At 39.4% G+C, this 72,089-nt stretch overlaps 1 long non-coding RNA gene across 1 annotated transcript; it reads right to left on the bottom strand.

Moving 5' to 3' along the window:
• Positions 1-24,205: 24,205 nt before the first annotated feature.
• LOC115298082 lies at positions 24,206-39,254 on the bottom strand. Its single transcript, XR_003911591.1, has 3 exons — positions 39,130-39,254; positions 27,311-27,379; positions 24,206-24,219 (listed from the first exon to the last, which is right to left on the bottom strand). It is a non-coding gene; the product is annotated as an uncharacterized LOC115298082 (long non-coding RNA).
• Positions 39,255-72,089: the final 32,835 nt, after the last annotated feature.

A 72,089-nucleotide genomic window follows, 5' to 3' on the forward strand; every position in this document is an offset into this window, starting at 1 on the left:
CCCAGGGATCTGGGAAGTGGATTGGCATGTGGAGGAAGTCACAGATAATGTGTCATGGTCATATCTTCCAGAGCCTGGAATTAGGGAATCAAAACTGGATTGGAAATCTGGCTCTACCTTTTCCTGAGTAAACTGCCCTGCTTCTTCAGGCCTTAGTTTCTTTATCTATTAAGCAGAAGATAAATATATTTCTCTTGAGCAGTCATAGCAAAGTTTAAGTGAAATAAAATATATGGCACAGTACCAATAACAGCTGACATTTACTGAGCACTTACTACATATTTGGAACTGTTCTATGTGTTTTGAAGTAATAACTTATTTATTTATTAAAATTTTTTTAAAAACCTTATTTATTTTTAAGAGACAGAGAGAGACAGCATGAGCAGGGGAGGGGTAGAGAGAGAGGGAGACACAGAATCTGAAGCAGGCTCCAGGCTTTCAGCTGTCAGCACAGAGCCTGACAAAGGGTTCAAACACGTGAGTCATGAGATCATGACCTGAGCTGAAGTTGGATGCTTAACTGACTGACCACCCAGGTGCCCCAGAAGTAATAACTTATTGAATCATAACAATGCTAAGAAAAACAGGCATACTTTGGAGATACTGTGGGTTCAGTTCCAGGCCACCACAATAAAGTAAGTACATGAATAAAGCAAGGCAAATGAGTTTATAAAACTTACAGTTACACTCTACTATACACTAGTAAGTGTGCAATAGCATTATATTATACAAAAGTACATACATTAATTCAAAAATATTGCCAAAAATGCTAACCATCCTCTGAGCTTTCAGTGAGTCACTGATCACAGATCATTATAACACATATAATTATAGTGAAGAAGATTTGAAATATTGTGGGAATTACTAAAATGTGACACAGAGACACAAAGTGAACAAATGCTGTTGCAAAAATGGTGCCTATACACTTGCTTGATGCAGGGTTGCCACTAACCTTCAATCCATTAGAAAAAATGCAATATCTGGGAAGCACAAGGAAGTGAAGCGCAGTAGTGGGATATGCTTGTACTGTTTAAATTCCCATTATTTATATGTGGAAACTGAGGCACAGAATAAAGGAAGTACCTTGTCCAATGTTCAGATCTAGCTAGTGTTTGGAGTCAAATCTAGGTAATCTGGTACTAGTGCCTATGCTATTAAATATTAAGCTATATTGTCTTCACAGATACTATTTTCTTCACACAGAGGTCAAATTTGCACTATTATGTGGCTTTCAAAATATCTATTCACAGGAGGGAGAAAGAGAGAGATGAAATGTGTCTCTGATGGTTCTGGGATTCCTAGGGTCTCGCCCCAGTGCTAACACACTGTCATACATCACCTTCATGGCTTGACATGGTTTCTAAGGGTCCTACTGGGAATCCAATTTTTGTTCACAATATTGTTGCTGTGGAAAAATGCACTTGACATTCTTGAAGATAGATTTACCCAGGGTATTTTTCAATACTACTTATAGTAGTAGAGGTGGTATAGTAGTAATTTTTCTCACTCTTAAAGAAGGCCAATAAGTTTAACATCTCTTTTTGTATTCTTAAAATGTTTAGCATGAGATAGAGAGGGGAATTGGGAAATTGGTTGGGTTTTCTTTTTTGAAAGCAGAAAACAATGTAATTAGTGGGAAAGTTATCCGTAATCTTGATCTTCAAAATCTTCCGCCCTTTCATTCCATTAAGATTGACTTCTTTTTTTAAAGGAAGGGGAAAAATGCATAAATAGCTAGGCTACTAAATTCTCTTTAATGACTCAAGCTAATAAGAAATGGCTCTGGTATTTCATCCAGCCTCTCAAATAATGGCTCTGTTGTTTTGATCTCAGAAGTGTAAGGGAAGCTTTATTTTCAGAGATGGGCGTCCCTGTCTCAAGCACCTGAGACTGCATTATATATTTGAAAACCATTTTCCAATGTCCCTTCCCAGAGTGTGAGGCCATTGATGCTTTGATGTGGTTAAGTAATTTAGAACAGTCCTGTAATAGATTAAATTAGATTTCAGCTTCCTTGACGTTCTTGAAGAATGCCCATGAAATGAGTGCATCCATAATCTCACAGCATTTTCCATTTTTCTGCTTTGATTTTTTTTCCACAGTAAAGTATTGGTAGAGAAAGCAGCAGAGTTCCTTCCCTTAATCTTGAGTAGAAGCAAAAAAGAAATTGCTGAATTGTCTTCTGATGTATCCATGCCTGAGTGGGAGAAGAAATGATGGAGGAAGAAAGAAGGAGAATTTTTTAAGATATAGAGGAAGAAGCTGCTTTATTTTTCATAAAATAAATGGTATCTATGGGGGGGGGAGTGCAAAGATTTTGTAGGGGATTTGTAAATAGAAAAATCGAAGTTTTAATCCTGATTCTACAATTTCCTTGTTTTGTTACTCAAACTTCCTGAGCCTGTTCTCTAATCTGTAAAATTGGAATCACAATATTAAAGCTGAACTCTTAGCATGGGGTTAAATGAGATGATGTAGATAAAATGTCTGTCAGAATGCCTGGTGAGTCAGTGCTTGACAAACGATTCTTCCTTTCCTCTGATTCCGAGTTTAGTCAGTTAATAAATATGTACTGAGGTTTCATTTTGAAACATACACTAAAGGGGTCTTGGATACTACACTGAATAAAACATAAACCATTCACTTGACATCTTTAGTTGGAGAGTTTAGTGTCACTCAAACTTAAAATATCCTGAAATGAACTCATGATCTTCCCTTTTGCCAGCCTCCTTCCTCTAGCTCAGCACATGGCACCCTCTTCACCTAGCTGTCCACAAAAGAAAACCAAGAATCATCCTTGAACTCTGCCTCTCCTTCGCTCCTGACATTCATCACCAGGTCCTGTCAGTTTTCGTCTAAAATATTTTCAGATCCTTTAATTTCAGGGAAACATTTCCAATGTTAGTTTTGTTAGCCATTCTCGAACAATCTTTACCTCTTTTCTGAATCAGATGAACACTCCTATCCTCTGCATTCACCACAGACCTTCTCCACCGTGGCGATTACAGAGCGTGCTTTTGTAAATGCAAGTTCTAGCCTGTTACTTCCCTGCTCAAACACCTTTAGTGAGTTCCTATTGCTTTTCTGAGAAAGACAAAATCTGTTTTGTTCATCATCTAGCATGAATGCATGGCACACGGTATTAACTCAATAAATATTTGTTGACTAAATGCTTTTTTTGAAACAGTATTGGTCTGGCAGCTCTGTGTAGAATGAGGTGGAGGAAATAAGAGAGCAATCGTTAGAAGATATTGAGGACTAAGAATATTAAAACATGAAGAGTTCAGGATATTTGAGGAATGTGAAGCATCATGGGGAAAGGATGGAGTGGGCGTAACGGGTGAGCAAAGTGGAAAAAAGAGTTGAAGAAATAGTGTAAGATTCTGAAAGTGATACTGGGGTTGACATATAAGGAGATTTTTGAGCATCTTTAGAGTGGTGGCTATCAATGTCTTAGCTGTTGACCACTTACCCAAAGATTTCAACTTTTCAATTCTCCAAGATCTTAATACTAATAAATAATCTGAGAGAACAATATGAAAGTAATTCTTATTTAATTTCTTTTTAAAAAATTTTTTTAATGTTTTATTTATTTTTGATACAGAGAGACAGAGCATAGAGGGGGAGGGGCAGAGAGAGGAGGAGACACAGAACCGGAAGCAGGCTCCAGGCTCTGAGCTAGCGGTCAGCACAGAGCCCGACACGGGGCTCGAACCCACGAACGTGAGGTCTGACCTGAGCCGAAGTCGGAGGCTTAACCGACTGAGCCACCCAGGCGCCCCTCTTATTTAATTTCTACTGAGAACTATGAACTTGTATGCATGCTACAATATTATATATAGCACAATATCTGATGATTCGATAACTCAATAATTACATTATATTAAGCTTTGTTATTTGTTTTCTGTTTGTTCCATATGATAGTTTGTTCCTCTCTTCCTCTTCTCTTAGATCTTTTGGATTCTTTAACAACTTTTTTTTTTAATAATTCAGTTTTAGTTTATCTCAGTGTCTGGCACATGGCGGGGGCTCAATATATATTTTATAATTAAATCAGTGAATAAATAGGGTAGTATCTGAAATGTAAAATTCATAATGAATAGAAGCCTCTTCCCTTTCCAACCAACAAAGGTAGTAGTAGAAGAAATGGAGTCTGGTCAGGCACTGGTAGGATTCACCGGACAATGTGAGAAGAACCTGGCTGTCATTCAAAACTGAAGGCAGGAAACAGCTGGCAATTGATACTGGAAGTCAAGAAGGCAGATCCAGACCTCCGGGGCTGGCCTCAGATAATATTGTGATAAATGCTCATCATCATTATTTTTATAGCACCTTGTATAAGTATGTTTCGTATCTTTACACCTATGATTTTGCTTGCTTTTCAGACAGTTCTGAAAGAAAGGCTGATGGTATTTCATGTGTGTAAATATATGTGTAAATTATATATCACATACAAATTATATAAACAGCACCTGATGTAACTTACCTAATTTTCCTGCCAGTCCTATGAAGTATGTGCAGGACTGCAATCAGATCTGAAGTTGTTTGGCTCCTAATAATGAGCAACTCATTCGATGTTTATAGGAATGTTTCCTTATCCTGGATTCTGGTTCTCACTCCTGAGCTATAAAATCTTGGAAAAGATACTTAACTACCCTGTTTCTCTGTTTCTTTATCTGCAAAATATAGATAATAGTATATAGCATTCTAGAAAAGAACAACTATGGAAATAATAGAAAAAACAGTGATTACCAGGCATTGAGAGAGTGGGGAAGGATGAAAAGATGTAGAACAGAGGAATTTTAGGACAGTGAAAATACTCTGGATGGTACCCTAATGGTGGATATATGTTGTTATGTATTTGTCCAAACCCACAGGATGTATAACACCAGGAGTGAACTGTAAGGTTAGTTATGAACTTTGGGTAATAAAGATTTGTCAGTGTAGGTTTATTCATTGTAACAACTCTAAAGCTGATTCTCTGGAACCCTTGGCAAATCCATAGTCTTAAAAGCCAAGATCTATGAGATAGTTGGAATCATACAATATGTTGCCCTTTCAGATTACCTGTTTAACTTAGCGATATGCGGTTAGGTTTCTTCTGTCTTTTCATAGCTTGATAGCTCATTTCTTTTTAGTACAGAATAATATTCCATTGTCTGGATGTACCACCATTGATTTATTCATTCACCTGTTGAAGATCATCTTGCCAGATCCAAGTTTTGAAAATTATGAATCGGGGCCCCTGGATGGCAGAGTCAGTTAACCGCCTAACTCTTGACTTTGGTTCAGTTCATGGTCTCACAGTTCCTGAGTCTGAGCCCTGCATGGGGTTCTGCACTGGCAGTGTGGAGGCTGCTTGGGATTCTCTTTCTCTCCTTCTCTTCACCCTTCCCCACTCGCTCTCTCTCTCCCTCATTCTCTTTCAAATAAATAAACTTAAAAACATGAAAATAATAAAGCTCTATGTTTATGTTCAGTTCTTTGCATGGATATAAGTTTCAGCTCCTTTGGATAAATATCAAGCGGCATGATTAATGTATTATGTGCTAAGAGTATACTTAGTTTTGTAAGAAACCTCCAAACTATTTTCTAAAGTGGCTATGTTGTTTTGTATTTTTATCAGCAATAAATGAGCATTCCTCTTGCTTCATATCCTAGTCAACATTTATTGTTGTCAGTATTCTGGATTTTCTCCATTCTAATAGGTGTGTAGTGATATTTTATTGTTGCCTTAATTTGCATTTTCTTGATGAAATGTGATGTGGAACATTTTTTCATAAGCTTATTTGCCATCTGTATATCTTTTTTGCTGAAGTCTCTGTTAAGGTCTTTGATTCCTTAAAAAATTTTTTTTTGTTTTGTTATAATTAAATTTTAAGAGTTCTTTTTATATTTTGGATAAATCTTTTTATCAGATGTGTCTTTTGCAAATATTTTTCCCAGTTTGTGACTTGTATTCTAGTTCTCTTCATCAAATGATTCTTATGTCAAAATAGTTTGAGAATTACTATTCATATATTATCTGATGAATGGACCATAAATGGAGGAGATTCACATTATTTGAATTGACCCTCGTAGTAAAGAGGATGGGAAATATCTCCACCAGAGAAATGGGGAAGGAAGCTAGCTATAATGGGAACCCACTGAATCCTAGGCAAGGTACTTGGCAATTTATCAATATGATCTGATTTTTTTGTCTTTGATAACTATGTTATGAAACAGGTAGTAGGATACTCAATTAAAGAGGGCCTAATTTGAGGTTCCAGAGTTAAAAGAAGTAGAAACAAGATAAAAATTTGGGTCTAATCAACATTAAAGCCTTATGCTTGATTATACCTGCACCAAATTGCTGATAAATGTATACTGAATTATGTGTAAAGTTAGGAGAACTAAACTTTAATTCCCACTCTGATAGTATTTATCTCTGTGGTGTTAGCTATGTTTCTGGTGATATTTCCTCACTCTTTAGAGCTTAAGTGTCATGTAAGAATATGGCTCCATTTTCTATGGTGGTATTCCTTCTTAAATATCTAACAAAAGACACTGGACCACAGAAAGACCGTCCATGGGAACTAAGCCTAGCATCAGAAGGTCATATGTTCTCTTCTTTTCTAAGTAACTGTCTGAAGTCAATATTTAAATGTTTTAAAAAAAGAATTCTTAAGAAAGAATTCTATTTTCTTCATTTGTGCAGGCAGCCTGAGACAGAAATCCAGTGTGCTGAAGATGTATTGGCATTATTTATTTACTTATATAATTTAGAATGCTACCAGTCACCTGCCCTCGAAATAGGGCCATATATATTAACAACAACAGAATCTCAAGAGACTTATTCAGCGAAACTAGAAACATAAAAAATGGTCTCACATTTGCTATGGCTATTTGGCTTCTACATCCCCGGATAAATTATGTCTAACCTCTGGGACCCTCTGTACACCAGTAAAGGCTAAGGGCCTTTTTTTTTTTCCCTAGATGCTTGTTGTATTTATAATGCAGCTGCCTCCTTCTGGAGCTAAATCCCATGGGAAACATTAGCAGTGGCGTCCAGGCAGCCAGGAGATTTCTGGTGGCTCTTTAAGTCACCCATACCTGTGTCCACACTATTGTCACAGGCCAGCGAGTAACTGAAGCCGTGACATGGGATAAATGCTTTCATGTCCTTCAATGTGACTAACTTTTCTAAATCATTTTCTCTGGCTGCAACTCTTTTTGCATCAGAATGAATTCTGTGGGCCCTCTAGTCTTAGCACTCATACCACAGGTGTTCTTAAGGACCTTGGCTTGACTTTCTCTTTTATTTCCTTGTATCCAATTTCCTTAGCAGTGGCCCACAGGATGCTGTTTGTGGCCAGCATTCCACACTCAACACTTAGGTGGTGACTGACTCTGTTAGCACCCCCAGCTCTCTCCAGCTCCCTGATGGCTGCAAGATAAGGTGAACCAGGACTTTAATGAAGATTGGTATGTCGACACACTGGTTTGCCAGTAAACATTCTTGTTTACTTCCTTATCCCAGTATAATTATTAATAATTTTCCCTTTTGCTTATAAAATGGCATTGGTTTGAATCATTAAATTATATTGTCACTGCATGCATGATGTTCTCTATCCCACGGAAGTGGCCCTGTAGTGCCACACTTAAAAGAAACAGAATTACATGCCAAATAAAAAGCTGCCTCTGATGAATTTTCATGTCTCATGGAGCTTTTCAAAACAGAGCTGCTCCTAGCACAGTCTCTGGTGTACGATAGGCGTAAATAAATGGAAGTTTCACATCATCAGTTCTGGTCACTTGTCGCACTACCTGGATTAGTGTGGATGGTACACTTACAGTGAATCAGCCCAGCAAGGCATCTGCAATCCTCATAGGACATGCCAACCTCTATGTTAAAGGGGGTCTCGGGACGTACTTTCCATTCTGAATCAACATTTTAAGCTTCTCTGACCAGCTCATCCTTTCTGTTATCTATTTCCTGATTGCCTTACTTACCAATTCTGTAACTCATTTTTAGATAAAAAATGACAGAAGATGCCGTTGCAGAAAAGAAAAAATGGAGGGGTCTGGATGTAATAAGTGTTTGTAGTTGAACCAATCTGAGATAAGGAAGAGAGATAGCATGTGAGAAACAATGTCTACAGGGGTTTTACAAGTGATGATAGTTTTATGCAAAAGGATGGGGGATTTGGGGTACTGAGGATGGGAAAGATTGGGGGAGCTCTAAAAGACTTCTTTTTGTTATTATTTGTTTTATGATGTCTGGCTACAGTGAAGGCCTTTGTATTTTAGAAGTTGTAGGAAAAGTGCTCTCCCTTTCTGGGCCCAAAGGAAGCATGTACTCTCTGAGGCAGCCAGATTCCAGGTCTTGGAATGAATGGTAAGCCTTGGAGCAATCACATGTCCTCTGCTAGGAATGCATTCCTGGGGATTTGTGGTCTCCCCATCTGGGCTGCAGGTGATGGAGTGGTATTAGATCAGGGAGGAGGAAAAGGCCCAAGAGGGGATCTGAGACCCTGGGCTCTACAGGAGCTTTAGCTGGATTAACGCAAAGGCTGCGGTCATGGTCAGGCAGAGGGATTTTCAACTCCCATTGGCAGCGCTGTTGTGTATGGGGCTGGGGGTAGGTTGTGGGGGTTATACTGTCATAGAGGAGAACCTGAGTTTGGAAATGAAGGAGAGCAGAAAACTTCTTAAGCAGCAAAGGTCTGAGGAGCCAAATACATAGACAAGAGCAAGGATAAAGGACAAGGGGTTGGTCATAAATAAAGAGGTCTCTTTTGGCATAAAACCAGCTGCTAAGTACTCAAGGAAAGATCCAAGTCTGTAACCCCTTAAATATGTGAAACAACTTGTAATTGAGGACCCAAGTTTCTAAATAGAAGTGCTATGTTCTATATCCTGATTCAGAGTGTTTGACTTGAGAGAAGGCTGTACTTTCAAAGACAGGGTTCAAGTTCTGAGTCTACCCTTAACTTCTCATCTGTGCTTGGACAGGTTCCATTTTGTCATCTTTTTTAAAGTTTATTTATTTGTTTTGTGGGGGGAGGGGCAGAGAGAAGGAGGGAGGGAAAGAATCCCAAGCAGGCTCCGTGCTATCAGTGTGGACCCTAATGTGGGGCTGCATCTCACGAATCGAGATCATGACCTGAGTCAAAACCAAGAGTTGGATGCTTAACTGACTGAGTCACCCAGGCATCTGCCTATATTTCTTCACTTTAAAAAATTGGACTCTGTATCTGTGCTGTCTAATATGGTAGCCACATATGATGACTTAAATTTAAATTTGAACTAATTAAATGAAAAAAAAATAGTTCTTAAGTTACACTAGTCACATTTCAGGTAGTCAACAGCTACATATGGTTAGTAGCTACCATACCGGACAGGGCAAATACAGAAGATTCTTATCTCTGCCAAAACTTCTTTTGAGAAATGTTGCCAAGATGATCTCTGAGGTACCTTCTAGCCTGGATTTGTGTTGGGGGTGAACCTAGATGCCATTTGTGCTCATCCCAGGAGTCTCTGTTAATAATCTTTGTAATGAGGCTGCTGTGGGGCTGGTAGAGACTTTCTCAGAGTCAGACCACAGCCTGAGGCTCTTTCTCCCCAGTCCCATCACCCCCTCTCCTTCCACAAGTATCAGATATGCATCTCAGCATACCTACTGCTTCTCCTTCCCCTTTTATCTTTTGGAGGCATGTCCTCCATAAATCACTTGCATTTCTAATCCCATCTTGGCACCTGCATTGTGGGAGGCAGGAAGGTTCTTCATGATGGATAATTAAGATCACCAAATAATATGAGTGCAAGTTATGGTCTGAGCAGGCAGCCAGGCCTGACTTATCTCAGAGTCCTTTCTAGCTCTCTTCTCAGCTTTAGGCTTCCTATAGAAAATCTATAAAAGATTTCTTGCCCTTTACTTCCCTGGTCTCTGTCTTCTGGGTTCTCTAACTGTGCCCTGCATATTCTATTTGAATTTTTTTAATGTTTTTATTTATTTTTGATACAGAGAGAGACAGAGCATGAGAGGGGGAGGGGCAGAGAAAGAAGGAGACACAGAACCGGAAGCAGGCTCCAGACTCTGAGCTGTCAGCACAGAGCCTGATGCAGGGCTTAAACCCACGAATGTGAGATCTGACCTGAACAGAAGTCAGAGGCTTAACCGACTGGGCCACCCAGGTGCCCCTGCATATTCTATTTGAACAAACTCTGTAGTTCAGAGCTCATACAGGCCAGATCTCTGACCACTGTCTTGAGCTTGATATGTTTGACCTTATTTTATTTAAGGCCCATACTTATTCAGGAGAGAGATCTTGATTCTCCTTTCCTCTGTACTCCATGGTTTTGGCCACCTAACTTACTCCGAGCCTTGGGTTTTGAATTCCAGCCTGGAGAAATCGGTAAGCACCTTCTTGCCTGGAAAGGAAGGTGGATAAGACTACAAATAAAACAATGAAAGCAATTGGGATATTCCAATTGGTAGAAGTCAGATGTGCCTTCCATAGGAGTCTAGTGGAATTACAAACAAAACAAAATGAAACAAAACAAAACAAAACCCAGAAGGGTACCGGCCAGTCAGTAGGATTCCTTGACAGTCTTTTGGTCTTTGGAGTAGAGGATTGGAAAAGAGAAAAGGCTCCTAAGAGGGCAATGGAAGAATATATTATATCATTCATTCACTTTTTCCCCCTTTTGATATTCAACAAGTGTTTGTGTTGTTCCAGGTCCTGAACTATCTGGGAATGAAAATCTGAATTAACAGAGACCCTGTCCCTCAGTGTTTGTAGCCTAGACTGTACACTTGGAATAGGGATTCAGGAACTCTATCTGTGGCAAAAAAACCAGCCATAGACCTGGAAGCAAACATTCTCGTCAAAGTATGGGCAAAAGAGTATTGAAGCTGAGACTTTAGATGTGGCTCAGGGGTTACTCAAACTCTCCTGCCTCAGACAGGTCTGGCGTTTGGACTCGAGATTCAAATAACTCATTCTGGGAGAAAAGAACAGTAGAAGGTGGGATCCAGGAAGGGATTCCAACACTGGCCTCCATAGATAGATTGTAGATTATAGGCATCTAAGTCCTCTGACATGCAAGCCATTGGAGGACTCACAGAAGCACTCCTTATTATAATTCTGATTATAATTCATCATTTCATGACAGCTTGTGTTTGTAGATCTCTTCCGTTTGACATAGTTGCCAATTGAAATATACAGAATTCATCCAGACAAATAGCATGCCCTATAGGTAGGTGTAAAAGGATATAAATATGGCTGCATATAACAGAGACCTAAACACAGTATAGGCATATCTAGACAGACATTCAATTCTGTCATATAAGTGTGCTGCTGCTAGCATGGCTCTGATTTATGAATTCATGAAGGAAGTACCCAGGTCTCTTCTCTCTGGTTGCTGTGACCACGTGGTCCAAGATTGCTCACTACCATGCTTGGATTCTATCCAGGAAGAAGGGGGTTGGAGAAAGGGGTAAACATATCTTTTCCTTAAAAGCAGAGCCTGGACATTACACTTACACTCATATCCCACTGGCTAAAATTTACTCCTACACTTTCTGGAAGAGGCCATGTGCCAAGGCATAGATAAAGGATACTAGGGGATAATTTCCATCAATCTCACTTAATTTATGGTGTGGACTGTTTCTATCGCTGTCCAGGTGGGGTTTCTAAACCTTTTTCTTTTTTTTTGCCATCACCATCACTCAGAATTACCTCTATTAATACTTTTTTCCCCACTGTGGATTCTAACTCAGTGTTTATTTGTATCTGTGAGCTTCTTGCCAAGCACAAACTATTCATATCTGTTATGTGCCAAGCCTGGCACAAAGTAGATGCTCAAAACACTGGATATCTGGCTCAGTAAATGCTTGGTGAATGGATGAAATCCTTTAGAAATGAAATGTTACAAAATCCCGGCATGAAAAGGGACATTCAACTATAGACACGTTTTTTTCCTCCTGTGAGGATAGGCCAGGCTTGTACATATATTTTTTGGGGTTTTTGTTTGTAATTTTTTGAGATGATTAAAAAAAATCTATTCACACCAGTTATGATTTACTGAAGAAATGACAAAACAGGTGCAGAAGTTATAGGTTTAGCATTCCCAGATGCAAAAGTCACTGTGAATTTCAGCCTCTGGCTGCTCTAAGCCAGTAGCTCCCTCCACTCCTCTGTGGATAGGAACTGGACAACCTTTTCTGGCTTGGTTATACCAAGTGGAAGTAACATCCTTTCCCACCCCCTGCCACATCAAAGAGGCCCTGGGAGCAGGGAGGAGTGTTATTGTGGCTTTTCACTTCAGGAAGCAAGCATAATGATGCTATTCATTGCATTAACTGCAAAAATCTATCATTAAGTCTTTGAATGTCTTATAATCATGGGGAAGAGAACTAATAGTTTGGAGCTTCAAATATGCCAGGCGCTTAGCGACCACCATCTATTTTAGTCTTCTCAATATATTATGAGAAAGGTAATTTGAATCCCCATTTTACAGATGGGAGTCATCTCAGAGAGATAAAATAATGTGCCCAATGTGATGCTGGGGTTGAAACCAGGGTCTCCGTCCAAAAGCCTCTGCTCTGCCTGTGATGCCACATGGCTGTTCCTTACGTTCCTAGACTACTTTGTCATACGTAAAGTGGCTTCGCAACACCAACCTTCCTCACCCTGACAATCATCCTGGGAGGTGTGGAAGGCAGTGGCTTTGGTCCCCATTTTGTAGATGATGAACAGAGGCTCACAGAATAAGTAACTTGCCGTATGTCACTTGCTATTAAATGGAAGCCAGAACCAGGTCTTCAAGTCTAGAACTCTGTTGCCCTGTTCACACTCATCCCATGCAGAAGTTGGGTAGTTGGTAGAAGAGAAAAAGTTGATTTCTTAAAGATATGAGATACTGTCGTGATGGAGTTACGAAAATTAATGAAAAGAAACCATACTCGAATGGAGTCTGGAGGTTTTGCAGGGGCGGCTCGCCTGTCCAACCACTTACAGGCAATTGCAGACACGTGGTAAGAAAGGGACTTTGCACCTGGATACTCCTTTACTACCCCAGCAGGAGGTAGAAAGGCTTTCCTGGGCGGGGGGGTGGGCTGGAAACAGCTCTGCCGATGAGGGACAGTTAAAACTCAGCCAATGAAAAACCACTATACTTCCAGTTTCCAGTTAATCCAGTGGACTCTTTGTTTATGAAAGCCTCTCCCAACTTCCTGCTTTCCTCTATAAAAGAGAATTCCTCTCGGGTATTTAGGAGACTTGCCTCCGGTTTTGCCAAATCTTGCTTCTCTCACATTGCAATGCCCTGCTATTCCCAAATAAACCTATCTTTTGCAGGTAAAATAACTGGCAGTTTTATTTTTAAGATTGTAACAGAGTCCAGGAATGGTAATTGACATGTCTCGATTTTCCCAGGACTTTCTTGGTTTAAGTACAGAGAGTCCTATATCTTGAGAATATCCTTGGCCTTGGGCAAACTGGGACTGTTTCCCTGACCAGGTAGGATTTTTTGAATTTTTATAGAAGTCAATAATTTTCTTTGACAACATTAGGCCAGGGAAAGAGCATCATAATAACAGTAGGTTTGGGAATGAAAGTAAGATCATCACTGGCTCAAAATTGCTTAGTAAAGAAGTTGGTGGTGGGGGAGGGGAACCCGGTGTCTTGAAGGTTAAGAACTTGCTCCAGCTGCGATGAATCTTGTGATTGCACTTCTGACCCCTTCTCGTGTTAGAGCTAAAACCACTCGGCCCCTTTGTGTATTTGGCTAACAGTGGTTCTCGAAGTTTGTTATCCATAGACTCACTAGGGAGCTTGTTGAAACACGGATTGCCTCAGTCCCAGCGATTCTGATTCAGAAGTCTGGGCTGGCACTGTGAGCTTGTCCCTGCAACAGGATCTCAGTGGAGGCTGATACCACCAGTTTGTGGAACACACTTTGAGCAGCACTCGGTGAGTTCAGTGCTCCCTAAAGTGAGGGTGCCAAGCAGCTGTTTGGGTGTGGGAAAGTTGAACATTTACATATATAATTGTGTAATTTAAAAATTGTGATTTTATTTATTTTTTAAAAATTTTTTATTTTGAGAGCGCCTGGGTGGCTCAGTCAATTGAGCGTCCGACTTCGGCTCAGGTCATGATCTCACAGTTCGTGGGTTCAAGCCCTGTGTCAGACTCTGTCATGATCTCTGTCTCTGTCTCTCAAATACAAATAAATGTTAAAAATATTAATAAAGTGTTTTATTTTTGAGAGAGAGACAGTGTGAGCAAGGAGGGTTAGAGAGGGAGACACAGCATCTGAAGATAGGCTCCAGGCTCTGAGCTGTCAGCACAGAGCCTGACATGGGGCTCAAACCCAGAAACACTGAGATCAGGACCTGAGCTGAGGTTGGGCGCTTAACCAGCCGAGCCACCCAGGCGCCCCTAAAAAATAGTGATTAAAAAAAAAAAAGATAAAAAAAATAAATAAATTAAAAAAAACCTAAAATAAGGTGTTAGTACAGTAGTAAAAGTAAATAATTAATATGTAGATAAATATGCATGATTAGAGGTGTCTCTCAAGAAGATCTTGATAGAATCGACCAATCGGCTTTTCTCCAGGGAAGCAGAGTGCCCCTCCTATACCAGTCACCCGTGTGCCTCTGAATCTGCATTCCTGGAGGAGACAGGAACTGCTTTTTCAAAAGCGTATCTACGTAATTCTTATGCACACTTATATTTGGAAGCTCTGCCCTAAATTCTGGGGCTCATTCTCAGAGCTGGTGGTTCTCAAGGTGTGGTCCTGAATCATGGGCGTTAGCATCATCTGGAAACTTGTTAGAGATGCAAATTATTAGGCCTCACCCCAGACCGACTGAATTGAATTCTCTAGGAACTGAACTGAATTCTCTAGGTGTTCTGCCTGCAGTCTGTGGTTGAACAAGCCCTCTAGGAGATTCTGATACCTAACAAAGGTTAGGAAACACTGCTCTCCACAGGAGACCTTTAAGGAGAAGGAGCTGGTGACTCAGTAATGGTCCCACTGTTTCTGACTTTTTAACCTGCAGACAAATCTCTCTTGAAGCCTGCCTTCCCCAAGAAAATGAACACCTAGTGACTTTCTTCTGTCATGGAATCAGAGATAAACAAACTAGGTCATATCCTAACCCTCACTGAATCTCAGTTTTTGATCTATAAAATGGACAAATCCTAATGATGTCTTGATTATAGAGATCCGATGGGATGACAGGTGAAAAAGGGGTTTTGTCAATTATAAAGAACTATGAAAATAGTATTTAGTTTTAAATTTTGAGCTCTGTTTCAATTTCCGTTTCACAGGGTTTGTTCATCCCTCTTGTTTTGTTTATATTGGATCAATTTCCACTTGTGTTTTCCACTTGCAATTTCCACTACCGTTTACTGAGTGACTGCTGTGTGCCAGGCACTTTGTTCCTGCTTTACACTTAATTTCTAATCTTTTATAGGCCAACTAGTTATTCCCATTTTTACAGACAAGGAAACTAAGATCCAAAGAGTTTAAATAATTCCCCTAATAAGTAGCAGAGCTTGGATTTAACTCGAGGCTGTCAGACTACAAAACCCACACTTCTCAAATCACAGCACATTAAATCCTCATTCTGGTCTCATCATTAGAATTGACCTTTGTTCCTTTAGGGCCCCAACCTTCCGTGGGCTGGGGTAGCTTGTGCCCCCTGGCCCCGAGACACTGCTGCAAGGGGCTAGCGATATCTTGCTGGAGTCAGCTGATGCCAGAGGCAGCTAAGGGTCTGTAAATATCACGGCTTCATCTGAAAGCAGTGCATTTCTGGTTCTTCCTCAAACATCTTAAAAGTCTAACTTAAAAACTATGGTTTTTAAATTTTCAAAACACTCTCATGTGGGTTACCTTAAGACCCTGTCCCATTTGCTCCCTTAGGATCTCAGGCTTAGGTTTCTGATATTCTTTACAGTGGTGAATTGTGTGCTGTAGGGGCCGGTAGATGTCCAACTCAGCAGCCACTCTCCTCCTTGTTGCAAGACTGATTTGTTGAGCTGCCTGCTTACTCTAGGAGTAAGTCATGATTGTCTGTTCATGGCAGCTGCTTTCGTCTTTTCAGGCACTGGTGTAAGGATGGGCATATTACACAGTCACGGCCAATGGCTGAGAGGAAAGGTCTCCTAAGGATTCTGGGAAAAGATTCGTTACTGAAAAAAAGACATATAAGAAATCATGTCCCTGCTTCCGATGTTGCATGACTGCTTTACATGTGGGTCCTTAAAACTATGGCAACCATGTAGCACCTATAAAATCAGCTAGCTTGTGGCAATGCCAAGGTGCTGGGAATGGAAAGGAGCTGAATTTTTATACCAGTATCGAGACAGTGCCTAAAGCATTGCCAAAGGAATTCTGTCTGTTTGTGCTGCTGTAAAAAAAATACCACAGGCTGGGTAAGCTTGTAAATAACAGAAATTTATTGCTGGCGGTCCAGGAGGCTAGGAAGTCCAAGCATCGCTATGTTTGGTGAGGACTTCTATTCTGGTTCATAGTTGTGCCTTCTTGCTCTGTCCTCTCTGGAGCCTCTTTCATGAGGCACTAATTCCATTTATGAGGGCCCCACCTTCATGATTTGAGCAATTTCCAAAAGCAACCCCCCTTATTAATACAATCACTTATGGTGCTTAAAATTTCAACATATGAATTTTGGAGGGGAAATAAACACTCAGAACATAGCACCTACCTTGAACTTCTTGTTGTATGAGATAATAAAACCTCCATAGATACTAAATCATGTTTTGATGTGGGGTTTGAATGTCTGTTATTTGCATCTGATAGTGTTATTACTGACCCTTGAAACTATTTTCTTCTGTCTCTGCACTGGAAGGTGTGGATTTTATTTTTCTTGTTGAAAGTTATAACCTTAGCATCTAGCCTATAACTGACACAGCAGGTACGCATCAAATGCTTATTGACTAAATGAGTAAGAACTCTGTCAGGGGAAACTCACTGAAAGTAGAAATGTGATACCCTTGCCTGGGACACAGATTGAAATAAAAACTTGAGATGACATTGTGTATGGACCAGGAAAATTTTCTGCTGGATAATACCCAGTAGGAGTTAGTAGAATCCCTGAATATCAGAACAGAAAGAGCTGTTGGACACAGCTATCTCAAACTGCCTTTTTTCTCTTCTTTTTTTAAAAAATTTTAATGTTTTTAGTTAATTTTGAAGGAGTGAATGAGCATGCAAATGGGGGAGGGGCAGACACACACACATACAGATTCCGAAGCAGGCTCCAGACTCTGAGCTTTCAGCACAGAGCCCGACGCAGGGCTCGAACCCATGAACCATGAGATCATGACCTGAGCTGAAGTCAGAAGCTTAACCAACTGAGCCACCCAGGCGCCCCTTCTTTTTTATTTTTAAAGATGAAGAAAAGAGGCCCAAAGAAGGCAAGCAACTTATCCAAGGCTCTTGTTACGTGCCAAATGTTTGTGGTCCTCCAGAATTCAGAAACTGAAGCCCTAGTCTCCAGTGTGACTATATTTGGAGATAGGGTAAGGTTAAATAAGGTCATAAGGGGGTGGGCAGTCCAGTAGGATTAGTGTCAAGAAGAGTGATCAGAGACAACTGCCACCCCCCACAATGTGAAGACATAGTGGGGTGTTTACCGGCCAGGAAAAGAGCCCTCACTAGAAACCTAATTGGCCAGCACTGTGATCTTGGATTTCTCAATCTCCAGATCCGTGCAAAATAAGTTCCTGTTGTTGAAATCAGCCAATCTGCAGTATTTTGTTATAGTAGCATCTGTATATTTCCTGGCTCTCTTCTTTTATGACAGCCAGACCCTTACTTGCTATGTGCCTGGGGCAGATAATACCTACTCTCTGAGCCTCTTTCTAATATAGGTAGCAAAGGGGTAATGATTCCTGTTGGCTCACTTCCTAGGTTTATGGAAACAATAAATGCTATGATAGAACTGGACAAGTTTTACAAATTACACAACTCAAAGAAAATTTATTTTTCTCTTAGACCTGATGTCAAATATAGGTGTGTTGAGTTGAAAGGAGGAAAATAGCTATAACCAGGGTACTAACAGGCCTTGGTGGTGGGATCATAGGGAACACATTCACGAAAGTATTCAAATAGTAAAGGAGGGAAATGAAGACATGTTGGAATGTAAAATTGTTAGTTTTTGAGAGCTGGTTTGTGCCAGACACTACACTAGACACATTACCCATTATTGTGTATAATCATCACGTTAGCCCTGAAAATGTGGTTTGGTTTTTACTGGTGAAGAAACTGAGACTATGAGAGGCTCGTGAGTTGTTGAGATAATGGGTGGTCATGCAAAGTTTGCACCTGTGTCACCCGGCTCCAAATGTCCATGGATAAAGAAGATGGACACACACACACACACACACACACACACACAACCATGATATCAAAAAATAATGAAATTTTGCCATTTGCAATAACATGGCTGGAACTAGAATGCATTGTGTGAAATACATCAATCAGAGAAAGGCAACTAGCATATGATTTCATTCATATATGGAATTTAAGAAACAGAACGCCTGGGTGGCTCAGTTGGTTAAGCATCTGACTTCAGCTCCTGATCTCAGTAGGTGAATTCGAACCCTGCATCTGGCTCTGTGCTGAGAGCTTGAAGTTTGGATCCTGCTTTGGATTCTGTGTTTCAGTCACTCTCTGCCCCAACCCTACTTGTGCTCTGTCTCTAAAAAATAAATAAAAAAAATTATAAAATAAAAAACAAAACAGATGAACATAGGAGAAGGGAAGGAAAAATAAGATAAGATAAAAACTGAGGAGGCAAACCGTAAGTCTTAGAGAACAAACGGAGGGGTGCCGGAGGGGAAGTGGGTGGGGCGATGGGCTAGATGGGTGATGTGCATTAGGAGGGCACTTGTTGGGATGAGCACTACGTATTATATGTAAGTGATGAATCACTAACTTCTACTCCTGAATCCAATACTATACTAGATGTTAACTAACATGAATTTAAATTAACAAAAAAAAAGAAAAGCAGAAAAGAAAGATAGGGAAAAAAAAATCACTCGGCTCAGCATCCATGCTTTCTGCCATACCCTGGGCCACTCCAGAACCTTGAAGGTGTCTGTCAGGATGACCCACTTTGAGGTCCTTCTGACTCTAGCATGCCAAGACTCCCATTTTCCCACAGGTCCTGCCTTGACTGAGCAGTGGGACTGTGCCAGTAATGTGGCTTGGATGGTGAAGGTTCAGAGGTTATTGTAGATGATCATGGTGACCATCCACAGCAACCTCTTCCTGCTCCATCACCTTAGTCCACAAAAGAATAGGCATGGACAATTCTTCATTTTTGTTTTGGTGTATAGTCCATGTAATTTGTCTTTGCCTTGGTTGTGTTTGGTCTAGAAATCCAAGCTCTGGGATGAGGGCGACAAAACTAGCAGTGTGTATGACTTCAACTCAGGCCTAAGTTCAAAGCCCAGTTACACCACTGCTCACCTATTGTTTTTGTACAAGTTTCTTCTACATCTCAGTTTATTTGTGATGTGGGGATAACACCTTACTTGTAGGTTTATTGTATGTAGTGATGTTGATTTTGTGATGGTGAAAAGATACTCAAAATATGATAACAATTTCTTAAATCATTATAGAGGAGAGAGAAAAAAAATTAACTTTGCTTTTTCCCTATTAGTATTCCAGAGCCTTCCAGTCCAGTCACTGCCTTTGTTTCCCCCTTTCTCTGTACCTTCCTCATGTGTTCTCAGCTTAGCCTCTACTTCCTACAGATATATTTCTGATAGGCCCTACTCTACATTTTTTCTGGTTTGCCTTCCCAGCTCTGCTTATCCTTCTTAAATGGATTCTTTTGTTCCCATCTCTCTCTTTTTCCCTCTCCCTGTCCATTCCCCACTATTCACTTTGCACCCCAGACTTGTTATACATAGTCATGTAGAAGACTGTATTTGCCCAGAGTTTGTTTCCAGATCCATTCAGTGTCTGTCTTGCTCTGGGAACTTTTGAGGCCAAGACATTTGGCTGCAGAAGTGACTCCCTATGGCATCCATTGATGTACATCTGGATTCTGCAGCCAGCGGCCTTTGAAGCCCTACAGTGCATCTGGGAGAAAATGTTTTTGGCCAACAAGGAGCTCAATTTTCTATGTACATTCCCCCCAATCTCTTCTTCAATCTGTTAAAAACATCCAGATTTCTTGGGTTCCATTTAGAATGGAAAACTATAACCACTTGGGACCTCTGATAGTAAAAACTTTGCTGGCTCCCCATTGCCTATGGAATGAATGCTAACACACTCTGCAGGCAATCAAGACACTCAGAGTCCAGCCTCACATATAGTCTTTAATCAGGGGTTCTTAGTCTGGGGTTTGGGAATTCCTTGAAGTTCCAAGCAGAATTGTTGGTATGTACTTTTTTTTTTTTTTTGGTCTTCTGGATAGAAAGTTCAAAGCTTTCATCAATTTCTCAAAGAGTTCCCAAAATCAAAATGATTAAGTACCCATCAGTCCATTAGGTTTGCCCTTGAGTCAAGTAACTGACACACCAAACTATCAATTGCATAGACTTAGTTCTGAACTTCTTGCTCTTCTGTGCCCCTACCTACTCCCTTACTAGCCTATATATTGCATCTTCTCTCACTTTCCTACTTGCTGGCTTATGGTTCTATTTTCCTTGTTTTCTCATTAAAAAAAAATATTTATTTATTTATTTAGAGAGAGGGAGGAAGGGAGAGAGAGAATCCCAAGCAGACTCCATGATATTAGCACAGTGCTCCATCTCACAAACTTGAGATCGTGACCTGAGCTGAAATCAAGAGCCTGACACTTAATTGACTGAGTCACCCAAACATCCTATATTTTCTCTCTGTAGCATTGTCCTGATCTTCAAAGATGACCATTGGTTCTGTTTTCCTGATAATGACTTCGTCTTTGTGATAATGTTCTGATAATATCTTAGTTTGGCTTCCCATCAGAAGCAGACCCTGACACTAAGTCAGATGTGTATGGTATATTTTGAGGGTGATGCTAGGAAACTTCAGTAAGAGGGAAGAAGGTAGCTGGTAGAGAATTATTATCAAAGAGGTAAAAACATGGGCAGCTGGAACCTAATTTTACAAGGCAGCACAAATCTCAGGGTTTCCCTACCAGAGGTAGGCGAAGAGAGGTATTTATCCACCATGAATCCTTGCTGGAACAGGGAGAGAACAGACCTCAATTCTCTAGCACTCTGGCCTACCTTGCAAACAGGAAAAGTGGGTTATAGCAGTTAGAGAGTCATAGGTGATAGCAGTGGAAATTGGGCTGGCTTGTACAGAAGTGGTGTATGATGAAGAGATACAGGTAGAGCCCCAACAGCATCTGCTACATGACTTCAGCTCTACTTAATTAACCTTCTCTGACTACGTAGGCTTTTTGTAGCTCCCAGTCTAGTCCAGTCTTTGAGCTACTTCTTACTGAGACATTGGTTTCGTGTGTGCTGCACGAGACCTCTTACCAATTCCCAAGTGTAAACACTATTGTCTAGCTTCTGTCTGATTTTTCATTTTGTTCCCTTTTGGCTCTGATGTCCCTGTCTTCTGCTGAAGACTTAATCATAATTTAAGGTTAAGATAATATGTTCTCATTTTTACAGATCCATCTAAGTAAGGCTCAAACACCCTCTCTCATTTGGTCCCTAACATTTCATGTTTGCTTCTATGAAATTGGTGAGACATTCTGGGTAGATGTATTGTTTCCTTTCCTAGGAAGTGGAGTTGGAGGTCAGGTATTTATTAATCTTTGCATTTCAGAGATGAATCAAATGCTTGACACATAGTAGGTATTTGAAAAAGATTTGTCAAGAGAAATTCATAGTATCTAAGGATACAGTTCTTATTTCAGTTGCCTTTCTGGAAATCAGTGCTTTAGGATTGCCCTAAAATCATCCTATGAAGAAGGGTGTTAATTAATGCAGCAAATATTTACTCAGCATTAACTATATTCTGAGGACTGGAAATACTCACCTAAGTATACTTTCAAGGAACTCTCAGTCCTGTTTCACCATTCCTGATCATGTATGTTTAGCCAAGGAAATTTGTCAATGGCTGCCTCAGTTTTCTCTGAGAGGATTAGATTTGTTATCTTTATAGGAGCCTGTTTCTAACTCTGTGATGCTCAGAGACATTTTTTATGCTAATGATAAAGATAATTTTCTTTGACCCTTTAAGATCCTGCCTTTTCTCTTTACCAACACTAAATTAGAACTAATACAGTTGGAACCACAATGTCTAGTCTGTATTTACAACCTTGGAGCAGTGCCTATATCTGTTTTGTATGTATGCAGAACTCTTCTCTTTGTGACCAGGTTGTAAAGTCATTGAGAAAGTGTTCAAGTATTCCTGCCCCAGAATGTGTATGAGTTATTATAATATAATGACAGCCTAGCAAAAATCTTTAGGGTAGTTTCAGGCCCATCTCAATAATTCTTACTCAGCCTTCAAGGCTTAGTTCAGATGTGTCCTTAAGGAAATGTTTGGGCATTCAGGTTGGGCTGAGTGCCCATGCAGTGGTCCTCTAGCATCTGGTGCTTGTCATATTATATTAATATTATTAGCTGTGTTTCTACCTAATCGATTGTCAGCTTATTGAGGTCAGGGGCTGTGCTTTGTTTGGCTTCTTCTTGAATGGGGTGTCTGATTTAAGAAGGTCTCAATTACTATTTGTAAATGGAATATAACTCACATTTATATATTTTCTTGTTTTGGAAGGAGAGTCCATGGTAATTTCAGAGGTGGGTGATTTTCCCAGCAGACTTTCCTCTAACATCCTCTTTTCCCCCTGAACTATTCAGTCTTTCATTACCTTCCTTGATTGATTTATAGAATAGGTTAGATACAACTCTAATGAAGCCAAAAAATTGTTCCAGTATTTCTGGGGATTGCTGTACTTAGATTCTGGATATAATTATTTACTTAGGCTCTTATTTCACCTTTCATTTCTTTGTTCAGAGAAAAAGATGCTTTCTGCTTTCTGGAGTGTCAGAGAGGCTTCAAGTTATTTAAGATAGTCAACATAAAGATTTGCTGATTATAGTGGGCAGAAACATGCCATATCTATTTTCTGGGAAGTATTAGTAATTTTATTTATTTATTTGTTTTTATTTTTCTGTTTTTTATTTATTTTTGAGAGACAGAGACAGCACGAGCAGAGGAGGGTCAGAGAGAGAGAGGGAGACACAGAATCTGAAGTGGGTTCCAGGCTTTGAACTAGCTGTCAGCACAGAGCCTAAAGCGGGGCTTGAACCCACGAACTGTGAGATCATGACCTGAGCCAAAGCTGGACACTTAACTGACTGAGCCACCCAGGTGCTCCGTATTAGTAATTTTAGAAAAGTATTGGATAGATTTTAAACTCTTGATGTGTCTAATCATTTTTATGGCCTTTTTCAGATATTTCCTTTGATTTTAATTTACTTTCCATGGGTTTTTCCTGCTCCCAAACATTTTAGTGCTGTATTATCAAAATGTAGCTTTAAGATTTCAAGACTATGTCTAGGCCTTGCCTGTACCAAAGGAGGAGATTGATCAATCGGGGTCCATTCCACAGGGAGGTGAAGAGGCCTAGGGCTGGTAAGCAGGGAGTTATCCAGAATAACTAGAAGCAAGGTGGTCAATGTGGATAGCCAGAGCAATCTGGGTTCTAAAATATAAAAACACTAAAAGTGTGGGATTGGGAAGGGAGACAGGATGCAAACATGAAAAGTTAAGCCATTGAGTAGAATGCTCTAGATCAGAACAGTGTGAGATGTGAGCTATTGAAAATAGAAAATGTTAAGGTATGAACTTGTCAGTAGGAGAAGTCACCAACACCAGCTATTTCACTGATGCCTCATGTATAATATAGAGACAGGTGCAGGACCTTAAAGAGATCCCAGTTGTCTGGACAGAAGATATAGACAAAAGATCCCTGTTAATAGAGTTTTTCCTTCAGTCTATAACACTTTCCAGTTCCTGGAAACATTTCTGGAGTAGAATTGTACTATCCATGGAGAGAATAAATATCTTAGGCTGTCATGCCTTTTATGATTTTCCTCCTACATCTATTTCCCATCCGTTGTGTTTTACTTTAAAAAAAGTCAATCATAGACCTACAATACCTGTATTTCTGCTGTGTGGTTGGTATGTGAGCTTGTGGGGTAGCTATGAAAAGTCAAATATAAAACAGGTGTTCAAGCACTGGAAAAAGAGAGAGCAAGACAAAATTGATTCCAGTACCATGCAAGAGACACCCCCTATCTCAATTCAACCCTAAATGCTGCCTATGCAGCCACCATCCCTCTTGTTGTGGCTTTGAGTATTCCACACATATGCCGTATATTATGGAATTGTGGCACCAACAGGAAAGGAATGGTTTCCATGCAGTTCAGCTAAAACCCCCCTTTCTCCTCTTACACTAATGCTGACATATGCACCCAAAGAATTAATGCACTTTCTCAACCCAGATGGACCACAATGCCATATTATTTTTCAACATTTAAGTTCCTTACTCACAAAATGGTTGTCAAAAATTAAGCAACCCTTATACTCATTCACTTCAACCTTGGTGGACTATCCACTGAAATCATTTATAATTAAATATATAATTAAAAGTACAAATTGAAGTCTAATTACTAAAAACCATGGGCTGAAACTCAAGACCCTAAATTCAACAAGTATCTCTTGGTTTTGAAATAATAGAATTGAATGAAATGGAAAATTCATGTCTGTCCACAGGAAGTTTTGTGTTTCAAGTGACCCAATTCACATCTTCTGAGACTAACAGTGTTAGGCTCTATGAGGATAGGAGACATGGTTTAGATGTTATTCCTGGTCTTAAGAAGCTCATAGCCCAGTGAGAGAGAGATTCAGGGGTACAATCTGTTGATATAATATGATTATTTCTATCCCGCTTGGAGGTACAAATTAAATATTTCCAAATCTCAATCCCTTTGACTGCAATGAGGTCTCTCAATGCAGAATCTCTACAGTGATTGAGTCAAGGGTTCTAAGGAACTTGAAATAAATCCAAGGGGTCAGTCTTGATAACTATTGTCCCATAGAGAAAAAATAAGAAATCCTGAGCTCATGGAGTGTTGCTGCTCAAAACAATTAATGAATGGCCTGACCATTGCAGTAAGAGCTGCAGGGTCCCAGACCCAGTCACAAGACTAGGCATATCGGTTTGCTGGGAAGTTGCTAGGAACAACTAAAAATACACATTTGCCCCCAACCCCCTTGCCACTGGTGGCTAAAGGGGCATAAGGTTGTTTTTGATTTGGAGTTCAGACATGAGAAAGTGATGTGTTTGATGAATTTTCCAAATTAATGCTTGAGACTTTCAATTTGATAGGAATTTAGGATGGAATTGCTGGGAAGTTTGTTTTTTTAACAAAGCTAGAAACACTGGAGAAGGTGCAGAAGTGAGGGAGAGTTATTAGTTCAGCTTTGGTCATGAACTATTTTGGGGCTGAAGTGAAACATTTGACAGCAAATTTTGAGTAGGCATTTGAATATAAAGGGCTGGAACTACATGAGTGGCTGGGCCAGAAATAGAAGTTTGTGTATCATCATATTATTAATTCTACATGGTAAATGAGGTTAAAAACTTGCCAGAGTCTGATCTGTATCTTATATGGTCTCTTCCTGTTTCTTTGTCTCTCTCTCACTCCTGCATCCCTTTGTGCCTAGAGTAGAGTCTTGTCCAAAGGAGATACTCAGTAAATATTTTCATATATCCCCCAAACTCCCTAGATAGATATCTCAGATCCACTTTAAATCTGCTGGCAACTCTTGTCATTTAGAAGAGTATGCTTTGAAACTGCAAGCTCTCTGATGACTGCACTCTGGGAGACAACAGGCGAGGAAACGCGCGGTGAGACTGCTAATTGCATTTACTGGACCACACGCCTTCCCTGGCTCTCAGAGGAATACACGTTTCCAAGAAATATGGGGTTTGTCTGAGGTCCAAGGGCACTTAGACAATGGAGGAAACAAATCCCTCAGGTTGTGGTTAATGTCTCCGCCTGTCTCAAGTCCTGACTCCCTATTGCCTTATTTATATCCAAACAACCAGGACTTTGGGATATTTGTGTTTAGATTTTGTATACACAAATTTAAGGCTTTTTTCTTAATTTGGGTGAATAAGACCCTGTCCAGAGGTTTCAGTACTCTTAATGTGAATTGTATATGGCATTCTAGTTTTGGAGACTGAAGACTGGGCTCTGTATATTACTTCTGACCCCTAGAAGCATACAACCTTGGGCAAGTAATTCTAATTGTCTGAGTTCTGTTTTCTTTACTCATAACAGAGGATTAACATTATCTGCCTCCTAGGGTGGTTGTAAGGGTTCAGTGAAATGGCAAATGTGAAAGTATGTACCACATGTTTATTAAAAAATATCTGGTGGGTATTGGCAAAACATACTATTCCAAATCTTTTGGGAACTTAAGATTTTTTGCCCATCTTCAATTGGGGGGAACTTCTCATCCCAAACCTTACTCTTTCTTTGGATAAATGGAGCTACTCTGCCTCAGAAAGTACCCCTGAAATAAAATTTTAAACCACTCCAATATATACAGATTGCCTTGTCTCTTGAGAATATCCATGTCTTTTTGGGTAAATTTCTCTTGCTCTAATAATGTTCTGGTTGAAGCTGGTTATCATACATCTTGCCCTTGGCCAGAGAAACTGGCTCCTAGATTAGGTCATTCCTAGACCTGCAGTTCGTTAGCTGTAATTATTAACCTAGAAAAGTGCACGGTGTCCAACTGGGCCAATGTCTTTCCCTTGAAGTTTAAATGAAAGCTGACCCTGGGAGGGACAAGTTTTCTTTCCTGCTAATATGGTGAGAGAAGTAGAGACAACAAGTGTAACAACATCAGTTCGTGGACTATTGTCCTTGAGGCCAACTTCAGCCCTTGCTCTTTCCAGATTCATTGGCTCAATAAATTCTTTTTTCTTGAACTAATTTGGTTGGAATTTTGCACTTGTAGCCATCATAATTTTTCCAGTTATCTATCATGGCATGAAAAGCTACCTCCACATTTAGTGTTCTAAAACAACCACTGTGGAGTAAGTCCTGGATTCTGTGGGTCAGACAAGGTACCAGGGGAATAGTGTCTCTATGCTCCATAATTTTTAAAGCCTCAGCTGATAAGACTTGAATAGATTTGTCTCAAATAGCCCCAAATCTGGGACTACCGATGGTGCTGAAGTTCCGAACACTAAGATGGTTCCTTCACGCACATCACTGGCACATGGGCTGGAGTGACCCCAAGCTGGGCTCACCTGAAACTGTTGCTTGGAGTAGCAGTATGTAGTCTCTTCAGGTAGCTGAGTTCTTTCACAGCATGGTGGCTGGTTTTAAGAAAGAGTGGCCCAAGGAGAAGCATTGAAGCATCAAAACCACAGGTGAAGCTGAATCACCATTTATGATCTAGACTCTGTGGTCACATAGTATCATTTCTGATATACCCAATTGGTAGAAGCAATCAAGGAAAGGGGATACAGACCCAACTATATGATAGAAGGAATCTCAAAGAATTTAAGACCATCTAAAAAAATACAATCAGAACAATCTTAATTAATATACCCCTTTCCTTTTTTTTTTTTTTTTTTTTTTTTTTTTTATCCAGCCTCATCATTCTAGCCCTCATCTCTGTCAACTCTTCCACTGATGTCTTCAAAGCTTACCTTCTCCAGGAAGCTCTCTTTGACCCTTTGGTAAAAGGCAAAACATTTATTTGAACTAAAGAAAAACCAGAGTATCCTTATTAATCATTGTCTCCTTGGTACTGGTGATGGTCATTTCTTCTATATTCTCAGGTACATCTGTGTGTCACAGAACCACAGATGTTGAAAGGGATGTTAGAAATAATTTAGTTGATACTTTTAGTTATGCATGTTAAATTCAAAAGACCTTTATTAAATTCAACTCTATGCCAGCTAGTACAGAGGATAAAAAGTCGTGCTAAGTGCACAGAATATCCATTTAGGAAATTTATAATCCAGGGAAGCATTTCCTAAAACATCTTTTGAAAAGTTAGGTTCCACTGAACATTAAGCAATTTATGAAGAATAAAATTATGTTATTAAATATTTGCAAGGTATAGGATTTAACAAAATTAAACATGATTGTTGTTTAAAAAAAATTTTTAACATTTATTTTTGAGAGACAGAGAGATAGAGCGTGAGTAGAGGAGGGGCAGAGAGAGAGAGGGAGACACAATTCAAAGCAGGCTCCAAGCTCTGAGCTGTCAGTACAGAGTCCTGTGCTCGAACCCACGAACTGCGAGATCATTACCTGACGAGATAGGGCGCGTTCAGGGTGGTATGGTCTTAGATGTAAGATCATTACCTGAAATGAGCCACCCAGGCACCCCTAAACATAATCTTTATGATAAGATTCTTTAGGGCCTCTAATGTGCATCTATGAACTTTAAACAAGTGTTTGTCCAATAAAGATTATCTCCAAGGTAGAGGTGAAGTTCTCTGACCTCATATCTTCTTTCCTTGAAACTTAGACCCAAACGGTTTTACCATGGAAAATATTTTGGGATTGACAACAGAGGGAGAAATCAAACAATTCATCTTCCATTCCACTCTTTTCCCTTTCGATTGGCTTTGTGCATGGCCTGGGTTTTTGCCTCACTGTCCTTGGGTACATTCCAATATCCTGATGAAATGTAGGCACGACCCCCACAGTCTGCTGGTTAGGAAACTCCAACAATATAGCCTCACTCTTGCTAGGACTCCCTTCTGGGAGCTGTGTCTTGTGCCAGACACCTGATGGGCAGACATTCTGCTTCAAATGCATTAATGTTCCAAACCACAATGCCAGTATCCACCATAATTTGAGAATTTCCCATCCATTAGATTGAACCTAAAGTTCTGCCTGACAGAAAGATGTCTGAGTAAGCTGGCCTCTTTTTAACAAGTGATAATAAGACTAGTTACTATTCACCAAGGATTTACTTTAGACAAGGTCTTGAGTGAAAGTATTCACAATACTTTATATGGGTTGAACCACACCATATTACCATTTTTATAGGTCAGTCCAGTTAAGTATTGGCAGCCTATGGTTGTACCTAATATCACTTAATCTTCATAACATTTCTGAGTTAAGGCTTAGTTGGTCCAGGTCAAGGCACATATGGGCATCATGGCAGGTGAATAATTTGTGCTCTTTCAAACTGATCATCTTTAAATTTCTAGCATTTACAGATAGGCTGAAGGTAGTGTAGGGGAAGTGAAAAAAGGATTCCTGTTGGCCACCCAGTGTTCTTTTATTTTATAGAACAATTGCACTCTGGCCCAAGAATTCCTAAAGTCCAACTGTTAATCAGACAGTCCAGTCCTTAGTAGGTGGTTTAGCAACTATTTGTTTTTTAATATTGCTCCCGTCTCCCCAGCAATTGGTTAAAATATTCCCCCCTAGCTACATATTCTATTTTTGTGAAAGAAGTTCTGGAAAATACTTTTCCCTACTTCATTTCATTTTAGATAATGTTTTTATGCATTACATATAGCTTATTGGAAAGTTGGTAGATTTCATCTAGCTCTGGATATATTCTCTCCATTTTTCAGATGAGAAACTCAAATTTAAGGTAAGTTAATAAGCATGTTAAAGGTCACAGTGCCAGTATGAGCTAGAGCTGGGATTTGAACTCAGATCTGGATGACTCCACATCCAATGGTCTTAATTACTATAGAGTCCAGTTCTGGTTGCCCTCAGGCATAGTTTCCTCATTAAGTTAGTTAACAACATAGTAATTAAGAGTGTGGCCAGCCTGGGCTTGAAGACTGCTTTGCCACTTAACTAGTTGCCCATGTAGGGTAAATTACTTTATCTCTCTGTTTCAATTTTCTCATCTGTAAAATGAAGATAAAAATGCATCCTTAAAGATTTTGTGAGGACTCAATTACTTAAAAATAGTAGCTCTTGCTATCACTTATTATACCCTATCCCCATACAGTTAATTTCCATCTTCCTGGCTTTTCCATTGGCTGCTGAAGACCCAGTAAGTCCTGGGCTAGAAAGGACTTAATCTGGAGCCAGTCTATTTAAAAGCCTACAGAATCTGCATCCTCATCTCCCTCTCCACTTGGAACTGGTGCCCAGGAACTCTAAATGGCCAGCATTAGGGGATTAAATGGTACAAATTTAATAGCCACCAATAATCCCCTAGTGTTAGATATTTAGATTGTGCCAAATTTTGCAATTATAAACACAAAGAGTAAGGACAATTAAAGGAAAATGAAATAGAAAACTTAAAATGTCAAGGGACTGATTAAAACAGACAATGGTCAGACCATATATGACAGTAGAACTCTGACCTACAACTTTTGCAAAAAGCAATCTGGGAAGGCAAACTACAACTTGGCAGCAATCTGCCTGGATTTGATCAGTGACTGCCAATTTCCCTATTCTGTACTCTTACTTCAACTCAGAACCAAGCAGAGAAAGTCATATATGCTCCTCAAACTGAACACATAAGGTGCCTTTCTTCTATTAGCTTGACTCCAACTTCCCCATGCCAACAACTCCCAATTAAAGCATACCTAAAACCTTCCCATTTTTCCTTCTGAAAAGATTTCCCACTACTTTGTCTGCCTTTGAATCTCTACCAAACATAAGTGACAGTGACTAATTTCTTGCTACAGCAGCAAAATCTTAATAAATAGACTCTGCTTGTTCTCATTTTGGTGGTCTTTGTTTATTTCCAGTTTTTCTGGAGGTTCCATTGAGCTACAGCCTGTACTGCCCATCACATGGACCCCAGCCTTCAAGGAGGTACAGCATCCACAGAGGCCCCTTGTGCCTTGCTGCTCACAGCTTATAGACTTAGTGCCTTATGTGGTAAGTGAACACTGGGTCTGAACTCCGTACTCATGTGTTGAGGTTCTTGGCTATCTATTCTCAATTTAGTATTTGAATATTGTTATTAGTTCTCATTTGTTTAGCATCCATAGTGGATTCCACCTACCATGGAATCAGGCCATTCCTTTTTATCTCTTTGCTCTCTTTTGTGGTTTTGCATACGCCTTGTAGGCTTGTTGTCTGAGCCACCCCATAGTGTGGTGAGTTTGTGGTTCTTACCAGAGCAGCAGCCTTACAAACTTTGCTGTGGGTCACCAATGAAAAAGGTTCTACATCCATCTAAATATTTTGTCCTAAGAGCTTAGCATTGATCCAGAGACTGTTTTCTCTTTTTCTACCTTCTGGGGTCTGCTGTCTGTATTTGGAAGCTGCCAACTGTCAGATTGGGGCCCTGAGACACAAAGTGCACAAGCATCAATTTCAACTGACTGTTGCCACCTCTCATGGGGTTGTTTAAGAATAAATCCTCTCCAAGTCTTGGAAAAAACTGTCTTATATGTATTCTCATTAGAATCCTAATTTTTTCAGTTATTTCTCTACATGACATAACTTCACCAAAGATGATTTAGGCTTTCAGTGGCCACTCTGGGGAATGCTTGAACTTGAACAAAATTATTCATTTGAGAGATGCTTTGGAAGATAAAAGGAATTAATATTTCTCAGGCCTAATGAGTAACATTTTTTGTTTGTTTGATTGGTATACAGAGGCCTTCAAAAAAAACTCTGTTTAAAATAACTGCTTTATTAAAGAATGTTTTGGCCAAAGCTAATGAGTTATTTAACAAACTTAAGTAACTGTATGCTACACTCATTTTTTCTAAAAAATCATTTCCTTCCTTGTTCTCTGGCTGCTCCCCTATATTTAGTTCTTCTCTCTGTTCTTCAGATCTGTCTGCTTCTGTACCTATGTTGACTTTTCTCACCTTTACACCTTGACAAGATGTTCTCCCTTTTCCAAAAGACCCTCTTGAAAACCTTAAGATGTCAGATGTCTCTACACATCCTTCTTGCCCATGAACCAGATATGCTGGCTACAGTAGAATTGAAACCATGAACCCAAACTGAATTAAACTATAAGGATTTCCCTAAACCTAGACAAAACCAGAAACTATTCCTAGAAGAATTTAGAATTGTTTTGAATGCATACAACCAAAGGTTGCCTGACCTATACCAAGTTTACACAGGTTGGTTGGACTCTTAGGTGGTAGATACTGGTTGGCAAAAAGAATCTAACTGACCCAAAAAGGGACCTACAGGAGCTTTCTTTCCACAGCAATCCTGAGGATTAAAAAAAATTCTCAAAAGTAGGGTAAATTCTCCTTAAAGTTGTTTCTTAAACATTTCCATTAAAATTAATTGTATCATAATTATCCTACAAATAGAGAAAAGAGAAAAATCTAGGAGATTTGGGGATAGACCAAAAAATAATTGCTGACCACACTTGTGAGTTAGAGAAAGCACCAATGTAACAGCAGCCATGCCTTTTATTGAAGATTTACTACAAAAATGGATTTTAGAAAGCACATAGCTCCTTTAACTGAACTATAGCACCTGAGAGAACATTTTCAAAGTGGTCTAGAACAAAAATGAAACAGGACTTCAAATAAACATATGGCCCTGCAGAGCAATCAGTTGGTGACCCACTTTCTAACGGACTACCTTTTGACAAGAATACCTGTAGAAATTGTAAACAGAAGGAACAATGGGAAATAGATGATCCCATCTTAGAAAAGAAGAACCAAGACAATTAAAAGTTTCGTAATTCAGATCAATGAGATTGCTCTATGGAATGAAAAAATGCTGAATATTCTGCTTTAGTCCTAACATGCAAGGTAAATTCATTATGAACATAAATGGTCAACCTCCCCTATTTCTTATAGATATGTATGCTATTCTCTCTATGTTAAACTCTATGACCTTTGATCAACTTCTTCCTTGCAGTAAACATGCACACAATTGGTAGGTATTTCAAATAACTCACAGATTCCTTATCTCGTAGTCCTTAACTATAACCCTCAAATGAAAAACATTCTTTTCCTGTTGTGATACTATCCTTGCAAGTTTAATAAAAAGATACTTTGCAAATGGAATTATAATTAGCACATCACTGGTACAATTTCTTGAGATTCCAGAAATCTCCTCTATTTATAATCAAATTGTGTCTGCTTTGGATGTATCTTTGCTTTCTCCATTATAATTGATGCATATCTCAAATAAAGATCTTGATAATTTATGAATTAAAAATTCAACTGATGTAGGAAAAATAATTGGTGCAGGAGCTATTAAAGTTCAGGTAGATCCTACCAAACTGTTACCCAAACTTTTCCAATATCTCTTGAAGCCAGAGGAAAGAAAGGACTCAAACCTATTGTTTATGGCTTTTTATCCAAAGGCTTTCTTATAGCCAGAACCAGGCCTTGTAAACACTTCTATCATTCCAGTAAATAAACCAAATGGATAAAGATATTGATTTTCAAGGTCTCAGGGATATCAAAAAATTATAATTTTTGATATTTTGGTAATACCTTACCCAAATATCATCCTTCAGCCACTGGCTTCACTGTAGTGGACATTTGTTCTGCCTTTTTCAAATTGCCTCTAGAAGAGGACAGGTAAAACCCTTTTGCCTTCGTCTGGGGAGGACAGAAAAGATCCTAGAGTAGTCAGTGCCCCAGTGGTACACTGAGGCACTTTTCTATTTTCCATAGGAATTAAATGATCTAAAATTTAAAGCTAATAATTAAGCTAACAAACAGAAAGCAGAATCTGACCTATAAATGCAGAGAACAAATTGATGGTTGCCAGAGGGGAGGAAATTGGGGGATGGCCAAAATGAGTTAAAGAGAGTGGGAAATATATTTTTCCAGTTATGAAATGAATAAGTCAAAGGAACGAAGGGTAGAGCATAGGGAATATAGTCAATGGTATTGTAATAGCATTATATGGTAAGAAGGTAACTACCTTTGCAGTGAGCATAGTATAATACATAGAGTTGTTGAATCACTACAGTGTGTATCAACTATTTGAATCAACTACTATTCAAGTAATAAAAAAGTCAAAATTTCCCCTATAATTCAGTTCTGATACAATATGTAAATAATCTTCTACTTTGTTCAGAAAATAAGTAAGCCTATAAAAAGATTCCATTTTCTTTCTCTTCGTCCAAGCAAAAAGAGACTAGACTTTTCAGAAGACAAAATTATAATTTTACTGTGGTGCCTGGATGGTTCAGTCAGTTAAGCATTTGACTTTGGCCCATGTCATGATCTCATGGTTTTCGGGTTCAAACTCCATGTCGGGCTCTGTGCTGACAGCTCAAAGCCTGGAGCCTGCTTCAGATTCTGTGTCTACTTCTCCCTCTGTTCCTCCCCTGCTTATACTCTATCTCTCTGTTTCTCTCTCAAAAATAAATAAACATTAAGAAAAATTACAATTTTACCAAAACATAGTCCATTATTTAGGGGAAGACCTATCCAGGGAGAAAAAAAACATGATCTCCCAATAGACTAAAAAATATGCAAACTTTCCTACATCTCTCACAACATGACAATTGGGAATATTTCTCAGTTTAACTGGATGTTGCAGACAATGGGTGACAGGTTTTTTTTTTTGAGATTGCCATACTTGTTTATGAATTGACTAAATCCCCAGGAAAATATTCCCTTCTCTGGGAGCCCAGACATGAAAAGGCCTTTTGGAACTTGAAAACACTTCTTAGATAGCCTCCTTCCTTAGACATCCCTAACTATGAAGAGAGCGTTTGTCTGTTCATGCATGAATAATCTGGACAAACCTTTAGGTTTTAACTCAACCTTATGAGAGCCACAAAAAAACCTGTCCCTTATGATGGCATCAATACTGAGCCAGCTACAAAGTCTCATCTCCCTTATCTCAGAGCAGGAGCCACTATAGCAAAATTCATCCATGCTTCTAACAACCTTATTCTAGGTTCACTACTTGACCTCTTGGTTCCTCATCTAGTATAGACACTATGACTAACTGAGAACACTCAACACTTTTCAGCGATCAGAGTAATTTTTTGGGAGAGTCTGTTACTCTCTCCCTCTCACATTACTATTCACCACTACAGAACCCTGAATATTTCCCCTCTCTTGCCGCAACCGGAAGAACATTATCCTCTTTTTACATCAGGGAAATTTCTTCAGCTCACTGAAATGTATAAGAGGTTTCCATTGAGAACCTTGTTCTAATGTTATTTGTTGATGAATCACACTCAAAACAGAAACTGGTTATTAATCCAAATTTGCCATAACTAATTTAAATGATTTTTTATAATACAGTCCTCTGAGGCAAAATCAGCCTGGAGGGTAGAACATACTGCATTTATTAGAGCTTATAAAGACTTAGCCAAAAACCAGAGAGTAAATATACATACACACATGCACACACAGAACAGGTATATTTTGGAGTAACACCTGACTTTGGGATGCTTTAAAAAAAAAGGATTTATCACTTCCTTTGGAACTTTGATCCAAAATGGGCAAGTTAAGAAACTTTCAAATGCTACTCCTACTTTTTAGAAAGATAGCTATTATGAAGGTTGAAGTCCATGAAAAAAGAGCTGTATTTTATCCAGCTTCTACCCTCCATGGGTTTACATATGTTTTAGTTATTGTATGTCTATTTTGGGGATGTATTGATGTTAAAATATTTCCTTGGAAGAAAGCTATAGCCCTTACAGTTGCTAAAAAGCTGCTTGGTTTTTTTATTTCCAACCTGGGCTTTGCCAACTTATATATTAGATTAGATGATTAAGACACACTTTATGGGAACTATTATTAAAAAACTTTGTAAGTTGTCACCAACAACTCAAAAACTACACTGCCCATACCATCCAAATCTTCTGTAAAGATTAAGAGAAACAATGGCATCCTTAAATTAAAATTAGCATAATTATCAAAACTCTTAGTATCCCTTGGGGGAAGGTACTTCTACCATAGCCCCCTCTTTTGGGGACCCATCAGTTATGCATTTATGAACTGGTATATGGAAGGCCCACACATCAAGGAATTTCACCTCTAATACTAAACTTGGACCATTGCATGGAAACATGGCAAAATATTGCAAGGGACACATCTGTTATCCCCAGTTCTTTCACCAACAGTGTAAGGCCTTTTTCCCACAATATCTGCCTAAGCAATCTTTTCATGATTTTCCACCAGGAGATTTCATCTGTTGGAAGACAAATAAGAGGAAAACTCTACTTGATCTTTATTGGAAGGTAATTTAACAACAGAGTAGTGAAACTCTAGGGAATCAGTACTTGGGATTATGTTTCACAAGTAAAGAAGCAACACAGAATTCCGCACAATTGGGAGGCCACTAAAAATCAAATCTCAAAAGGGATTTTCTTGGATCCTTTAGAAATAGGTGACCTTTGAAAGCAGACAGTTGACCCAAGACCTTCAGAACAATCTGATGACCTCAGGTAGTGGTCAGCTTCCACATAAGATGTCAGACCAATACTTGTGTAATCTGTTTTGTTTTTCATTTTCTGGCCTTGCGATTTTATATAGAGCCTTTTTATGTTTATTTTTTCAAGTTTTTATTTAAATTCTAGTTAGTTAACATGTAGGGTAATATTAATTTTAGGAGTAGAATTTAGTGATTCATCATTTACATATAACACCCAGTGCTCGTGCCAACAAGTATGTTCTTTAGGAACCATAATGGTCCTTTTCATGACAGTTGTTAGGTTATAATTGAGTTAGATGATACTGGCCTAACAGTCAACAGATGAACTCTAGAAGTTATTGATGATACCTCTCTTGCCCTAGGTAGAATGCTACTTGTTGGCAAGTGTCGTAGATTCATTGTTGTAGACTTTTTGTTGGCTAGTCATGGTCTGTGCTTGTGTCACTGCTAATAGTCCTTGCTTACTCAGATCAATGAAACCAGCAAGATAGAGCAGGCTACACTTCACTTTAAAGAACAAGTGATAGGGTGCATGGGGGACTCAGTCAGTTCAGTGTCTGATTTTGGCTCAGGTCATGATCTCACCATGTGTGAGTTGGAGCCCCTCATCTGGCTTGCTGCTGTCAGTGCAGAGCCTACTTTGGTTCCTCTGTCCTCTTCTTTCTCTGCCCCTCCCCACTTGTACTCTCTCGAAAATAAACATTCAAAAAAGGAAAAAGTGACTTGATTTCCTGAGGTGCACCCTCATGGCCTTATGGGATTCGTTCTCTTTGCCTAGATTAGGCAATTGCAATTCCCTGTTCTGACCATCTAAAGAGAACTGTTAATTGTTCTTGTTTTTGTCATAGTGGTTATAATGCTGATCCATTACATTCTGTGCAGACTTGTACATGCTTCCATGCAGCAGCTCTCTCATCTATTGGTTGCTATGATGGTACAAAAATAAAAAGGGCAAAAAAAATCTTGTGATATAGTTGACTATGGAGACAACTTGGCATTTCCTATTAAGAGGATGTGGACCTCTAGTCCCTGTTTTATTGGCCAACTTCCTATAGGTGAGAAAATGACCAAAAGGGGGACTGAGGGTCTGAATATGCAAATAGATGATGGCCAAGGTATATATGACAATAGAATTCTGACCCAAAGCTATAAATAGTTTGGACTTGGATAACCTAGGTCAGCTGTCAGCAAACTTTTTCTGGAAAGGGCTAGATAGTAAATATTTTAGGTTTTGCAGGCCATATGGTTTCTGTAGCAACTAAGCAGTCATAGACAATAATAAACAAATGGACATGCCTGTGTTCCAATAAAAATTTATTTATAAAAACAGAAGGTGGGCTCATCTGACCTTCTGGCTATATTTGCTGACCCTTGGTTTACTTCTCTGTTAGTAAGAAAGCTTTCCCCTTCTTTAATAAGAGGAGGGGAAAGGAAGGAAATAAACATTGATCAAGGTCATACTATGAGCTAGGCACTGTGCTCAGGACTTCTGTATTCGTCATATCATTTAATCCTCACAATCATATCCTTGTCCTATAGAGAAGAAAATGGAGTTTCTGAAAGCTAAAATAGATTGTCCACAATCATACGGCTGGTGGAAAGAAAAGCCTTATAACTTTAAAGTGTTCTTTCTTTGTCATCACTACAGATTCCTTTATTTCCGATCCACATGTCTTCCCCAGCATCCCTAACCATATTTGCTTCCAATAACAACAACAAAGAAATAGCAATAGCAGTCAAACTTTACTGTGTGATATATTTATATGTTCTTATTTATACTAAATAAATAAATAAACATATATATATATATATACACACACACATACTCCAATATATATATATTTTCATAAAAATCCCAGGAAGTATATTTTCCCTTTGAAACAGAGATGGGGAACACCAAGTTTACAAAGCTGGAAATTGGCACATCAAGCATGAGAACACCTATTTCCTAATTCCTATTTTTAACAAGGACTTTGTTATTTTGGTCAGCATGTGTTTAATTAACACAGAATAATATTTTCCTTTCTGTGAACCTCTCTAAGTATAGCTGCCAAGTCAATTCTGATGAACAGAAGTAGCTGAGACTAGATTAATGGTTTTGGAGGGAATATCAAGTTTAATGAAATGAAATTCTGTTAAAGCAATATGGATTGGTGTCCAGGAAATATCAGAAACTCAGTACTTTGTCAACAACTTGGTTATCAGGCTGAAGGCCACCTGGATTCCTCTTTAAGGAGTTCCCCCAAGTGAAAAATGGCTTTGCAGAACATCTAACTCTTAGATCTCCCAATGTTCTGGGCAGGAAGAAGCCACTGTCTTTGGCTGACATTTCCCAAAATATAAGTACAGAGTCTCAAGAGTAGGAAATCTTTTTAGTTTTTAAAGCTGTGTATTGAAAGAGAAATCAGGATATTCCCAGATGATACTACTGGAAACTCCTCCAATTTTTTTTCCTTTTGTAGCTCTATCATAAGCAGTTTTCTGGTTTGACTTGAGAGAAGCTTCTGAGGGAGAAGTGTGCTTGCCTCCTAGTCTCCCCAGTCGACTGCCCATTCTTTGGTAGCCTGTGCTAAACGGGTTTTGGAGGCTACAGAGCAGGTTTGAGGTGAAGCTTTCAGTGGAACTGGTCTAATGAGGAAAGTATAGTGTGAGCCCCAACACTGCTTGGCTCTCTCAGAATATGACCTTGCAACTTCAGACATGGAAATGCCACTAAGGAGGGAAGGGGAGCAGAAGGGGGAAGAGAGGAAAGGAGAGCAGATTAGAGGGGATGAGAAGGGAAGAGACATACCTGCTTATGTTCCTAAATCCTGGTCCATACCTGGGCTTTAGATACAAGTGAGCTGGCTAAAGCAAGTATCTAGCATTTCCGCTCTGTAAGAAGAAATTTTATCTTCCAACAAGATCCATGCTGAGTAGTTATCATAAATGACCAATGACCATGAGGATCTCCTGCTCCAAAGCTTTGACCTTCACAAACTCTTGGTTTCCAAGGAAACCTATAGTGGCATTCTTTCTAGAGGATACTGAGTTCTGAACCTTTCTCAGAGCCCTTCTTTCTTACAATGGGCTTTGTGTATAACCCCAGAATCCTGGCATCTCTGTCATAGAGTCACAAAAACGGGCACCAATTTTTCACACAGAATCTGGGGAGCCACAGAACCTCCTTAGACACCCCATATCAGTGAAGGCCCTTTTTCCCTTCTCTACCCTCCCTCTCCGTACCCAGCTCATTTCAATTTGGAGGAGCTCATCTTTGAATTGTTTTGCATATTGGGCTTTTCTTTTGAAGGAAGATTCAAATGGTTATAACAACTGGTGTAGCCCAAGGCCTTCTTCATGTCCCATTCATCTTTGTAACCATGGTGCCATCACACCTCTGGCACAACAGAGGTACTTAATAAACATTTATGAATGAAAATAAACAAATATTTAATTTATTTGCCCATTCATGTATTCACTGGAGAAACACTTGTTCAACTGTTGCATTGTGGGGACAGTTTGCCTGTAATTTCTGCAACTCCATTGACTGCCAGTCCTCAGTCAGTGTATGTGGCTAGAAACAAACCATCCATTCCCCCTACTCTTCACTGCACCAGGTCTGTGCAACCCATGCTGTGTCTCAGGCTGAGTCAGCTTGAGGGTTAAAAGTGAGGTCATATTAACAGTAACAGACATTATATTTTTTGGCTCTATTCCCAATCTGTTATTGTACATTTTGTCTCGTTTGCTGGCCTCATTTCTCTTTAAGACATGCTTTGCTGTGAGCTTTGTCTCCTTACTAACACACAGGATAGAAATGGTGGGAAGAGCCTTTTGCTGCAAAGATTATGGAACTTTAATAGAATATATATCTGAAAGTACTTTGAGCAAGGGAAGACACTCTTCAAGGGTCAGAGGTTGTTATTAAGGAGGGCTGCTTGCCAGCCAGCTGGGTACTTGTGAGAAATTTAGGATGCCAGGGAGAAGATACTCACCCAGAATAATTGATGCTGTTGTTAAAAAAGCACTTTGCGGTGAAGTCTCAGACAAATCTTAGTCTTTCCCATGGGGAAAAGCCACAGTTCATTGGTAATGTTTCTCTTTGGTACTGGCATCGTTCTGTTGGCTATTTGAGTTAGACTGTGGTCCTTTGCCTCATTCAGCTAACATTTAATGAGTCCCTTTTAATGTTTAATTGGTGCATGCATTCATGCAGCCATTCATTCATTTACTGATTCATTGAACAGATACTTACTGTGTTCCTACTATGTGCTATAAGGTTACAGCAATAAATGAAACAATCCAGAATTCCTGGCCTTTTGCAGCTTATATTCTAGTGGTAGCAACATATAAGTGAAAAGTGAGGTGAATATGTAGAAATATATGGAGTATCAGATGGTGGTAAGTGCTGAAGAAAAAAATAAAAGGGAGGAGAGATGGGGAGTGTTGGGTAGATGGGATCACCATTTTAGTTCGTCACAAAGATGATGGCAACTCTATGAACCTTGTTCTGTGAGGGACTTAGTGGCTGAACAGGTACTTGGGCCCAGTAGTGTGTAACCTTAAATTTGGGGTTTTAGATGGAACCTTGACTGCTTACATGTTTTCATCTATAAAACATAAGGCTGGGCTAAGCCAGGACATAGAATCCTTCCTTTTTGGCTCTTACATGCCTTGGGTCAGTGGTCTTTTCTGAGGGCTACAGAACATTTGTAACTGTTTCCAGTAAAAGTGACTGATGCTACCTACTCTCTAGCTCACTTTGAGGCAATTATTTCTTCTTGGAGATTTGGCTTAAAAGTTAGATCTTCAACACACAGACATAATACTGAAAGGTGAAATGAAAGAGTTATTTTGGTGTTGTGTAATGCTCTTAAAATGAACCAATGTGGGAGTCATAAGTATTGTATATGGTAATAGATTATTTAGATTTTAAACAATATTCCTGAAAATCATAGAAAGTAATGCTGAAAATGCATGGAATGTCAAGAGTTTTGCAAGGGGGACTCTGTGGTCAGGCTGTGGATGGGTGTGAGAGTTCTGGGAACTGCTGAATCCTGTGAGGTCAGATGTAAGGAATGGGCATTCTGCTATCTTGAAATGCTTTGAGTGCAAAGTTTCCAGAATCAGAAGCCAGATCCCATGGCTAAGGCCCACCCATGAGGGTAGGGATTGCCTTTTGATTCTTTTGTATGTCTAAGGCCAGGCACAGTGCCTGGTACTTACTTGATGTCTCAATAAGTGCTTGTTGAGTGAATGAATGTATGATGACAAAGAGATCTGAGGCGGTAGAATTCAAGGAATGGATACTGAAATGGGGACTATATATTGCTTTTTCCACACTTGCACATAAGTTCTTCTCTTGTTTGTGATTTTGCAAGGGGATATAAACTAAGCTTGACACTATTAAATCTCTCTTTCTCTTACTATTTGGACCTCAGTGTATACGTCTTGATATTATCTATATATCTATCTATCTACCTATCTATCTATCCATCCACCTATCTAGTTGTTTTATATTTGCTGTTATTTTTGGTGGTGGTGGTGTACATATGTATGTATGTATGTGTGTATGTGAAATTGCATCCAAGTAGAAGACCTGGTCATTTCTTCAGTAAATTCTGTTAAGAATATTGTAATAATATCTGAGCAGGAGTAAACCTTTCTTTCATTTATGATGTTCAAGCAGCCTTAATTGTCTAGTGCTTTTGACAATGCTCTGCTGATTCCTGAGTTGTCATTGCTATGTAAGCCCCATTAAAGGCTATACAAACCCTTTTGAGCTTTCTCACAGCTAACTAATTATGCCTTGATTGATGGAAAAGTAAGCACACCTTGATTGCTTATGTCATTTTGAATTAATTACATTACTTCCAGATTTGTATGTCATTGAGGAAGGTACTTATTTATTGATTCCAATTAATGTATAACAAATTTATGATATACATAGAAGCTTTAAACACTTAAAATATTATAACTCCCAAGGTTTAATTCATTCATTCACTCATTCGTTCCATCGTTCAATGAATATTTATGGGATTTTTTAAAATGTAGAAGATGCTTTGGGGGTTGGCATGGTAAAGCAGAGAATGTATAAAGCTTGTTGCCTGCATCCTAAGATGGGAATGACAGGCACACAAATAATCACAAAGTGAAATGGCAATACATAGGATAGTTTCTCTAGCTTTCTGTTTTATCTTCATTTCTATTAGTTCAACTAGGAAAAGAAAAACCACTTTGAGGGAATTTAATGTAGGGAATTGGTTACACAGGTGATAGAAAAGCTGGGACATCAGCAAGGGATGGTAAGGCAACTCAAAGATTTGTGGCAGCAAGAAGCCTCCACCTCTGTAGTTTAGAGGGACCAAAGGAAACAAGTGTTCCTGGAGCCCAGGAGTGGATATCACTGGGCAAAGATTGACCATGGCCAGCTTATCAGGTGGAATCTTAGCTATGGAAATGATGGGACTCTTGAACATAGAGAAGGGGTAGGAGATACTCTGGCTCCCTTCCTCTTGCTCCAACCTCTTAAGTATCTCTCCTGGTAGTTTCAGGCTGAGGAGGTGAGCCCTTGCTATGATATGGGGCAGAGGAAGGGCAAGGAGTGGATCTGAAGACAAATTGGCCTGAGTCTTGCACAGAACTCTAGGATTTATGACTGTCTAATACACATTATGCTTAAATGTAGAGAAAGTGTTTACATCATACCAGAATCACACACAAGGTCAGTTTGTGGAGAGACCTCTCAGTGTGTGTGTATCCAAGTGTGTGTCTTATGTGCATACTGGGTGGTGGGGGAACAGGATAGGGCAGACTGCTAGCTTGGAAGAAAAGGGAAAGATAGATTTCTCCCTAGTAGTAGATCAGATGGGAGAATTTAATGGTAAGCTGTCTGCCATAAAGCTAAGATGGAAAGGGGAAAAGGATTTGAACTTACTTCATGATTGACTTGAGGTGGGAATCCAATAATATAGAGGGAAGAAAAATATAGCTTTACTGGAAGACACTTAACAGTGATTAATCCATTAACTAATTAATTCAACAAACATCTATTAAAAGCCAACTATAGATCCAGTACAGGATCAGGTGCTGGTGATAATATGATGTGCAAAAGTAGACTTGTTTCTGGCTTTAAGGATTTTATACCCTGGTGAGAAAGATGCTTACTTTTCAAATGATTACAAATGTGAGTAGGTACTAGCTGTGGAAAGAATGGTAAGAGTACAGAGGGTTAAAATTGTGTATTGTAGGGGGATGCCCATCTCCCTGAGGGATCAGGAAAAACTTCCTACAAGAAGAGCCAGTTGATCTGAGATTGTTAAATATTATAAGAGTAGGATTTAAAAAGGCCAAGAGAGTGTGTGGGGAAGAATGGTCCAGGGTCAGGGAAGAGCCATGCAAAGACTCTGGTGTTGAGGAAACATTCTAGTGAGATGGGCTGTGGTGGGAATTAGAATCTTTCAGTGCCATTTTCAAACAAGTGATCAACTATAGTCAAGAGGACTCACATATTACACTTTTCTGCAACCTTCCAGCCCTAAAATTACGTGATTTATAGCATTTAATTGCTTGGTGACTTTGGGTTCAATCCAGTGAGACACGCTTTGAGAGATAAAAGAACAGCAGGGGACAGGATGCTTTGGTGAGGAGAGCATAACATGCCAACAAGTTGAGTGACCATATACGACAGCATATGATTAAGCACTGCAATGAAGGGTCTACATGGCTGGAAGGACTGGAGGTCAGGGAAGAAAGCAGAGTGGGATTCGGCTTCCTGTTGTCACCTCTCCTGATCAGACAGCTAGAATTCTCTACTCTGCAGGAGGGAGTCTTACTGAAGAGAATTCTTGGCAGCCAGTAGGTAATCGCTACATCAGCTGTCAGTGTGTAACTCGCAGGAAGGAGCAAGGACACAGCGGGTGGGGGTACCATCGCTGTTTTGTGCCAGGTGTTTTAAAAGTATTGTCTCATTTAGTCTTTATATCTGCTGTATGAAATAGTAGTAGTATTCCCATTTCATAGATAAGAAAACTGAGATTCAGCGGTTTGGATCATATGCCCATGGTCATACATTTATACAGTGGCCAGCCTAGGGTTGGAACCAGTTCTGCCTAGCTCTAAACTCAATGTTTCCATCTTAGAGGCTTCCCGGCTCATTATAGTTTGTGCATGTGTGTGTTTTCTTGCTTTATTCCTTATCTTAGAGTATTACATTCTTAAAAAGGAATGGAGGGACGCCTGGGTGGCTCAGTCGGTTAAGCCTCCGACTTCGGCTCAGGTCGGATCTCACGTTCGTGGGTTCGAGCCCTGCGTCGGGCTCTGTGCTGATGGCTGGCTCAGAGCCTGGGGCCTGCTTCAGTTCTGTGTCTCCTTCTCTCTCTGCCCCTCCCCCTCTCATGCTCTGTCTCTCTCTGTATCAAAAATAAATAAAACATTAAAAAAATTTAAAAAAAAAGGAATGGAGATCAAAGAGTGGAGACGAGAAGTCATTTTTTGAAGAATCTTCTGTTCACCAAGCAATAAATATGCTTGCTAATTACATAGAATATTTTACTTCACGTTTACCAAAAAATGCATGCCATATGTTATTCTCTCCATTTTATAGATGAGGAAACTGTTGTCAGTTGTAATGTCTTTCATCTACCAGGAAAGCAGAGCTGGGATTAGGTTATGGGTCCACTTGAGTCCAAATTCCATGTTCTTTCCAGTCCATTACAGTCTCTGGGACCCTCCAAGTCATTGTTACATCTTGCCCTATCATGTACCTTCTCATGTTCAAAAGTATTTATTCATTTATTTACTTTTTATATATTGTACAACATTTTTGTGGTGGACACTGTAGCAAACACAGAGAATGGAAAGGAATTCTTTTAATTCCTTTTTGGTCTTTTAAAAAAAATTTTAATGTTAACTTATTTTTGATATAGAAACAGAGCATGAATGGGGGAGGGGCAAGCAAGAGGGAGACAGAATGTGAAGCAGGCTCCAGGCTCTGAGCTGTCAGCACAGGGCCCAATGTGGACTCAAATCCACAAACTGTGAGATCATGACCTGAGCCAAAGTCAGACACTCAACCAACTGAGCCACACAGGCACCCCATTTTAATTCCTTTTTGGTCTTATGGTCAGTTCTAGACATTAGGAAACTTAATAGTTCTCATAGTCTCTTGAATTTTACTTTATGAATATTAGCACTTAAAGGGATCTTACAGATAACTTGTCAGAGTTTCATATTCTGAAAGATTCATGTAATCATGATACAAAATTCCAGATAAAACATTAGCTAGCATAATTTAGCAGCATACTAAAGAATACTATGCTATGAGGAAGAGAAGTTATTCCAGGAATATAAGGATGAATCAATATAAAGATACATATTAAAATTTTTATACTAATAGATCTAGTGATGAAATTTCTTTGATTATTCTCCAGACATAATGAAATGCAATTGATTAATGCAACATCACACATATCTTATGGATATGCATATATATGCATACATAATGCATGTCTGTATAAATGTGATTACTTATTTGTCTACATACATATAATACACACACATACACTTTTGAAATTCCACAGAAGAGCTGAACAACTAACAAGTCCTTGGATAGAAAGGCTCAACCTAATAAAGACATTTTTTTCTGACATTAATTTATAAATTGAATACAGTTCTAATAAAAACACTAAAATTTTCTAAAAAGTTCTTATGGAAAAAGAACCAATAAGAATAGCCAAAAGAACCCAAAAAAAAGCCCCAGAGGAATAGAGGAGAAATGAGCATCAGTAAAGTATATCCTAAAACTTTAGTAAATTAGTGAGATTGGCTGTGAGGTAAGACCAATGAAAAAGAATAAGAAATCCAAATATATATGATATTCAAATATATATAGAAATTAGGATACAATGGGGTTAGCAACTCATTTCAGTGTATGTGTGTTTGGAGGGGAGCAGTAATAGACTAGTCTACATGGTAATAGCTGGTAGCCATTTGGAAAATAATTGGATTCATATTTATGTTATGCACTAAGATGAATTCCAATTGGATCAAAGACTTAAAAGTAAAAAATGAAATCAAAAGAAGTAGAAGAAAATATGTGAGAATTTTTTTTGTTACTCAGGAATAGGAAAAATCTTTTCAATTTTTATACAAAATGCAAATGGAAGATGAAAAATATTGATAAATTTTCATGTATCTAAAAAATCTGTATGCAAAAATATGCTGTGAGCAGAGTCAGAAGACAAATGACTCCAGGCAAAACATCTGCAGCTTATCACAAAGGGTTAATATCTTTAATATAAAAATAGCTTTTACAAATCAATATAAAAAATCTTCAATTCACTAGAAAAATGGGCAAATGATATACATAGACAGGTCAGAGAAAAGGAAAATCCAAAACTAAAGCATCTTATAAAAGGGAGAGTCACTCAATTTTTTTATAATAGCAGAAATGAAAATTAAGATTATTCTCATATACCATTTTCACCTATCAAATTGGCAAAAATTCAAATGTTAGGTGATACTCTCATGTTGCCAGGACTGTGGAAACACTCCTATAATTCTCTTAGTGGGAGGGAAATTGGTATAGTTTAAACAATATTAAACAAAATTATAAATACATCTCTTCTTTGACTGTACAATTCCACTTCCTGGAAATTATTGTTTTGTTGTTGTTTTGTTTTATGTTTTCTTTTGGAGAGAGGTATCCTGGGTAGTGGGGGGATTTGAATAGAAGGCTTTTCATTTGATAAAGTCTTCTACTTTTTGAATTTTGAACCATGTATAATATGTAAATAATTTTTAGCAATTTAATACCTACAAAGTATGTGAATGAACAAACCCAAATTATCAGGGTTCTTTTCTGGGTAATATTTGGAGGGCTGACCCAGATACCCATTCAATATACCCTCTCTTCTTCTCAATGACCACCACAGCACCATTCTGGAATCCTGTGACTATATGGACAGTCTGAAAACCAACTTTTAAACTCTGAGAGTTAGTACTTATAGAGCATCTCTAAAAGGGCTGGTATACAGTAATTATTTTGGCAAATGTTATCTATTGTTTTTATTTTTATACTTTGTATGTGGGCAAACTGAATCACACAGATAGCCAGAAATAGTTAATTAGATTTTAATATCCTTTAAAAATATTTCTTACATAGTACTTATCAATAACTTGACACATATAGGTATTCAACAACCACATGGTGATGAATTGACCTCACTCTGTGATATTGTTAGTGATTTACAAAGATCAGGGTCACCTGGGTGGCTTAGTTGGTTGAGTCCAACTCTCTCTCTCTCTTTCTTTGAATGTTTTATTTATTTTGAGAGAGAGAGAGCATGAGCAGGGAGGGTGGGCAGAGAGAAAGGGAGAGAGAGAGAGAGAGAAAATTCTAAGCAGGCTCTATGTTGCCAGCATAGAGCCTGACGTGGGACTCTAACTCACAAACCATGAGATCATGACCTGGTCCAAAATCAAGAGTTGAACACTCAATTGACTGAGCCACCCAGGGGTCCCAAGTGTCTAGCTCTTGATTTTGACTCAGGTCATGATCTCCTAGTCATGGGATCAAGTCCCCCATCAAGCTCTGTGCTGAGTGTGTAACCTGCTTGAGATTGTCTCTCTCTCTCTCTCTCTTTCCCTCTCTCCCTCTCCCTCCCTCCCTCCATCCCTCCCTCCCTCTCTCCCCCACTGCCTCCCCCTTCCCAAAGTCTTGCTTGCACTCTCTTTTTTAAAATAAACAAGCAAACAATCAAACAAAACACAAATGAAAGCAAAGGCCACATTGTTGGCGGAGGCCTATGCGCATGAAGTAACCTATCCAAACGTGGTAGCTTGTTCCATTGTAGGCCTGAGAAGCTTCACCTCCTGAGAGAAGAGTGTTCAGCAGGCAAATAAATTTCAAATCACAACCTAAGGAGGCAACATGGGATGAGAGGAAGCACGTCGACTCTTAAGTCAGACGATCTAGTATAGATTCATGACTCACTCACAGAGTAGCTTACAAGTCCCTGAGTGGCTCTCTTCGCCTGTTTCGATCATTGCATCCTTGTAATATCTGCCCTTTGTTCCTCATGGCTGCTATCAAGCTCAGAAGACCTAACTATATTTGAAAGCATTTCTATGCAGGAACATAGAAGTTGTAGCATAATACATGACAATTTCACAGTAACATTAGGCCTGTTAACTCTCTCTGACTAAAGGGGATTTGTGTCTGGTGAGGACAGTGTTAAATTTACAAAGCAACCCAAGGAGAGACTGGCTTGCTATAGGGAGAGACCCAGGACTGATGGTAGGCACTTAACAGCATGTTCCAATTACAGCATTTAAATCTAATTGCATACTCTGTTAATCTCTGTCAGTGCGGCATCATTTAATATCATCACGGCAGCCTCTAATATCGTGAGCAATGTGAGCTGAGCTGAGACTATTGAAAAAGTTCAGTCCCAGGTCTTCATATCCCCTTTAATTCTCTCTGTCAATTATGCCACAGCCAAGAGTTCAAACAAAGGTCTTGGGATCTGGCTTGGAGCTACCTTTTTGAAGTGAAGCCTCTTATAAATATACAGATTATATCAGGAGCCTCCAAACCCTTCCCCTGGTTATTTTTGATGGGTTAGTTAAGTGACTAGTCCCTGAGATATAACTTATGTGTGCTTATTTCAAATAAATATTGTAAATGCTATCTGTTCCATAGATTATAGTTTTGGAAATAACATGGTGTCACTTGCACAGGCATTTCCCACCCTACCCCCAGTCCTCCTGGTTCAAGTAAGGTTGATGGGGAAAAAAACCCCAGACACCTACTTAGCTCAGTTCCTTGTACATAGTAGGCTTTTTACCTTTGTTTATTCTCATCATGAATGACAGTTTACTAGCATGTAACTGCTGGTCACAAACTTAGGTTTAGTTTTTAAATTAAATTTATTTTAGGGGCATCTGGCTGGCTCAGTCGGTTGAGCCTCCAACTTCAGCTCAGGTCATGATCTCACCACTAGCGAGTTCGAGCCCTGTGTTGGGCTCTGTGCTGACAGCTTTCTCAGAGTCTGGAGCTGCTTTGGATTCTGTGTCTCTTTCTCTCTCTTCCCCTCCCCTCCTTGTGCTCTATGTCTCTCAAAAATAAATGTAAAAAATTTTTAAATTATATTTCTTTTAATTTGAACATAGTTGACACACGATGTTACATTAGTTTTAGGCATATGACCTAGTGATGCATCAAGTTTATACATTATGCTATGTTTGCCACAAGTACAGCCACCATCTCTCCCATTACATTGCAAGTACAATACCACTGATGAGATTTCTTCTGCTCTGCTTTTTATTCCCATGACTTACTCCTTCCATATCTGGAGCTCTTTATCTCCCTCTCCCTTCCACTCCTTTTGCCCAACTGCTACCCCTTTGGCAACCATTGTTTTTTCTATTTATAGTTCTGATTCTGGTTTTTGTTTATTCATTTTTTAAGATTCCATATTTTGAAGACTCCAGTTTTAAGATTTTTAAGTGGAATCATATAGTATTTGTCTGTGTTAGTTTGACTTATTTCACTTATCATACCCTTCAGGTCTGTCCATGTTGTCTCAAATGGAATCATCTTATCCTTTTTTATGGCTGTGTAATATTTTGATATACACACTATATCACTTTTCCTTATAAATTCATCTATTGATGGACACTTAGTTAACTTTTATGCCTTGGCTATTGTGAATAATACCCTAAAACACAGAGATGTATATATCTTTTTGAGTGAGAGTTTTCATTTTCACTGGATAAGTACCCAATACTATTTTTCAAGATAGAATTATTGGATCATGTGGAATTTCTATTTTTATTTTTTTGAGGAACTTCCATAGTGTTTCCCACAGTGGCTGCAGCGGTTTTCATCTTCAGCAACAGTGCATGAGGGTTTTTTCCTCCACATCCTCTCTAGCACTTGTTTTGTGTGTGTTTGATTTTAGCCATTCTGACACATGAGGTGATATCTCATTGTGGTTTTGATTTGCAGGTCCCTAATGATGAGTGATGCCGAACATCTTTTCATGTGTCCATTGGCCATATGTATGTCTTCTTTGGAAAACTGTCTACTTAGGTCCTCTTCCCATTTTTTAATTGGATGATTTGTTTTTTTGGTGTTGAGTTGTAGAAGTTCCTTGTATATTTTTGATATTAATCCTTTAATGGATATATCATCTGCAAATATCTTTTCCATTTAGTAGGTTGTCTGTTTGTTTTCTTGATGATTTCCTTTGCTGTAAAAGCTTTTTATATTGATATAGTCCCAATAGTTTATGTTTCCTTTATTTCCCTTGTCTTAGGGGAAATATCTAGAAGAAAGTTGCTATGGCTGATGTTGGAGAATTTACTGTGTTCTCTTCTAGGTTGTTTATAGTTTCAGGTCTCACATTTAGGTCTTTAACCCATTTGAGTATGTTTTTGTTTATGGTGTTAGAAAGTGGTACAACTTCATCCTTTTATATGTAGCTGTCCAGTTTTCCCAGCACCATTTTTGGAAAATTGAAATTTCCCATTGTATATTCTTGCCTCCTTTGTCATAGATTAATTGGCAATATAAATGCAGTTTTATTTCTGGTGTCTCTGTTCTGTTCTATCTATCTATGTGTTTATTTTTGTGCCAATACTATACTGTTTTGATACTACAGCTTTGTGGTGTATCTTGAAATCTGGAATTTTGATACCAGCAGTTTTGTTCTTTCTCAGGATTGCTTCAGTTATTTGGGATCTTCTGTGGTCCCAACAAAATTTGGGATTGTTTGTTCTAGTTCCATTAAAATTGCTGTTGGTATTTTGATAGGGATTTCACTGAATCTCTAGATTGCTTTGGTTTTTGATAATGTAATTCTTCTAACCCCTGAGCATGGAATCTCTCCATTGGTTTGTGTCATCTTCATTTTCTTTCATCAGTATTTTGTAATTTTCAGAGTACAGGTCTTTCACCTCTTTGATTAAGTTTATTCCTAGGTATTTTATTCTTTTTGGTGCAATTGTAAATGGTGTTGTTTTTTTAAAATTCTCTTTCTGCAACTTTGTTGTTAGTGAACAGAAACATTCCTGATCCAGCCACTATACTGAATTTATTTATTGATTCTAGTAGTTTTTTGGTGGAGTCTTTAGGATTTTGCATATATAGTATCATGTTGCACAAATAGTGACAGTCGAACTGCTTTACCAATATGGATGCCTATTTTTTTTTTCTTGTTTGTTTGATATGGCTATAGATGTGTTTTCTCTAATCCCATTTTGTTGGGAGTCTTTTTTTTTAATCATGAACGCATGTTGATTCTCGTGAAATACTTATTTCTGCATCTATTGAGATGATCAGATGATTTTATCCTTTGTTTTGTTGATGTGGTATATGTTGATTGATTTGTAAATATTGAACCATCTTTGCATCTAGGAATAAATCCTACCTAATTGTGGTGAATAATCTTCTTAATATATTGTATGTGGTTTGCTAATAATATAAACTTAGATTGTAGTTTTATTTATTTTTGTAAATGTTCATTTATTTTTGAGAGAGAGAGGAGACACAGAATCTGAAGCAGGCTCCAGGCTCCAAGCTGTCAGCATACAGCCCAACATGAGGCCTGAACTCATGAACTGTGAGATCATGACCTGAGTTGAAGTCAGACAGTTAACCAACTGAGCTACCCAGGTGCCCTATAAACTTAGGTTTTAAAGTGTAACTCTTGAATCATAAAAATCAAATTTAGAAATATCACCAACTCTATTTAAATCCTGTATTAATTAAGAGTCATTTATTCGATCAACAAACTTCAGATGAGTGGGGGCCACTTGTGTCAGGATTAGGTTGGAGCTCTGGCCAAGGAGTTATGTTCTTTCTTAAAGAATACTGGGATCCACTTCCAGCTCCATATTTTGTAAGTTATATGGTTAGATAATTTTCTAAGCTTCTCTATATCTAAGCTTACTTTTCTATTATTTTAATACCTTTGTTTCCATTGAAGCACAGTTTGGAGGATTAAATGAGATAATGTGTATAAATATCAAGTACAATTTTGAGCACTTCTATTTTGATATGTTTAGTTATTTTGCTAAGAGTTAATGAATGGTTAGCATCTAGTGATCAAAAGGTTAAGCCCCTATCATGAATCATGGATTCATTTAATTTTTCTGTCAGCCCTATAGTTAGACCATTATGATTGCCATTTTACAGTTAAGGAGGTTGAAACACCAGAAAATGAAGTATTTTGTCCATGGTGCCATAGCTGGGACATGGGGAGCAGGAATCTTAATGCAGGAAATGGGAATCCACAAGTGTGTTCTCTATGACTACAATAAGATCAGTTCCATGCCCTCAAGGACTTTTCTTCAAATATTTCTGCAGAGATGAGGCTCACCAGAAGTAGTAATTGATTAGCCAAATCCAGCCACATGTGATTAAGTGCCTGAGTGACTCTGCGTGTTTTGTTGGAAGGTTCTGAGACAAGATGTGTTAGAGAACAGGCTGAGCCACTCAGACACATGATGTAAATGAGGTAGCCCATGTGTTTCTCTCTCAAGAAGTTGTCCAGAATTACATTGTCCTGGCATGCTTGGTTTCACCTGTCATCTGCACACAAGGTTGGTTTAAAATTGTTTTTAAATGTCTTTTATTTATTTTTGAGAGACAGAGAGAGACAGTGAGAGCAGGGGAGGGTCAGAGAGAGAGGGAGACACAGAATCTGAAGTAGGCTCCAGGTTCTGAGCTAGCTGTCAGCACAGAGCCCGACGCAGGGCTCAAACCCACGAACCGTGAGATCATGACCTGAGCCGAAGCCGGCGCTTAACTGACTGAGCCACCCAGGCGCCCCCACAAGGTTGGTTTAAAGGTAGCTGATCAAAGTATTGTTGGTCTTGGGTTCTTCCTATATGTGTGACCCAATGTTATGGTATAGTGATTAAGACTTCTGTTGCCTTCTGCCTATGGGAACTTAGGCACAGTATTTACTCTCTGCTTTAGTTTTCTCAACTGGAAATAGGCATAATAATAAAGTTGATAGAATTGGAAAATGTTTAGAATAGTGTTTGGCACATGGTGAGTATTATATTATGTATGTGTTATTATTATTTGTAATTAGTGGCTCTCAATATTTGTTCATCAGTTGGCTCCTTGAGATGGGTGGCTCTCTTTCTGGAGATGCCTGAGATGAATTTACTTACCTGAAATAAATGAGATTTGTAATCTTATCCATCCGGAACTCCTGCAAGGGTAACAGGGAGACTAGAGGAAACAGAGACAGAAATCAGACTACAATGCAAACAGGATAAGGCAGGCCTTATATGTCTGCAGGCAGATTGTCCAGGGATTCTTCGGAAGCAGTATGGGGTAAGTGATGGGATACCCCACAACAGAGCAGAAGTGAAGGCTTATCCTGTCTTTCCCATTCTTTATTTACTCCTACAGAGAAAACGAACTCCACTTTTGGTCAGTGATGTACCGTGGGCCATAGAACTAGACAGGGCTAGTTTAGCATTTTAGGCAGCCTTTCTTGGAAAGCTCTAGCCAAGATACTTTCAAACATATTAAAATCCAGCCACATCCCCTATTTTTATTTGAAATAACCATATGACTTGAGTTGTAGTCTAGTAGCTGACAAAATGTTACATTTATGTAGATTCTTAATTCAACACTTATTCATTTTGATTTGCAGTTTTTGTTGCTTATTTTGGAACCAATATATGTTTTTATGCATGCAAGTTTAAGGCTCTGAGGTCACAGTACCAAATGGTTTAAGAAGCTGTGGCAGATGGTTGGGAGAAGATGATTTGGTCAAAATAAAAACTTGGTTGAAATGATGATTTTGCTTTCCACTGATTTCTTTTTAGAAACTTCGTTCAGTACCTATGTGGTTAGAATTCCTTCTGCATGGATAGGGAGAAAAAGCTCATAAGCTCTTGCTTTTTTTTTTTTTTTTTTTTTTTTACTCTTTTTGGATTGCTCTTCACCCTAGATGGCAAGGTAAGATTGTCCAGGGATTCTTCTCACTGAGAATATGGGAGTCTACCCCCAAAAGCACTACAGGGCCAAGATGGTGCTCAATCAAAGGAACCCAGAAGTGAATGCTTAGGTCTGATGCTGGAGTGGCGGAGGGGGGGGTGTTATTCTGGAAATGTCTCACATGGCTTAGCTCAGATAGTTGGAGGAAGCTTTAACAATGGTGTGACCTTCAGCAGGGGCTAGTGGAGTCACGGAGGAGAAGGGGGTTAGAAGCTGTAGGAACAGGAATCTCAGAATTTCAGCAAACTCCAGGGCCCTTCATTGATATGACGAGAAGAAGGTTTTACAAAGATCTCTTTCTTTCTTTTGGGGCGGGGGGTTGGTGTGAGTTACTTAATTCCTGACATCCTAGAAGCAGATACTTTTTCTGGGGACAGGATTGGGAGGATCTCTATGAGCCAGCCACTTTTCTTACCTTGACTAGACCAGGGCAAGTCCTGGAGGAGACTGATAAAATGCCTTAAAACTTTAAGCTTCCTTCTGTTTGCTCTTTTGGTGGCTCGTTTTCTGCCTCTTAGTAGTGATGAGCAATTACAACCCTTATAATAAGAAGGGTTAATGAGTTTGCCTTTTGGGAAGCAACATATATTTTAAAAAATACTTAATAATATAACCCAAATGAGAGGTACTTATAAAAAGGCAGAGGGAGGTCCACAGATGGGCCAGGTTTGAGATGGGGGAGAATCGTAGTAAAGAACCAAGGCTTTTCAGTTAAATCAACTTGTTTGAATATTATTTTGGATCTTATTAGCTGTGTGATGCTGAGAAAATGACTTAACCTTTGTGAAATTCAACATCCCCAGCTACAATATAGGTCTAATCATTGTCATGACATCATTCCATAAAATGCTATCATAGTGGCCAGTACACACAGAAATGTAATATTGGGAAGGAAAATCATGTAGAGGCAGCTTGCAGCTGGGAAAAAAAGATGCTACTGTTGCCTCCCCTTCTAAAGTCAAGGAGACACCTGCTATAATATCCAGCAATGGCCACATGTGAGTTTTGCATAGCATGGCATTCCAAAAGAAATGGTAGGACAGCACTTTACCCCCTTGTCTAGTCAAATAAAGCTGTGTGTGTATACAGAAATTATTTTAGAGAGCTTAATTGAAGTTAGTCCTCTCTTCCTACTTTAACCGAATCCTTAGGATTTTTAAGAAGGGAAAACTGATAATTCATTCTCCAGATTAATGTTTGCTAGATTTAAGACACATCCCTAGCATCCTGCAGTTTGGAGACAGAAATAGTGTAGAATGTTGGGAAAGGGCAGAGATCATCTGCCTATTATTGTGGGTTCTTAAGGAACACCGGAAAATCCCACATACTTCTGCAGGCCTTGAATTTGGGTTGATGTAGGTAAAGAGATTGTAGATTTGAAAGCTCATCAGAGACAACTGTGGATATTAAAGATATAAGCTGGAGTCATGTCCCCAGTGTCTCCGGGGGGCTCCGTGTTAAGGCCATGTCCAAGCTGGCTGAAGGAATTAGTGCTCACGCATCTCAGACCATGAGTAGAAAGGCAGTGAGAAGGAGGGAACCAGAACTCACAAGTGCATCCCTCATATTCTTCTGGGGAACAGGCTTCTCTTTGATTGACCCCCCACCCTGAGTAGAAGCGCATGAACATGAGAACGAATGGTCAAGGGAGAGCAGGCCACCTCTCCTCTCCTTTCTCGGTGGCCCCTGGCAGGTGCTTAATGGAAGATGCAGGGATGGAGGGTGATAATTCTTACGTGGGACTGAATATTTAGCTGAAATAAATTAGAGTATCAGTCTACAAACTGCTGAACCAAGTTGAATTATTAGAGGGACTATGATATTGTCAAGGGTTATTTGTCAATAAGGTATCACCAAACCATTGCCCGAACTCTACTTCTCCACTAGCATGTGGTGGTGGCCAGGGATTGAAAAAGCAGTCAGCATGTAAACAGAAGATTATAAAAGGGAAAAATAGTGTGATAGAGTTAAGTAGGGAATACTATGGGTCCACATTCAGAAACTGAGGACTAAGCCTTTGGAGGGTGTGAGAGTGCAATGGTGTAAATATTGAATAATCCCTCACTGGAAAGAATGACCCTGATTTGGGTATTTGCCAATTTCTGTGGTGTAAATACTCCTACCATGGCTAAAAGTATGATGTCACAAAATAAGGAGTTGAGAAGAAATGTGCACAGTCAGCTCTAGTAAGCTAGTTCCAGCTTCCTCCCAGACCAGTGTGTGTGTGTGTGAGAGTGTGTGTGTGTGTGTGTGTGTGTCTGTGTCTGTGTGTATGAGAGAGAGAGAGAGCAGGAGTGAGAGGGGGAGAGAGAGAGAGAAAGAGAGAGGGGACAAAGAAATAGAGAGATGGGGAAGAGGGAGAGAGACAGAGACAGAGAGAATATGTGTCAGAGAAGGCTTTCTGGGAAAAGGGACCCTTGACCTAAGTCTGAAAGGATGAATAGGAAATGGCCAGGCAAAGAAAGGTAGGAAGAGGAAGGGCATCCCAGGCAGGAAAGTAGAATGAGCAAAAGGAGGAGGCCTAAAGCAGCATGACTTTTAAGGACAGAGCACTCAGTACACTTTATGGTGGTTACTAATGCTCAGTTCAGATCTGTTATTTTTATCTGTGTTGTAATTGACATGCATGTTACTCAAATTATAGCCATATTGAAATCTGTTCATTTTATTGGCTCATCATTAATTTGTCAAACACAACAAATATTGATGAGAGCCTACTTTGTGTTTATTATGAAGTAAAAGTTTAAAGATGGGTGGGACATCGTTCTTGCCCTGAAGACACTTGTAGGTAGGGGTGGAACCTAACTGCCTAACATATAACACCATGGTGAGCACACTGGTTAAAGTATGCATGTGCTATTAGGGATTGTGGTAGCTAAGTAATGGACTCCAAAGATATTCTTGTCCTAATTTCTGGAACCTTGTGAATATGTTAGCTTACATGGCAATAGGGACTTTACAGATGTGATTAATTTAAGGATCCTGAAATGGGTAGATGATCCTCTGTTATCTGGGTGGGCATTAAAAGCAGTCAGAAGTATCTACAAGAGAACAGTTCTCAAAAGAAAACAGTGGTATAAGGAGAGAAGCAGGAGAGAGAAGTCCTGTGCTACAGGCTTTGAAGTTGGAGGAAGGGGCCATGAGCCGAGGAATGCCAGCAGCCTTTAGAAGTTGGAAAGGTCAGATAAAGGGATTCTTCCCTAGTCTCCAGAAGCAAGGCAGACCCATCACAACTTGATAGCTCAGGAGACTGTATCTCACTTAACCTCCAGACTGCAATTTATGTTGTTTTCAGCCATTAAATTTGTGGTAATTTGCAGGAGTAGGAAACGAATGCAGGGATATTAAAGAGGATGATTAACAACGATAAAAAATCTTGACTTGTGAGTCAGATTGTCTCTTTTTAAAAAAAGTTTATTTATTTATTTATTTATTTATTTATTTATTTATTTAGAGAGAGTGTGTGTGAGCAAAGGGGGGACAGAAAGAGGGAGAAAGAGAATCCTAAGTAGGCTTCATGCTGACAACACAGAGCCTGACATGGGGCTTGATTTCATGAACCATGAGATCATCACCTGAGCTAAAATCAAAGGGTGGAAGTTTAACCCACTGAGCCACTCAGGTGCCCCCTCAGATTGCCTCTTTTTACAATCTTGGCTTCATCTCTTAATAGACCCATAACTTTGGACAAGTTACTGACTGACTGCCTCAAGCCTCAGTTTCCTCATCTGCAAAATGGCATACTAAGTTCATAGGTTTAGAGTATGGGTATTGTGAGATTTACACCTACTGCACTGAGTCCACAGTGAGCAATCTGTAAATGTCAGCTATGCTTCTCTTTTACACCATCAAATTGCCTCCCTACTCCCTGAACTGACCATGTTGAGGATAAAATAGGCTTTTGTGGTATGACCTGGACAAATGACTACCATTTCCAATGTTATTTTTGTGGGCAAATATGATCTCAAGTTGGAAAAACCCAATCCTTTACAAATTTTGGAGCCCGAGTACAATTTTAATGTGAGCTCCGTCTCTTCTCTTGAAAATGAACAGTCATGCTCCATCAGCCAATGAAAGGGTTAAGAGCTGTGCGTCTTTCCCATCTCCTTGCCACCCCCACCCCCTCCCCACCAATAAAAACTCCCATTTTGTGCACTCTGCCTTTGGCTTGAGTATTATTCTCTGGTCTGTGATTTGGAGTCAGCCTGTCTGTCCCCTGACTGAGCAGGAACAGCTGAACAGCTGTGAAAACAATGGAGAAGCCGAAGAGAGCTGTGATCAGTGGGGGAAGCTGGGGAAATCTGGGACCCACCAGCCCGTTTCCCACGTCAGTGCACAGCCTACAGAATCTGGGTGTCATGTGGCCAGGCTCAGCCTTAGGGGCCTGCTCCCAGCTAGGGGCTCCCCATCGCTGGCACCGGTGCAGCTCGGACTCTCTGGCACCCTCTCTTCAGAAACTGTTCTTTTTCCACTGTCTCTTATTCCTTCCGTGTTCTCTGGACTGTTGCATAAACATAGTGTTGCTAGGCAGCCCTCAGCCTCCTTTCATCCTGGATCCCAGGAAACTCTGTCCTGGCAAATTCACTGGAGTGTGCTTACAGCTGGTGTTGTGCTCAAAACCAGCTCTCCTGTCTGGCCCCGGGTTTCCCCTACAGAAGCCCCCCAGCGTCTGTCTTGTACGTTTGATTTTCTAGATGTGGATATCAAGGAGAGTTTAGGGACCCCCTCCACCTCACCCTACCATTTAGTGTCTCTTACTCTGCAGGCTGTGCATACACATTGTCTAACTTAATCACAGCCCTTTGCCAGCCTACTCAAGATTACTGGACAGTAAGGAATTTTGCTCAGGCTCCACTGACATACCCAGTGACCTCCTAAGAGAGTTCTGTATGTCGCCCCACTTTTTCCTTTGAGCCACAGAACTCACCACTCACTTTTCCAAACCTCCTCCCACCCCAGTTTCCTAGTGTCCACCCTCTCCTGGTTTTCCTTTCTCTGAAATGGACAGCATGTTTTCCTTCCTCAAAAGTCTGCACTGTCCTTTATACCCCCAACAGCCCTCAAGGAACCTGGTACACGTTTGGTTCAGTAAGCGTTTGTAGGGTGAAGAAATGATGAAATCATTTACATAGTTCCCTTCCTTATTTATCTCCTGCCTTTGAAATATAATTTAAAAAATCTTGGGGCACCTGAGTAGCTCAGTTGGTTAAGTTTTGACTCTTGGTTTCAGCGCAGGTCATGATTTGTGGATTCAAGCATTGGGATTCCATGCTATCAACACAAAACCTGCTTCAGATTCTCTCTCTGCCTCTCCCCCACTTGCATTTTCTTTCTTTCTTTCTCTTTCTCAAAATAAATAAAACAAACTTTAAAAAATCTTATTACTATCTTGATCTTGGTTTAATCTTTTCTCTTCTGGATTGAGTTGTCACTATAATTATTCTCAGTTCTCATTTGATCAAAAAAATCTACATACATTATAAATGTTAATAAATATTTATTGAACATAAAATTAGAATTTCATTGAAAAGGCATCTCTCAATGAGATGAATGCACTTATTCATGTAGTTTATGTATCTGTGGAGGAATACTATTTGTTTTTAGAACAACAGTGACTTCTACACTAATTCCATTCCAATATTCTGCAAATATTATATATCATTGGAAATTTCAAATACATGCTGACTAGAGAGCCTAGTATAAAACAGTGATCATTTGCCTCTTTTTATAGTTGCATGCAAATAGTACTTTCTAGATGTAGATGAGCAATTTAGCATGTATAAGTTTTGTTCAACTTTTATTGAGTAAATGATGTAAACATCTGTCCTTATTTGACTGTTCTAAATATTGCTCTTATTTGTATTAGACTGTTGGAAGCTTGACTATATAGCCTGTGTGACATCACATTGATTTGCTGATCAACCAGAATATTGGCTTCGGTTGAATCTTGATGCAGCTTAAAAGTCCTCTAAACATCGTGGCCAGGCAATGGCTACTAACTGGAGTGAGCATGGAGCCAACACCAATTTTATGGCCTTGTATTATTTAAAAGAATAATATCTTTATTATTTTCCAAATACAGTACACATGAATGAAAAATGAATGGTGTTGAAAAGTTCATAGAAGCAAGTAAAGCCTCACCCCAAATTCCTCTACACACATGTTAACATAAGTTTTAGACAGTATTGTCTGTGTACTTCTCTTTGCAGACTGAGTGGTAAAGTGAAATACAAATAATTTCATTAAAAATGTCATCATTCTATGCCATTCATTGAGTAAAAACATTTACTTTTTTCTTAAGTTTAATGAAAAAAAGATGGGATTGCTGAACTTGATTTTCTTTAGAAGAAGAAATATTCTTTCTTATAAGAGAGCCTAAAAAGTTAAGAAAAACATTGTGAAATACATTAAGGGGTGAGGAAAAAATTGCTTTTAAATTACGTGTTTCAAATTGGGCAGTATCTATAATGCAGTCTTTGAAATGTGAGATTTTAGGTCATCTAAGTCTCTATATCCCCCCTTCACACTTCCCTTTCTTTCCTTAGTGAAATTATTTTCCACTGTTGGAACTCATAATATTAGTATTCTGATCTATAATTCTGACAGTTGTTTAATCTTAATTCAATATTCAAATTCATTCAGTGCTCAGTACTAGCCTTCTTACCATGGCTTTGCTCTTAAAGAGGTCTTTTATTTTGAAACATCAATAGTTTGGTATTTTGTTATCAGGTACTTTTTTCATGAAAGGCTCACAGGTATCATTTTTGAGTTTTTAATATGCTTGAGAATGTTCTCATCTTTATGCTTACAGGCCAGATAATTAATTGTCCTACAGATTTTGTGATCTGGACAACAAAACGATACCATTATTTCTTTGCAAAGGGACTTTTGGATGGCCCACTTCTCCTGAATTTGGGTGTTCCTCGAATCCTGTCTGAGGGTAAGGAGGATCAAAGGTCTGCTCACAGCCAGCACGGCTGCCCCAGGAGGCCCTGTCGCCTGCCCTGCGTCACTCTGCCTCTCTCCATTCCCTCTTTGCTCTTGGACCAGCCAAATATCTTTTCCTTCCTTACCATGTGGATCCTAGTTCTGGCCTTCGTCCATCCTCTGTGAGATTTAATATCTTTAGCACCTGCTCTGGAAAGATCTTATTTCTCACCAAATTTCCTCTTTCTTACTCACAAGGAAAATGCCTTCTGTCCTTGGCACCTCTGGAAATTGAAGTAAATGATTTTTCTAAGCCGTTCTGCAGGTTTTGCTACTTATTCCATTAGGATTTTCCTTGTCATCTCTCTCCCCCACTTTTTTTCTCAGCCCAATGTTTCCTCTGCTCAGGATACAGCTGCTTGCTTTGAGCAGTTTTTTATTATGTCTAAAAATGGGTTGCTTGTCAGAGACCTGTTACCTCGCAGCTCTGAGATGCAGACTGGTTCAAAGTCTGATAACAGATTAGTGACATCTAACTTGGTTTCTGTCTTCAACTCTTACCCACTAAACTAAATAGAAGTAATAATCCCCCCTTTTTCTTAAGCTTTATTTATTTATTTTGATAGAGAGAGCGAGCATAAGTGAGTTGCATAAGTGAGGGACAGAGGGAGAGATAGAGAGACAGAGAGAGAATCCCAAGCAGGTTCTGTACTGTCAGCACAGAGCCCAACATTGGGCTCGAACCCACAAACCATGAGATCATGACCTATGCTGAAACCAAGAGCCAGACACTCAACCAACAGGTACCCCAGTAATAACCCTTTTTATTAGCATGGTACAAACACAAAACATAACCAATCTTGGGTGATACCTGGTTTGTGATTTCAGGGGAGGAAGACCAAGAGGGCAACAGTCATAATACAATGCAAATATTGCTTTAACCTGGTGAGAGGAGGGATGGTGGGAAAAGGTGGTCTAAGTCTGTTTAAGGGCTTCTGGGAAGATTTTACAAAGGATTTGGCATTTGAAGGGAGACTTTTAGAGCAAGTCAGAGTTTGTCAGGAAGACAAGCCCTTGGGGAGAGTACAGTAGAGAATGACAATGCATGAAGTGGCAAGGAAAACATGGTGGGCTGTGGGGACTAGAAGTTGCTTAGCATGGCCTGGAAGGAGGAGCATTAAAGTCTATGGCTGGTGAGGTAGGCAGAGCTGTGTGTACCATGTAGAAGAGTTTTGATTTTATGGTGAAGCTGTAGGACAGGGAATGTTTTTGAAAGGCAGGAATGTGATTTAATTGGATGTGCATGTCATGGGCAGTCACTCTGGCAGGGAGTAGGGGCCATTGTCAGAGAATAAGCCTAGAGACTAAACAAAAGGCTACTGTAAGTGTACAGGTGAGAGACAATGAGCTTGACTTGGGCCTGACTGACTAGAATGGCAGTGGTCGTGGGGATGACCTCACTGTGAGATTTCTTATATGATCTAGAAGACAAACAACAAGTCTTTAGAGGAAAGCTCTGAGTGCATCTGATCTGGTACAACACTGGCTTTGTCCCTGATTGGCTGTTTAATTATGGGAGAATCACTAGACAACGTTAGACTCAGTTTCCTCATCAGTGTAAGGGGGCCAAAGTGTTCAACTCACAGTTGTTGTGAAGGATATACATATAGCTCTTGTTGGGAGAATGCTTGGTGGCTAGTGATCCATCCAAGTGAATTAGCTGCACCTGTTTCTAGCCTCCTTGACACATAAGGTTCTTTGACCTTATGGACAGTTATGCCATCAATTCTCTGAATAGTTGGATAAACATTCTGTACTGTTAACTACCCTAGTACCACCTTGTGCCACTAAATCGTTCAGACTGTGAGTCAGGATTATAAAATCAAACCCTAGCTGAGTATATTTTGCATAAGATATCTTACCAGTCACAGGATGAATGGGTGATACAAATAATCTCTGTTTTCAGTTTTTTGGGACTGAAATTCATGTAGAAGGTAGTGTGGAAAGAGGTATATGGCTGGAAATACTATCACTATTACATAGCTATTAGTCCTAACACTTGCAGCTACCGGTAATTGAGTATTTAATATGTATGAGGCATTGTGTACCAAATATTTTAATTGCATTATATCATTTAGGTCCCCACAATAAGCTTATGAAGTGGACATTGCTCCTGTATTATCAACAAAGAAATATTGGAGTAAATCACTGTAAATAACTCAAAGTCACCTTTCTAGAAAATATTGGCTTTAGAAACCAGAAGTGTATCAGTTAGCTTTTGCTGAATAACAAACTACCCTGAAATGCAATGGCTTCAAATAACTTCTTACTATTACTTATGAGCCTGAGGGTTGGTTAGATGTTTTTGGGGATTTATGTCAAGCTTAGCTGATATTAGCTTGGCTTCTTCTGCTTTCAGAACTGACTAATCTGGAATGGCCTCTCTCAACAGCCTCTCTGGCTGTGGTTGTTGATCAGCCATTTACTGGAGCAATGAGACTGAATGGGCCTCATTAACTAGCAGGCCAGCCTGGGGTTGTTCACAAGACTGACAGGGAGTACTCCAAAACCAAGAGCAAATGTGAAGAGATGCTTGAAACTCAGGCTCAGAATATCGCTTCTGCTACAGCCTTTTGGCCAAAGCAACACAAGGTCAATTCAGATGAAAGGATGAAGAAGTGGATTCCACCTTTTGGTGAAAGAATTGTGGCCATTTTTATTATATACCATACAAGCCATGGCTTTGGTCTCCCTAGTCCATGATCCTGTACTAAAGGATATTGTTTTTATGCTTATTTTGTAGATGAAAACACTAAAGTTCAAAGATATTGAGCAATCTGCTTGAAGTCCCTTGACTTAGTGAGTAGCCAAACCATTGCGTGAAGCCAGGCATACCTGACTCCAAAGTCAGTGAATTTTTGCTGGATACTCACTGTTCAAAGTCTGTGAGATGTAAAGCCATTCTGTTCTAGAGGTGGAAGGGACCTCAGAAGTTGTCTGATCCATTAGCTGATAGAATTTTGAATTTCACTGGTCACTATAATTTCAAAAGTCATTTTGGCAACCAACACAGACTTGTCAACTTGCTTTTTTTTGGCCAAGTCAAAGCACTAAAAATACCATCTCCTAGCTTCCTCATTTAATGGGAAAAAAAGTAAATTTCAATGCCAAAAAGCATAATTTTTTAATAAAATGTTGTGGTTTAAATTGAATTAATTCAGCTTTGCAAAAACAAAACAAAACAAAACCTTACTACTTTGCCTTTAATTTTGCTTCTCTTTTGTAGGCCTGTGATGTCTTTACATTGGTCAAAAGACCAGCATTTGGGAGTCACTAATTTATTAGTACTCATTTGTTAGTACCCAAATGACCTCTAAAATATTCCTGACATGTGGTCTTCAACTGTTGAATATTTCTGGCGATAGAGAGCTTTCTATTACCTGAAACAGTTCACTTCATCTTTAGACAACTGTAGAAAAGAATTTTCTCTTACTATATTGAACCAAAATCCTTCTCCAAGTACATCTACCCACTAGCTGAAGTTCATCTTTTGGTGCTTAGCTACAAAAGATGAGGGCACAAAGGTATCTGGAAATAGCCATGGTTCCCCTGGATTGTCATTAACCCTACTTCCTTTGATCTTCTCTAATATAATATGGGCTTGAAGTGCCATCTGCTTTTGTCCTGCCCTCAGGCTCCATCCAGGCTGACTACATCTGCCTTTATGTGGATGTAGAATTCAGTTTATGTCTCTGGATTTGGCCTGATTAGCTGGCATAGATTAGGTCATACATTTTTCTCTCTCTACATATGATTCCTTTATTAATGAAGTTTAAGATCCTATTAACCTTTGAAGGAAATCTTATCAAGCTGTTGACTCAAGGTTCAACTTTAAGCCTCAATTTCTGTATGAACAAAATGTGAGCACTGTAGAGTTGTTTTAAAGGCTCAATAAGTACTTTAAAAGATACAATACAACTTCAAAAGCATTTAAAGAATATCTGTCATGGGTTTGGCTCTGTGATAGGTGTTGGCACTATAAAGAAGAAAAGACAGTTTTTGTGTTCTCAAAGAAGTCAAAGTCCAGAAAGTAAAACAGACACACAAAAATAATATTACCACAAGATTATTGGCTTTTTTGGGTGGTGTGTTCCAAGTGACATTAGGGGAATAGGAAAAGCAGCATCAATGACTGCATGGGGCTCAAGGAAGGCTTTATAGAGGATGTAGCCCCTGAACCAAGACCTGAAGAACGTTAAGATTTGTCAGGTGAACCTGGTCCCTTTACCTTGATGGCAGGCGTTACATCATGGCAGTTAAATAGCACAGGCTTCGGGACCAGACCATCTGCTGCTTTTCATAGGTTAAACCACAGAAACTTCAGCTTCCTTCTCAAGGACATTATTGCTCTCTGGCCAAAGCTCTGGTAAAGCTTAGATGAGTAAATAAGCATAGGATTGTTGGCATAATCCTGTTGCATAACGTGTTAAATCTTCTTATTCCAAATGCCTAAGATAACTCAAATTCTGAGTTCTCCTAGTCTGATTAAGGACATTTCAACTCCCTTAACCTTTGTCCTCTGCCCAGTGCAATGAAGGGTTCACCCAGGATACATCCTTACCTGTTGACATCTTAAAAGAATGACTTTATGAAGAACGCATGGGTGGGCCAAAAGGCTTCTTGAGCTGATACCCACTGGAGCAGCAGGATAGTCTGAGGTGATCGGGCTCACATTTCTCTTCTAAAATATAATTGCTAGAAACCCAACCCAACATTAAAAAAAATTTAAATTGTAAATAATTTCAAACATGAAGTAAAATCATAGGAATAGTACCATAGACTCTTTATCCAGATTCTCCTATTGTTAGCATTCTGCTCCATTTGCTTGATCATTTCCTCTCTTTCCCTTCCACACATGCACATACACACACATATACATACATACGTACATACATAGACACACACACAGACGCAAATAGGCATACATATAAACACACATACACAAATACACACACACATATAGATATGCAGGCACAAACACACAAACACAGATATGTACACACACACATAGACACACATGCACAGAAACACATAGACACACACACCCAAAGATACAAATACACAGATACACACACAGACACAAAAAGACACACAAACACAAATACATACACACACACACACACACACTTTTTTTGAATCATATGAGACTAAGTTGTGTCTTTACCTTGACCTTCTCCTATTTGCTAGGAACAGTGATGTTCTTTACATAACCACAAGGTGGTTATCACCCTAAGTAAACACTGATATAATAATTTGATATACTCTAATGTCATTATGCCAACTTTGTCAATTTACCCAATAATATCCTTTACGAATTTTTAGCCTCCATTATAGAATCTAAAAGTCAAAATTTTATAAAAAGCTCTACCCAGAGGGGAGCTGCTTCTTCCCATCCCTTTATCCCTCTTTCCTCACTTGTATAAGTAACTCACTTAATCGTCTTCTGGTTTATCCTCATTTATTGGTAAAGATAAGGAGGGACTTGTATGTTTTCTTATTTCCCATTTTATTTTACAGAAATGGATATTATATATGTTATTTTGCATTTTCCTTTTGTCACTTAATATCTCCTGGAAATCATTCCATGTCTGTGTACAGAGACCAGCATTATTTTTTACAGCAACCTAGTACAACAGTGTGATACTACAGTTTATTCAACCAGTCTCCTATGCTTGAGCATTTAGGTAGTTTCCAATGTTTTGCAAATAAAAATGATGCTGCATTGACTAACCTTATACATATTGTTAGAGGTGAATATTCAGGGTAAATTCCTCGAAGTGATATTGCTGTACTGAAAGGTGAATTACATATGCAGTTTTGTTATGTATAAATTGACAAACTGTCCTCCAAAGGGAATATACAATTTTGCATTCATACTAGTAAGAGAGTACCTGAGAAATCCAATGTTCTGACTTTTATTTTTGCACAATGATAAATCAGGAAGGATTTAGGAGCCAGAACAGGATGAAGATCAAAGGTCAGGTGTTGCATGGAGTAAGAAAAAAGGATACCCAACACAAAATCAATTCACAGAATGCTTTTTCAGACATTTGGACACCATTTGCTTAAGGGCAGGGCAGTCTTACTTAATTTTTCACTCTAGGGCAAGGCATCTCTAGAAAGAGATCATAGCAAGGTGCCTAGAATATAGTAAATGATCTATAGATAGAGACTTTTTAAATAAATGAATGAATGAACTTGCCAAAACCTGGCCTGGCCCATGGGAATAACTAAACCTGGCTGAGAGGTGATTCTGAAGGAGCACATCTCACCTCTTCGTCTCCCCTCCCTTCCTAGACAGATGCTTCCTTGTACAGCCATTGCTGGGGACTGAGCAGTTTGAAGTTTCCAAAGATGAAAACATGTAAGCAGTCCTTGCATTAGGAGATGAGGTTGCACAGAAGCCTATTGTCTGCAGGGACACAGGGAGCTCTGTAGTAAAAGGGGAGTGTCTTCTACCACAGCCTGGTCTTTTCAGGCTGAGCATTGCCTTTTCTCTCTGGAATGTAATATTCTACCCATGCCCTTCCAGTGGCACTGTGCAGTAGCAGGGTCAGTATTAGGGGGGCAATGGGGGACACAAGCAGGGAAATGATCTCTGTACAGGCAACCCAGTAAGTCAGAGGCAGCATCAGAGGGCACAGCCAGGTCTGGGCTCTGAATGCATGCTTTGTGAGAGTCTTGGTGGCAGTGGCTGGAGAAGCACCTTCCCCTTGCGGCTCACCTGGTGGCTGAACAAAGCTGTCTTTCAGGCCTCAGGCCCCACAGCAAACACTGTGCAGGTGATAGATCTACTTTCCTGCCCTGCAATGGCCCAGGGATCGCATTTCCGCCTGGCATTTCTTGTGGGTTGCCACTAGGGCCTGTACTCCTTTCAAGATAATGAAACAGCAGAACTAGCCCAGGAGGAGACGGGGCACCTGTTCTGAGGCCAGAGGGGTCACTGCAACCCTGAGGATTTCTTTTCAGAGTCACAGGGGAACAGGCACAGCTAATCTACATTTCTGCTGACTCTTGGCATTGTCCACATGAGCAAGCACTCTTTGTCCAGCCCTCAGTGTTTAAAACATTCTTTTAAAAATTTGATCTCCACAATGGTTTTAAGGGGTCAGTGGACAACTTTTACACATGACAAAATGGAGCCATCACGAGCTGAAGTGGGTGGAGACTTCCAACTCCAGAGACAGAGTTCTTTCTTGGACACTGTAATCCACAGTATCATAGGATTCAGCGTGATGGTGACGGCAAAGTACGATGGGTTTTGTTCTGGCTACTAGCCATACCTGAAAGGACAGGAGGTTTTCCCCCTTCCTTAATATGAGAACCAAATCTCTGTGTTCTGAGTTTGGGTTCTAGTCAAAGGGGTTGCTAGTTTTTATGTGTCAGGGTTAAAAAGAGGCTGTGGAGCACCTGCAGAAAAACACTCCTGGTTGGTTGTATTTGGGTTTATAAACTCATGGCAAGAGGCTGGTGCTGGGACTTAAGGGATAGAAAGGGTAAATCTGGACTCAGAAGGATAGATTCCCTTGTGTTAATCAAAGAAAGTTAGTTAGTTAGTTAGTTAGTTAGTTAGTTAGTTAGTATTTGGGGTGTTTTGTGAATGGCAGAGATCCATGACCTATGTGCATGAAGTCCCAAGTATGGGTACATGTCCATTAGAGGACTGTGAAGGCCTGATGCCAACACAGAAGCTTTTGGAGCAGGTGTTGGGCCTGGGACTGGACCTGTGTTGAGCGAAGAGGCCTGCTGTGGAGCACCTCTGAGCCACCTGGAAAGCCATCATCTGCGAGATGGCAGAGGATGATTGGCCCGTAGTGTCATGCATGGAACGAATGGAACTAAGGATGGTGAACACCATGGAGTCATCCCTCATTTTGTGGATACCATCTGACCATCCAAGGTTGTTTGTAAAGCCCCAGGGAGGGAAGGAAGTCCCCCTTAAAAGTGACTGAAATGGAATCCTCCCTGCCCCTATCAAGTAGGAACTCTGAGCCAAATTTAATTTGCTTAAGGAAAATGAAAATTTACTCACTCATGTATTCATTCGTTCAACCATATTTACTGAGTTGTTACTGTAAGCCAGTATGATCTCAGAAGAACGTCAGTACATCCTTCTCTTAACATCTTAACAAAACTGGACTAAAATGGATTTTTTTTTCTATTTGGCCTCTGTAAGGGTTCTGTTTTCTCTGTCATCTTTCCTCTTTGTGGGCCATTTGCTGCAGTGTTTGCTTAAGTCCTACTCTTCCTTCAAAATATGGCTCAAATACCTCCTTTTCCACAGATGCGTTCTTCTCCCATCCAACCCATAAGTTAAAGTGACGTTGGGTCTGAGCTTGAGCATGGGCCATGTCTGCTTATGGATCCAAGCATGTCTGAGAGTGTCTGGAAAACTGCAGATTCAGGCTTCATGGAACTCTATTTTGGGGACTATTGAGAATCCTCCTGTGAAAGAAATCATGATGTTTCCACTTGTGAGATCCAGAGAGACACACCTTAGCATGTCTGGAGAGGCACTAGAGTGACTTCAGGTTTTAGGGAGTGGTAGCAAATTCCAAAGAAAAAGCTTAACCTCTAGTAAGAAGGAATCCTACCTAAAGATCTTGGTACAATAACAAGCTTTACCTTCAGAGGCCTGAGACTGATAACTCTGAATATAGTATTCAGATATTTGCCATTTGGTTTTGTCTCCTAGGTTGCCTGAGGCTCTTTTGAAGGCTGGCTCTTGGGAACACAGAGCTGTTATATATAAAAACAGAAATAACTACTTAAATCTCTGCAAATTTTGGTATAAAATAATCCCTCTTAGTAACCTCTCTCTGCCTCCTCATTCTTGGCGATTTACATGAAACAGAAGAAATATTCTCCTCCATTTGATCATAAAATTGTACTGAAGCTTTGGTACATTAAAGTCTGAGTCATTGATGGTAAAATTTGTCATAACAGAGGTAGGACAGCAGTGAACCTTGGTGTTGGGCTTGACTGGGTGGTGTAGAGGAGCAGACAGCACCATAGTGCTTAATGTCAGGTGTAGAACTTCTTCAGGAGTGGGATCTACCTGTGGAATTCCAGAAATTACTTGAAAGACAAGTCTTGTTAGTTAGTTAGTGTTAGTCCAGATGCAAAATGCCACAAAATTTTTGGATGTTCAAGTAAATGTAACCCAGATCCAAAAGTATGGGTGAAAGAATGATGGTGACAAAGCTGAGGAGGGTAGTGGAGGAGGATGGTAGACAATCTTGTAGCCAGTCCAAGGCAGTATGAATTGATCATGAGGATTGAGGTCAGGTTGTGTTTTAGAAAGATTGTTCTGGAGGCTGATTGGTAATTGATAGGAGAAGAGGAAACTAATAACTTAATGAATTTCTCACTATTTCCGGGGCTGTGCTTGGCCATGGAATATGTCTGGTCCAGGAAATAGCAGCATTTCCTCCCCAATGTCCTCTATCTGGATGGATACACTGACAGTGCAGAGCCCACTTGGGGTATTGTCTCTCTCTCTTTCTTTTTCATTCTCTCTCTCTCTGCCCCTCTCCTGCTTGTGCTCTCTTTCTCTCAAAGAGAGAAAAAGAAATTCTATTGGGGTAATCAAAGAATGCTTTCCTATGGTGCCTGGTGAAGATCCACAGGGCTATGAAAGATGGACTGGTGGGTCATATGGACAGAGTGGGAGGACAGGTTGTCATGGATGATTGCATTGACATAATGAAAGAATTGCTGGTAACTTTTGTTTGTTTGTTTTTTACTTCTTAGCTATTTATATGTTTATATCACTGACAATTATTTTAGGATATTGAATTACATTTGCACAATTATAATATTATCTTTTAAAAAGATAATTGAGCTCCTTACCAGTACTTAGATATCTACACTTTAAGAGTATTATTAATCTGGCAAAGATCTGGCAAAGAGCTGGGACATTTCAGTTAAAGGGCTTTCTTCTTTTCTCTCCTCACTCTCTCACTCTCTTTTTCTTTTTATTTCTTGCTTTCTTTCTTTTAGAGAGAGGGCAAATGGGGGAGAAGGGCAGAGGGAGAGAAAGAATCTTAAGCAGGCTCCACACTCAGCATGGAGCCTGATAAGGGGCTCGATCCCATGATCCTGTGATCATGACCTGAGCTGAAATCAAGTCAGATGCTCAACTAAGTGCCCAGGCTCCCCTATTTATTCTCTTTTTAATATGTCTTGTTTCAAAATGTGGAGGATTTAAAGGTGTATTTAAAAGTAACAACCAGTTGTTCAACAAAATTATGACATGTACATTTTTATTCTCCATATTAGAATTTTCCAAAATGGCCAACATTTTTGTCCCTTTAAAAGTTACTTTAAATATTAAATGAAGGAAGGAAGGGAGAAAGGAAGGAAGAAACATGGAAATCTAGTCAGCTAATTACAGTCATGTGCTTTTTTCCTTCCAGAAACCTTTTCTCTCACCGGATTGTACATGCAAAGGGATGCTCAAACCTTCCATAGCACTTCAAATTCTCTTCTGCCCAAACACTAAATTTCCTCAGAAATGGCTTAATATTTCTTGGTCAAGTCATAGTTGAGGACTATTCTTTTTCATAGTTCTAGAAAAAATCCTCTCCTTTTTATTTGTACAAAAAATGGTTAAAAAATGGGACAATGCCATTTTTTACCCTGAATGGTGCCTGCCAGCTATTAAAATGCTAATTTCAAAAAAATACAAAAAAAAAGAAAAACAAATAGAAGAGCCAAAGACAGCCAGGAAACAAGAGGAATGAAATCTACTGAGT

This window comes from Suricata suricatta, chromosome 8 (genome assembly GCF_006229205.1).
Source record: "Suricata suricatta isolate VVHF042 chromosome 8, meerkat_22Aug2017_6uvM2_HiC, whole genome shotgun sequence".
NCBI lineage: Eukaryota > Metazoa > Chordata > Mammalia > Carnivora > Herpestidae > Suricata > Suricata suricatta.